Source organism: Podarcis filfolensis (genome assembly GCF_964270895.1).
Source record: "Podarcis filfolensis genome assembly, chromosome: 1".
NCBI lineage: Eukaryota > Metazoa > Chordata > Lepidosauria > Squamata > Lacertidae > Podarcis > Podarcis filfolensis.
Genome location: NC_139604.1, coordinates 73417968 through 73490056, shown reverse-complemented (window position 1 = coordinate 73490056; position 72089 = coordinate 73417968). Strand labels below are relative to the sequence as shown.

Sequence of the window (72089 nt, the reverse complement as noted above, 5' to 3'; positions counted from 1 at the left end):
CCAAGCGACTGGCCCAATGTCACCCAGTGAACTTCATGGCTGAATGGGTATTTCAGCCATGGTCTCCCAGGTCTTAGTACTGTCACAGAAGAAGAAGAAGAGGAAAAGGAGGAGGAGGAGTTTGGATTTGATATCCTGCTTTATCACTACCTGAAGGAGTCTCAAAATGGCTAACATTCTCCTTTCCCTTCCTCCCCCACAACAAACACTCTGTGAGGTGAGTGAGGCTGAGAGACTTCAGAGAAGTGTGACTAGCCCAAGGTCACCCAGCAACTGCATGTGGAGGAGCGGGGAAGCGAACCCGGTTCACCAGATTACAAGTCTACCACTCTTAACTACTATACCACACTGACTCTCACCAGGTTTTCCCTTGGAAAGGAGCGAGACAAAGGGGAAGCTGTTCAGACCTGTGCCTAGAAAGTGTGGGCCAAGCGGGAAACAGCTTCAACCCATGCTTTCTAGGCATGGCACAAGCAGAAGTGTTGATGAACCCTCTGTCTATACAGGCAGCTAGCCAATCTCCCATGCACAGGAACTACCCACCCTCACTGACTCCATCTTTCCATGGGTTTGAACTAAGTTTAGTAGCCCTCATTCAATCTACCACTGTGTCCAGACAATGGTTCAGATCTTACGCATCCTCTCAGGTGTTATGGAGAATTAAGAGTTGCAAGTCATCAGTGTATTGATGACATTTTGCCCTCTAGCTCCTAATGGCAGCATATAGCTGTTAAACGATATTGGGGTCAAGACCATAGTGCAAGGACCATGGGCTGAAACAAAATCTCCCAGTGCTATTTTTCTGTCCATGACCCTAGAGGGGTCCCAATACCCATCCCACAGAGTTGGTCAAGGAGCATATCATAGTCAATGGTACCAAAGGTTGTCGAGGAGCAGAGTCACCCATCCCACTCTCAATACAGGACATCCATCAGAGCAACCTAGGCTGATTCAGTCCCAGTGTTGAAAAAGTTGACTTTCTGGGCATGAAGAAAAGAAAAGAAAAGCCAACTGCAGGGCATTTGAGGTAGCCGTGACTTTTGTTTGGGGGAGAATTCAAGCTGTAGGAGGTGCTGATTTGCAGTAATTTCCACTACTGTGTCACGAAATCATAGCAAAGATGGAGCTGCAGAGTGAACACGCCTTCATTTTCTATTTCATTCCAACCTATGGAGCGGCATTATAAATAGCCTAAGTAATTGTAAGCAGGAAAAGCTGACAGTCATGATCCTGGTATAAAATGAGCACCACCCTCCACCTACAGGCAGTCATATAGAAGAAATAAAATACAGTTTAATTTTATCTTTCCAAGTCCAGCCCACATATGAAAGGCTGTGACTACAACAGTTTTTATTTATTTCCATTTAGGCAAAACAAGTCTTGCAAAACTGAAACTGCTGATAGCTCACTGTTTAAGTCAAATGGGCATAATATATCTCAGGATGTAACTTGCTCTTTTAAAATAAAAAGAGTCTGGGGTTCTGCTTAATTTAATGCAAGTATTATTATTTTTAGGAACTCTAGTTCCTTATGGACATTTTTTAGTCTAAGCAACAATGCCATATGCACCCAAATAATCTACATGTATTGATGCCTGTTGGACTTAGCCACCACCTGGGGATGGATTTTTAAAAAATCTTTTTAAAAGTTAAGTTCCTGATTTTATTTTTCTGCCCTCTTTTTCTATATAGGTATGTATATAGGTAAGCAGGTATTAATTCACCAAAAAAAAGTCACCCTGTGCCTCCAGCTGTTTTTCTCTATTTTGCACCTCACATCATAATTTCCAGAAGGGTATACAGTATTAAGAATATTGATATTAACTATTAATGAATAATAATAATCTAAAATAAGCATTATTAATCATTGCGTAATTATGTGGATATTATTAAAATCCACAAAGTAATATTCCTTGAATATTCCTAATGGACTTGGCATTCTTCATATTGGTTTGGAGATTAATAGTTCCAGGTTTGGAGGATTGATGCATGCATGCTGTACCCAGATTTCACTGTGATCTTTCATGCCAGATGCGCAGAAGTGAGCTCTTGCATCCTATTTTTTAACCTGCGTGGAAGATTAGAAAGCAGTTTTGTCAGGTCACAAAATGAAGTGTTCTGGCAACTTCTCCCCAGAGAGTTTACGGAAAGACTTAAAGCTCCATGTGTGATTGTGGGCTTGGACTTTTAGCATCGTCGTCTGTTTCACAGACTCAACAAACCAAATCAGAGAACTAGAGGTAAACAAAACAAGGAAAGAGAGGGTAAGCATGCTTTGAATCAATTGAACTGTTTATACAAGTTCAAATTACCATTTGGTTAACAAGGCAGGTAATCAGCTATGCAATATTAGCTTGAAGGACAGGGTCAAAGGTGCAGGGAGGCCTATGATCCTGTATTTTCATAGATATTGCACCACCTCACAGTGCAAGTAAGGGGCTGCTTCTTTGAAGCCCTGTCTTAGACCTACTTCTGACTGAACTGTAGCCTCAGCTATACTACTTTGGGCAAGAGGTATGGACTCATATTTCAGGGAGGAAACTAAGCTAGAGCCCTTGTTTGTAATACTCATCCTATCTCTATGAAGGGAATTTCCATTCCACACACACGTGTGTGTGTGTGTGTGTGTGTGTGTGTGAGAGAGAGAGAGAGAGAGAGAGAGAGAGAGAGAGAGAGAGAGAGAAGATGTATAGTCGTTACAGACTGAACACTTTATGCAGTATCCATTAATGCCTTCTGGCTGCAATCCTGTGGTCCCTGGAAAGGTCATATGCTGTGAACATGTTTTAAATGGAGAAATGGTTTTTATGTTTAAAATATGAATAAATGAAATCTGGAGTAGTCTCACTGACTTCTGTGAAGTAGAAGTAGTTAAAGAATTGCAACTAATAAAACACATTTTAGGTGTATAGTATGGTTCACGGGGAGGGGGGGGACACAAAACAAAGGTCATATGATCTGTCAGATCTGTCAAATTCCAGGGGCCATAAGATCCATTAGCTCTCCCTCTCTGGGGTGGCATGAGGAAGAAACAATACCAGCCATGGATATGGTGCGCTTTCTTTCCCTGTCAATGATTCCATTGGGAAAGAAACTGTATACAGAAGAAGAAGAAAAACTGAATCAGAAAATAACAAGCACCATTTGACATTGCTAACATGAGCCCAGGAGGGCACAGGGAAAGGCAGTTTGTCCCTCTATGTCTGTCCCTTCCTCCCAACACACATTTTCTGGATTACTCTGTATGCTTTAACCCTCCCCCACCCCCTTTTTTAAGTGAGAGGAGCTTTGGGTAGTTGGAATATATAGAGGGAGACAGTTTACATGCCTGGTCCGAAATGTTCGTGCAGGGTTCAGATGTGCTTCTGCAAGGACAGACACGCATGTGGGAAAACTGGAGCAAAGACAGGACAGAGCTATAAATATCCTAAGTAACAAATAATAATCATGCACGAAAGCTCTTGGTTCCATAAAAAGTGCCCTTAGTCTTGTTCTGAGGGTGACGGCTATTGAAAAAGTAATTGGCAGCAGTGTGAGCTTCTTATCTAGCTGTGTGGGGTGGAGGTTAAAAGAATGAGATAAAAGATAACCCAAATGCTTAGATAGATGATTCAAATTGTATGGTGATTTGTGGCCAATTTCAAAAGCAGCTTCAAACAGAGGAAGGAGGCAAAAATTCACCATAACTGCTAAATTTTACATACAGATTCATATTGGATAACTCCAAACATGAGATACAAAGGGCACTCACATTTGACAGACATCCGTTCAGCTGTTTTGCTTTCCACAGCTTGGCTATATATGTTGTGGAGAGAGAGAAAGATGAATGTCCTTGAAAGGGCTACTTGATCATGCATAAAGTAGGAGGAAGGATAAATGTTTGGCCATATTAAACCACTGGCAATGCCCCCAGCATCCATTATGCGTTGGTCGACCAAGGTCAAAAAGTCAATTCCCCCCCCCCCCGCGCCCCACACAAATACAGAGTGTTATTTATTTCTACAGAGCCTAACCTGCAGATTATAAATTCTCATTAAACCCAGGCATTCAGCAGAATTTATTTATTAAATTTATATCCCACCTTTTCTCCAAAAGGAGCATAATGGTGTGATAATGCATGAGACTTAAAATTTCACAGCTCTCAATCTGTATTTGCTCTAAGATAGAACATGTCATTTATATTTGACACATTTAAATATCAGAGATGAAACCTAAAGGGGAGAATATTACATCCAATTTCATAAAAGGGGGGGAAATCTGAAACACATAGAGAAGTGTGTTATAAACAATTTGTACAACTCAGGATATACATTTTTAAAATAGTTAAATATAATGTAATAAAGTTACCAAGCAACAGAAAGAAATCAAACTGTGCAGTAAAGCAGGGGATGACTCCTTGTATGCCGATAATTGACAATATATTGCATATTATTGCTTTACAGTGTGAACAGTCTGAAGATGTGCTTTACCAAATGGCTTGAACAGCATTAACAAAGGAAAGCTGTTTTGTACAGGTCTGAAATCCCTATGATAACAAACTTCGCTTAGAGTATAGATGCCTCTCCCAAGTTCAAAAGCATCACAGTTGCTCTTGGAGGGCACAACAAGAGCCTGGCATTACTTAAACAGATGAAGATAAAGCAGTATCAACATAAAGAGGGAGCCAAGGAAGTTCTGTAAGCTTTTAGAAAGAAAGAAAGAAATTGTCATCGGAAGATGTGGATAAGGCAGAATGTATTTCTTTGTTTCATAATTTTTCTGTACCATCCTGTGTCCCAAACGCCTAGAGGCTAATCTCCCCTCGGTAGAATTACAGATCTGGCGCAGGACATTTAACTTCTGGCTTTGCCTAAACTCAAATCCCCCTGGTCTAATATCCCTAGTGCTACAAGACTGTCACAAGAGTGCCTGGGCATCCAACGAAGCTGAACAATGGAAGGTAGGACAGACAGAAGAAGCTACAATTCCTGGAGGATGAGGCTATCGGTGTCATGATGGCTGTGTTCTGCCTCCACTGTCTGAAGCCTTGTGCTTCTGAATGGTAACTGCTAAGAATTACAAGCGAGGAGAGCACTGCTGTGCCCATGTCCTTCTTCCAAGCTTCCCCTAGACATGTGGTTAGCCACTGTGTGAACAGGATGCTGAACTACATGGGCCATTGGCCTGATCCAGCGGGCTCTTCTTATGGTGCTAAGTTCTTATATAATACTCCCCACTCCAAAAACAAAAAAACAAAAAGCCACCCTCCAGACTAGCTGTATTTTAAACAGCGCTCAGGACTTGCTTAGTATGACTTATGAGAAAAGTGTATAGTGACAAATGCTGGGTACCACATGGAAGGGAATTAATATTTTGATATATTGTCCTGCTACAGAATCTCATATCCCTGCTGGGAATGTCATTAAAAGATTAAAAGAGGAGAAGACACCATCATTCATAAAACTATGTTTATACTTAAGGGCAGAATACTTATAACACTATTAATCATTCCACTGGGCCTGTTGGTATTTCCCCCCCCCCCCTGCCTTCTGTGCCTGTGATCCAAAAATGGCACTTGCAGTGTCCTGTTGAGTTATAAGGCACCATCTCATTCTGCACTTTTATTTCCATTTCTGAAGTGTGTGACTATGGATCTAAGCAAGAGTCAATTGCCTGCCAAAAGAAGCACTCCAGAAGTAGCTCTTGTCTGAAGAATATACAAGGCTTAATTTGCACTGGGGTTTGCACTACTCAGCTTCTATGTTCAAGTGCCAAGGCTTACCCTGGGACATATTAAACAAGTATACTCTTGAACAAGTGTAAAGTGCATTTCCTTCACCACTGAAAGTCCCCACACACTGAACGTTCAGAGTAGCGCTGTGCCAAAATTTCCCCCTGATTTCTTTCAACCCTTTTCCATCAATTAATGAGGAAAGAAAAGAGTGAATCCAGGTGCAGCAGAGCAGCCCACTGCTGTCTTGTTCCCCAAGCTGGCATTTGTATTTGCATCTGCATCCTAATGTCTGAATATCTACCCTTTTTCTAGGGCCAAATGCAATGCCGCCTTCGCCCAACGCCCTTTGTGTTGGATAGATGAAGTGCTATCCCTGGAAAGTGAACACTGGGATGCAAAGATGACAGGAGATCTTAACATATGTAACTAGTTATTGACAGTCTTAGGAAGCAAAACAAATGTTAAAGCAATTCCACCTGCGGGTGGGTGGGTGGGTGGGTGGGTGTCTTTACACACAGACACAACCTATTTCAGTCGCATTTAGGCATGTATTTAACCAAGCAGCCACAAATAATATGATTACCACAAAATTTGATTATGGAACATTTTCAATTGCAACACAACAAACAGCACTAGAAAGGTCAATCTTGGAAGTGGGAAGTATGGGGGGACATAATAGAATATTCATCAGAACACAAAGCTGGTGGGATGGGTTTTCCACCTGGCCTCTTCGTTTTTTCGAGATAAAACATAAACTCTTGTTATTTAGCTTTGTGAACCACGGCAAAGACATCAATCACCGTTTTCTAAACAACTCTGCAGCAAATCACTTCATTTTAATTATACTTAACATTCCAGATTAGTTTCCTAATTAATAATGTTCTTCAATCTCGGCATTATTAAAGCATAGCTCTGTTGCAGATCATTCACATTGTCAATTTAAATGCACATCTTCTTCCCACAATAGCTCCGACACTTATTGCCAGACAAATTAAATGGGGGTGGGGAGAGGGAGAGTTATTTTCTAGGAGAGTTAGTGCTTGAAATACAAAAGATAACTTGATCAACACAATGCACAAGTCGAGAGGAAGGATTCATAAAGAGATGCTACCCAGTTTGATAGCTGCTCTTCAGGCTAGTTTCTTATGATTTATCATGTTATTTAGTACATTGAGGGCCCACCCTTTCTTCCATCATGGTACATGAGGGTACCCAAGTGGCCTCCTACTCAGAGAATGACCAGCCCCGGAGTTCTGATTATTAGCTTCATCAAGGTGGCTGTTCCGTGTGTCATCAGACCACGGTTAATTGTCAGGGTGCTGTCAGCGGTTCCCGGTTGGTTACCCAGGGAAGTCTAAAGACAAGAAAAAATTTCTTATACTCCTTTTTTTATTTCAAACTTTACAGAGAGAAGCCATAGAACCCAGCCTCTTGGATAATGGCATTGCCCCCAGTGAATCTCCACCACCGCCTTCTCTCCCACTTCCTCATTTGTCATCCTCATCACGTCCTCTATGGGTGCCACTAAATGCCCTCTGTCTTCAAGCTCTTTGCCCTCCCATTTTTAAAGCTCGCTGGGTTCTGGAAGATGGTGGGTCTGGAATGCTTTTTAGTGACAATGTGTCAGTCAGCTGCTGTTCCAGCTCTGCCTGCTCCTCCTCTCCCATTATTTCCCAACTTTCCCCCTCATCTGCCTCTGAGCTGTGACCTCCCACAAACCACTTTCGTAAATCTATGCTGACTTCCTCTTTCTCCTCCCTGGAAGGTTCAGGATGGGGAGGTGGTCTCCACCACTCCTCCTCCTCTGCCCAGCGCCTAACATTAATGCACATAGATTCATCACTTGATCACTGTGCCATCAAGTGATGACTTGTATGTGCAAATGAGCCATCACAAATAGAGCACCACAAGACTTGCATCACCTCGAATTCTGGGTTCTTAAAGTTATGTTCAGGGCATCTTACTCCAGAAGAATCCAATGGGGTTTAATTTTAGCTTACATTTCCACATCCGTTTGGAATTATCTCTAAGTCCTCATGAATATCCATCAATATTTTAGTACAAATGTATCCTTATATAAACATATTTATATGCACTTTTGCCCATCTTGGCTGGTTTTTTAAAAACAAATATATGAGACTTTATACACACGTCATCCTAGTGCATGTATTTTTCTATACATTATTTGACTGGAGAACCGCCGTGTAAAATTTTGAGAAGTGTGAATTTTGAAAGAGGGCTGTGTTTTGTTTCAGAATGTGTGAACTGGGTAGGTTCACCTTTAAATGCAAACTGAAGCAAATTTCTCCCCCATTGCTAATTCCATCTGCTTCTTCTCTCCTGTAAATACCCTTGATTTGCATGTCAGAAGCTATCACTGCATTTGTTGTCAAACATATAGCTTTGCCCTGAAGCAGAGTTAGATTCACACAGATGAAGGGCAGCAATCTTCGCAGCTTTCCCTGCACAGCTCATCCTTGCTAAATCAGGGTCCATATCCTAAATGAAGGCACTTTCTTGCCATACATAACCTAGGTACTTTGCAAATATTTTATATCCTGGTCCTTCCTTTTCAAAGATGTTAAGACATGTGTAATGCAGTATGGCCATTTTCAAAGTGATTTGGAAGAAATATGGTTTTGCTTGCATCTAAAATGTTACCAGGACTACCCCTGGGTCTGGCATTGTATCAACACCATTAAGAGGTTATGCAGAAATTTTGTATTGAAATTAGTGCTGGTCTGCAGATCCTTTCCCCCTCCCTGCACCCCCCCCCCACTCTTTCACATGACTGCTTACCTCCCACAAAAGGAGGGGGCACTTTGGAAGCAATTGACTGACTGACTGACTGATTGATTGATTGATTGATTGATTTAAAAGATTTCTTTACCACTGATCCTTTGCAAAGAAAATACCAAATCATTTCATACCATAAACAGGAAACTTTACTCAGTACATAGGAGCCAACTCTAGGGATCAAGGTGCCTATAATCCCCCAAATAAAATATTTGAGGGGGTCTGGGCTCCCCCAAAGTTGATGGGCATTGCCTTTCAAATGGAGTGTGTGTGTCGTGTCTTGTCACTAACCTGTCCCCACCCAAGTATTTTATTCAAGTTAGCACCCCTGACTCAATAAAAATCCAACTCATAGAACTTCACAGTAATCAAGACACTAGAGACTGGTACTAGTGGATAAGAAAACAGTGGGTAAGCAAATATATATTTGATGGCAGAAACCCACCACAGTTGGTGCCTGCCTGAGGGAGATCACTCCATCTGATAGGCTTCACAACCGAGAAGGCCCTCCTTCAACTTTAGGGAAGGTTCAGAGAACTACCGGTACTTCTTTTCTTTTTTTGAGGATAAGACACAAGGCAGAGGGTTACACACGTACCCCTGTAAAGAAAGCTTTACCCCTGTTGTAAACTGTAGTGAAGTTATAATAAGGAGCAGCCTGAGAGCATTTCTCATTGAGTATTGTTCAGTGACAAATGATACTATAAAACAAGGGTAGCCTCCAGGTGTTGTTGGACTACCATACTCATCAGCCCCTATTCCATGGCCAATTGGTCAGGGATATACTCTAATATAGGTATTAGTTCTTCTAATATATACAGTGCTAATATATACAAGGCTGTGGCATTGGTTATCTCTATGACGGTAGGCCACCCCACCCCAAAGAACAAGAGAATTTCTCCCAACTCTTCAGATCATAAAACAACAACCTTTCAGGGCCTTTTTGCCCCACCCCCAAAATACACACACACACACACACACACACACACACACACACAAAGCCTGAGCCAATACTCTGGCGCAACACTAATTGAATTGGTAGACAATTACTGCCAGGAAAGACCTCTGCTTTTGCCACAACCAGATGCATAAGAGATGTATATTGTTAGTTCTGTGAAACCTGCAGCTTCTGAGTGGTTACTGGATCCAAAACGTAGAACATAGTGGAGGACTTTTCTTTTCTCCCTTGTCTTTTATGTTGTTTGCAATTGTTGGCCCACGAATTATTAGTCAATCTATTTGAAGTGAATAAAAGTTTCCTTAACAAAGGGTTTCATTTATTATCTCAGAAATGAGAGATGTCTATTCTGTTAATTCATAGAAATTTTCTCCTTGGCTCCTTGCCCAGAATGCTTCTCAGAATCCTGAATTTTATTTATCCTAACAGAGCTGACACTCTATCTCGGAAGAGATTTCAGACCACAGATGTGGTAAACCCCATTGAATAGATGCCTTTCCTCCCATAATCAAGTTGAAGTGCAAGTAAATTGTTTACTTGAAAAACTTCCAAACACGCACACATGCAGAGACACCATCAAGTTATATGAGTGCAATAAATGTGATATGTAAGGGTGGAAAACAAAGGCTGTTAACAAATAGATATTTTAATTAGTCTTCCATTCATTTTTAAATTACTGGCTATATAACGTCCCATCAAAGGGAAGGGATATTGAAGACCTGAGTTTAGTAATTTAGGGATAGTGGCCAATTATTTGTAATTTTATCTATATATTTCTATGATGGGCTTAATCTGCAGCCACCCAAGTAGTGAACAGAATGGATGTTGTCCGGCTCTATTCTGCCTTGCTCAAACCACACCTAGAATACTGTGCCCAGTTCTGGGTGCCACAATTTAAGAAGGATATTGACAAGGTGGAACATGTGCAGAGGAGGGCAACCAAGATGGTCAAGGGTGTGGAAACCAACCCTTATGAGGAAGTAGGGTATGTTTGGCCTGGAAAAGAGGAGATATGATATATCTCAAGGGCTGTCACATGGAGGATGGAGCAAGCTTGTTTTCTCCTGCTTTGGAAGCTGGATCCGAACCAAGTTACAAGAAAGGAGATTCCGACTAAACATCAGGAAGAACTTTTTGACAGTAAGACTCCCACGAGAGGAAGTGGACTCTCCTTCCTTGGAGGTTTTCAAGCAGAAGTTGGATGGCCCTCTGTCACGGATGCTTTTGTTGACTGCAGGAGGTTGGACTAGATGGCCCCCAGGGTCTCTTCCAGCTCTACAATTCTAGGATTCTATGGCACAAGTTTCTCTTCCAGACACATAGTCTCCGTTGACCCCAGGTGTCATATGTGTCTCACTTGTGTGATTTATTAATTTATGTATTAAATGTGTATCCTGCACTTCCCCTCAAAGGACCTATACTTATTGCATAATGCTGAACATCATTAAACATGCCTAAATGGCTAATTAAACAATCCATATCCTTTTAAACCAGGGGGGTATTTCCTCATTTATTATTATGCTATGTGTTTATGTGTTTTTATATTGTAAACTGTCCTGTGATCCTCAGATGAAGGATGGTATAGAAATTAATTGATGATGATGATGACATCTGGAGGGCCACAGATTCTCCACCTCTATAGTACAGGAACCTTAGGGGTGGGATGTTTCAGACAGACCTCCCCAGTGACAAACCATGGAAATAGCCACACAACAACATAATCAAATACCAGGTATTTGATTAGAAGACTTGTCTAACACATAAACCCTGCCATTTTACAAGGTGGGATAGCTCTCTCCTCTTACCAAGGATGAGTATTGAGGTAACTAAATTGAGTGTATGTTGCAGTTGAATTTCCTGAGCTGTTTGAAACAGAGTTGTGGCTAATGTTGCATGCTGTATTTTAAGAATGAAACATTTTGGCTTGATTACCATCCTAGAGATTCTTTAGTGTGACATTTCAGCAATTGAGAGTGGCAGTCCTGAATTTATTCCAAGGAATTCTATCTAACACCTGGAGGCTTTTAGGTTAAGAGTTAAAAGATCGAAAATTTACCACACCACACCTGCTTTGGACAGAGAAACTTCACCATGGAAATTAATTGTCAGTTTTATGTGATTATTCTGGTTAGATTAACAACTACTTGCGTTGAATGCAAAATCCCCTTGAAGAACATATATCACAGTTAAAATGGAAGTTTGTAGTTATAGCATACATCTTCTGAGATGTTTCAGGCTATATTTTAATAATGCATCTCTAGTCCAAGAGAAGAGACACTTTTTAAAAAAGTGACTACTGTGTTGTGATCTTGCAAAGTTGTGGGTTTGAATGTGTAATATCTGCAGCAGTTACAACAAACACATAATCTATGACAATTTCAATCAGACATGTACATGACAGTGCCAAATTGGTTAGTGTTGTGGGAGAAAGCACTGCAGTGGTCCCACATAATGCATGTTTCAGTTATTTTCTGTATGTGCAAATTGGAACTAAGAAATGTCAGTACTCTGAGTAATATTTGATCAACTTTAAATCTCTTGGGCTTCAAGAAAACCATGCTGAGAACAGAACAAGTGAAAAATGTTTATATCCTATTGAGTTTAAAAAATAGTCATCCTACTGAGTAATCCTATTGTGGCTGAGAGCAACAACAAGTTGTTACCTTAGAGATTCTTTAATTACACTTGATAGCACAAGTAGAGTGATGAATGTTCTAATGCTTGGTGTTCAGTGCCAGAAGGATATATAAAGTTAAGCATTTGATTGCATTGTTGGTTTGGCCTATGATTCTGCTTGTAAGATGGTGGAACTTTGAGTATGATTGATTTGAGATGGATTTGGCGACGAATGCCACCCTAAACATCAGAGCTGTTCTACTGTCTTTCTATGTATTCTTCTTACATAGTCCACAATGATCCCAAATGAGCTCAAGTGGCTCTGCTCCCAGAATAGCACCATCAGCCTCCAGGATGGCGACAGGCTATTCTGAGTCCCATTGCCTACCACACCCAACAATAGCCAAGAAAGGGCTCCGTTCACCCATGGATTTCTTCTCAGCATTCCAAATGCTGTTTTTATAACACTCAGCAAACTGGTTTCCCCCTCTTGCCAGTGCCACCTTATGATGACATTGCCAGCCGGCTTGTTCTTGGCTTCAGTCACCCTCCTATCATGCTCCCCAGGGGTCGCTGATTGCCATGCTCACATGGGATGTTCTAAAGAACACGTCCAATGGGGAATTTGGCTTTTTCAGGAGTTGCTTGACGTGTCACCTTGGCGCTGAAATTCACGGATCTCCCACATACAGAATGTTTAGCTGATTTTCCTCAGAAGAAGAAGAGTTTGGACTTGATATCCCACCTTTCACTCCCTTTAAGGAGTCTCAAAGTGACTAACAATCTCCTTTCCCTTCCTCCCCCACAACAAACACTCTGTGAGGTGAGTGAGGCTGAGAGACTTCGGAGAAGTGTGACTACCCAGCAGCTGCATGTGGGGGAGTGGGGGAGCGAACCCGGTTCACCAGATTACGAGTCCACCACTCTTAACCACTATACCATGTTGGCATCTCAGCATTGCTGGACGACAAAGGAGACTTAAGCAGCATCATAGACTGGCCAACAGCAGATTCAGCTGCTATTCAACCCACTCTCCCCAATTCTCTGAACCCTGTGTGACATCGGTAAAGGGTGATGACATCATCCAGGTTTCAGTGCAGAAGTCCATGGCCCTGCAGCTCAGGGGGCTTCCAAATGACTACTCACAGAGTAGCAGCTGATGGGGACAGTGACCAGTAGCCCTGGTGCTAGTCATTTTTATAATTCTTATTATTATTATTATTATTATTTGAAGGGGGAAAATTTGGGGGGTAGCCAACCAGTACATTTACATGACTACAGATGTTCATTTTATTTTATTGTTTTTACAGATATATTATCCTTTTCTACTGCAAAACATTTGCTTCATGTAGCTTCAATGGGCTAAAAATTTAAGGGAGTTTTAAACAACTGCACACGCTCAGAGCATTTTCTTTATTTTAATATACCGGGAATGTAGAAGCAATTGAAAAGCATGGGGGACAGAAGAGAAATGGTTAATTGTAATAACTGAAATATTACCTGTCCTCTAAAGGAGCCCTCCATTACGCCATTAAGTCCAGAGTCCCAAATTACTTAGCTGTACCATTGCACCCAAGATATGTTGATCTTTCCCCAACTGACCACTTTGTTTCTTTTGGTAACAGTTCCCCTGCAGACATACCATTCTGAACAAGACTCACCTTGCCTTAAAAGTGTCTCCCCCCCCCAAAAAAATAATCCTTCTTTCCAAACTTTTAATAGGAACCTGATTGTTTTTCTGTGTTCAAAAACTCTCCTCTGCAGAGGTCTGCCAGTAAATGCAGAAAATAATGTAATCATCAATACAGTGTAATGAAACCTCCCAAAACCGGATGGCATTTTTAGTCAATAAATGCAATAATTATTTCTATGAAAACCCATAGCAAGATCTATCCTAAATGTTAACAGTTGAAAATAATAAATATGCTTTAGGGCTCTCCTGGAAATGAGCATATATTTTGATATAAAAAAATGGAACTAATATAATTTCCCAAACTATATTAAAACTTTGGTGCTGGCTGCCAGTTGTTAAAACGTACACCCTCCAGGCGTTATAACCTTTCCATTTAAAATGGATTTAGATAAATTATAATGGTGCTTAAATGGGCCAGGTATTGGAAAAGGTATATATTGTTCATCATGAAGTCCTTGCACTTGGCAGATGACCTTGCTGCTGATGACCATAAGCATAATGCCATTTATTAAAGCTGCGTTGTGAGATTAATAGAACCGGAACTGTTTAATATGCTAGGGAGAGTGTGGAATGGATCCAGACCCCTCAACGGCACATTTTCTGCCTTTACAACCAGTCACATGCTTCCTCTCCCAATGCATTAAGCAGATGTTCCTTTACAATTAAGAGGCGGATGTCCTGGATGTGCTACTGAGCATGTGTGAAGGGCTCAGCCATTAAAAGGCAGCCATTCGAAAAAGCAAATGGAAAGCTGCAGGCAGGCAAGCTGTTCTGGCAGAATCCCAAACAGCCAGTATAAAAGGAGGAAACAAAAACCTGGCTGCTATTGAGATCCAAGCACGAAGGCCATACTTAATTCAGAAACAGAAAAGGAGGCAGGGTATGCGGTCTGCTTGGAAGCCCTAAGTGTCCTGGTGGCAATAAGTCTCTGTATTCACAGTACCTTTAAAGCACATTTGAAGCAGATTCTCTCCCTCAAAGCACTCTGGGAACTGTAGTTTCTTAAAGGTTGCTGGGAATTATAACTCTGTGAGGGGTAAAGTACAGTGCCCAGAATTCTTTGAGTGAAAGAAATTCCTTCAAATGAGCTTTAAAAGTCTTGTGCACAGCTTGAGTCTGACTTGGTGGTAATGGGATAGGTACTGTATATGCTCAAAAAGACAGTCCCCTCACCTTACCATTATCTGTAAATTGCAGCAAAAGGGTAACTTGGAAATCTGAGGAGTCGAGTTCAGAAGCACCAGATTATGAAACAGATTCAAGGTGCAGAAGTCAGTGATGCTCTGTTCAAGTAAAGATGGGTAAACTCTCCAGGTTCATATCACCTTAATTCAGAAATGATCCAAAATCTGTCCCATGACAAGATTTGGGAACATTTTTCTGAGCAATTCCAAGACACAGGAAAATGTCTCACCTCTCGGTATCTTAATTTAGCCCATTTTAAATGTAATGGAGGGGCGCGGGTGGCGCTGTGATGTATACCACTGAGCCTTGGGCTTGCCGATCAGGAGGTTGGTGGTTTGAATCCCCATGACAGATGAGCTCCCGTTGCTCGGTCCCAGCTCCTGCCAACCTAGCGTTCGAAAGCACGTCAAAGTGCAAGTACAGTCATACCTCATGTTACGTCCACTTCATGCTACGTTCTTTCAGGATACGTCCTGTGGCGACCCGGAAGTACCGGAAAGCATTACTTCTGGGTTTCGCCACTCGCACATGCACAGACGCACAAAATGATGTCGTGCACATGTGCAGAAGTGGCAAATCGCAACCCACGCATGCGTAGACGCGCCACTGCGGGTTGCGCTCTTTTCATGTTGTGAATGGGTCTCCAGAACGGATCCCGTTCACAACCAGAGGTACCACTGTAGATAAATAGGTACCGCTCCTGTGGGAAGGTAAACAGCATTTCCGTGCGCTGCTCTGGTTTCACCAGAAGCGGCTTAGTCATACTGGCCACATGACCCGGAAGCTGTACGCCGGCTCTCTCGACCAATAAAGCGAGATAAGTGCACAACCCCAGAGTCGTTCATGACTGGACTTAACTGTCAGGGGTCCTTTACCTTTTAAAATGTAATGCAGTAATGTGGCTCCATTGCAATCAATATGTGGAGAATTAAAAGGCCACAAAGGCCAAAATGAAGGGTAAGAGGAAAACACCCAGCTTCCACGGGGATCCCCACTCCACCCTAGTGAATGTGGCAGAGCAGCTCAGGCCCACAGTGAGCAGGTGCGGAGGGAGGGAGTTGGGCAAGGGGCAACCAGTACTCCTCTCTGTGGGCATTGTTGGCCAGCCGGGCTCCACACTGCATGGACAGGCAGACAGACAGACAGACTGTGCAGTGTGGTCCTGCTTGGCTCAGGGTGGGTGCTTCCGGTGGTGTCAGTAGCTTGCCCGCCCTGGGCACCGGAACCCCTTGCTATGCCACTGTTCAGGACCCCTGGACTGTGCTATTATATGCTTAAATAAGATATGCGCTTAGTTAAGGAATGCAGTTTTCATGTAGAAATGAATTAAATGCACCTGTCTCCAAAAACCGTAATATGAACTTCTCTTAAACCATCTCATCTTTAAGAATTTCAATGTAACTCAGCTGAAGCGGCTAGTTTTAATAGAGGATAGAAAACCCCCATTGCACTAGTGGGAGTCCTTGTGCTGGCTTCTACTAGCACACCATGCTAATAGCATTTGGACCATGAAGTGCAAGTCAAAAATATATTCAGAGATCTTTTAATATTAGTTTTATGTTTTTTTCTAATTTTATCTGTATTTTAATTCTTTTTAAGGCATGCTGCATTATTAATTTGCTTTTATTATAAATGATAGCCACCTGAAGGGTTTTTCCAACAGAAGGAGTATGAAATTATTTTAAATAAATACTCTTGGACTGTCAATGAACTTGTGTTTTTCTCATCCTTCACCAGTAAAAAAAGGTAAAGTACCCCTGGATGGTTACGTCCAGTCAAAGGCGACTATGGGGTTGCGGCACTCATCTCGCTTTTAGGCTGAGGGAGCCAGTGTTTGTCCCCAGACAGCTTTCTGGGTCATGTGGCCAGCATGACTAAACCACTTCTGGTGCACCGTGATGGAAGCCAGAGTGCATGGAAACGCCATTTACCTTCCCTCCGCAGCGGTAACTATTTATCTACTTGCACTAGCATGCTTTAAAACTGCTAGGTTGGCAGGAGCTGGGACAGAGCAACGGGAGCTCACTCCATCACAGGGATTTGAACTGCCAACCTTCTGATCGGCAAGCCCAAGAGGTTCAGTGGTTTAGACCACAGTGCCACCCACATCATATATATAATCATAGAACTGTAGAATCAGAAGGGACCTTGAGGGTCATCCAAATCAACCCTCTGCAATCCAGAAATCTCAACTAGATCGTACATGACAGGTCGCCATCCAACCTCTGCTTAAAAACCTGCAACAAAGGAGAGTCCACCACCTCTTGTGGGAGTCTGGTCCACTGTTGAACAGCTCTGACTCTCAGAAAGTTTTTCCTATGTTTAGTTGGGATTTTCTTTCTTGTAACCTGAATCCATTGGTTCAGGTTCTAGCCTGTGGAGCATGAAAAAAGGAGCTTGCTCCATCCTCCATGTGACAGCTCTTGCAAGTACTTTATATGGCACTGCGGAAATTGCAAGGGAAGTGTAAAAAATAATAATAATAACAGCTACTGGTAGCTGTTTCATAATGTTTAGTAGAAGCTAAGGACTGTGAAATAACACAGTATGTAATCTTTATGTTTATGAGGCTGCAATGTCCTAAAAATAAGGGATGAACCATTTTTAAAAGGGGCACGTGACATTCACACCCCCACAAGGCATATCTGTTCTATGAATCCAGTTCCCCAAAAAAATTCTCTAACCGGAGAGTTATTTCCTGCTCCTCTCAAAAGCTGGAAATGTTGCTTGTAGAGCACATGGACATGGGTGACACTGTCAAAAGATCTGCATGAAATGCAAATGCTTCAAAATGACAGACTTCAACATTGGGGAAGAAACAGTTTGCCAAATTATTTTGGCAACGTCTGTAACATCCCAGGAATTGTAAAAAGTGATAGGCCAGCAACAGGGTGGCTATCTGCAGATTTATAAACCAGCACCTGAATATCAAGAAGCTGGGAGCTCATTAAATGAGTCATTACATGAGTCTTTCCAAATGATAAAAGCAGACAACTCATCATTTGAAAGCAGGGTCTTGGTATCGGTACCTCTGGCAAATGATGAAAGACTTGGCGCTTGATTTTTGAAGTCATGGGGCTGGTGTAAATTAGCATAATATTCAGTATCATTGTATCCATTTAAAACTGCGCCCGGCCTCCAAATTTTCACTAACCATAAATACTGCTGACCCATGAATTGCTTTGTCTTCAAAGTTCTTTATCAATTACTAACCTCCAATAGTCCAGTCCAGATTTCTTTTCTTATCTTTTCTCCACAAATGCAGGAGGCTGTCTTGTTTTAATCTTGGAGAACAAGACAATGGGATAAAATAAAACACAGTGACGCTAATTTGTTTTCTGCTGCAAAAATTGCTTTTGTCAACCAACCAAGGAGGTATCATAGGAGTCAAATTCGATCGAATGGTTTGTTGTTGTTTTTTTTTAAAAAAAAAAGAAAACTGGTTTCAGATGGGACTTTTCCAGACCTCCTTGGAGATGCCAGAGATTGAATCTACATATAAAGCAGATATAGTCGTGCCTTGGTTTTCGAACAGAATGTGTTCCGGAAATCTGTTCAACTTCTGAAATGTTTGGAAATGAAGGCGCGGCTTCTGATTGGCTTCCGATTGTGCATCAGACATTCGGCTTCCAAAAAAAGTTTGAGAACCGTAACACTCACGTCTGGAGCAGAAACATATCGGAACACTCACGTTCAGGAACCGAAACATATGAGTACCAAGGCGTTCGACAACCAAGGTACAACTGTACTGCCACTGAGCTACGGCCCTTCATGGCAAAAATGTTTGCTTCTGGGGTTTAGAACTATCAGTATTCTTCTGGAATGTGATCCACACCATCTGGAATCGCTACTGCAGCCAGGGATAGACTTTGGACTTCTAAATTTCAGTGGCACCTGTTCAAGTCCAAAAGTTGGTGCCTCCTACACACCTTCCTTTCTGCTCATTTCACTATCTCATAGCTGTAATGTCTTGTGGCACCCCCGAGGCTCCGTGAGGTGGAGCTGGCCGTGCCACCCTCAATCTGCCTCTGCTGCAACCTCAGAAGAGAGAAGGAAGCCTGTATTTTTAAAAGCAAGATTTTTTTTGTCTCTCGTTCCCACAGCAGCAGTTGTGGGTGGGGGGATGATGAAGGAGAGAAAATATTTTCTTCCATTTATTCCCCATTCAAGTGACAAGATGTGAAGGGAAAGAGAGGGGCTGGTGGGATGTAAAGAGAGGGGTATTTGGGGCAAGCTGTGAGGGGAATGGCTTTTTGGGATGTAAGTTGTAAAGGGAAGGGGGTTGACAAGGGAGTAGGGGCTGGTGGGGCTGGCAGGGCTGGTGAGTGAGTGGGTTTGGTGAGCAAGACAACAGGGGTGAAGCCCCTAATCATTTCAAATTATTTCAAAAGACAGCAGCAGATAAATCCCCAAACTAAAGCAGCATTAGCCAATTTCTGAGCTATTTGAATTGCTCATCTCCCCAGGGCTCTGGATTAACAAGGTATTTTACTCTAAGCACGCAAACATGTACATACTCTGATCTTCTGACTTTGCCTGTGTTTTGGTCACCGCTGGATTTCCCTAAACAATACCCTCAGCAGTTAAACTATCCGAGTGCAGAATTTCCTAGGTCAAATGAAATACCATTTTGCCACACAGCTCAGCTCCTTTGCAAACCAATGTGTGGCAAAGTGCTTTGCTCTGATCTCACAAAGTGACTTCAGAGATAGTTGGGTATTCCTCAATCCATGTGCCACAGGTCTTGGGAAAGGCCTTACTCATGTCAATTTTACATGTGGGGAGCTTCATGCTTTAAATATTGCATGTGCTGTGTGCACTGTTGTGCAGCAGAGCATTGGCATGCCAGTTGTGCGCACCTGCTGGCAACAGAATTGAAGTGCAACTGATGTGTGCTCTGGGATGTGCTCACAGGGTAAAGGGCTTCTGAATACTGTGCTTCCTATGTGTACATGTGGTATCTGCACAAGAACTGGCTGACCTATGGCCAGAAATGTCTCTCTAACACAACCTCTAGCTGGCTTTTTTGAGCAAGAACTGGCTCAAAAGATCAAAGCAAGCCTCTTAAGGTTGCATCTAGTTAGTTCCCTTGCATAAGAACTAGGGCATTTGATATAGTGGAAAGAGTCCACTAACAGGGATGGGGGGTCTTTTATCATTTTTCTCTTGTCCCTGCAGCCCTTCATGCACCCCTGAAAATTTGTTTTAGAGGTCCTCCCAAACCTTCCAAAAAAGACTTTTCGGGTGCCACTAAATGCTGCTGTATTCCTTCAACTGATGATAGCTCTATATTTGAATGAGCCCTTTCTTTAAGGATCGTCTGGTCCACATCTGGGCTGATACGAAAGGAGAGCAGGACACTTGGGTTACCCATCAATGCTTTTAACACCTGGCTAGACTGAGAAGGCACACAGGTCACCTGGTGACACACTTCCCCACTTTTGTGAGATGTACATTCTATTTCTATTTTAATTGTAGCAATTATTTCTTAATTTGCATCTATACATAGTAGGTGGTATTCAATTATGTTTTATTCAGAGTACATCCATCAAACTTAATGCACATATATATATATATATATATATATATATATATATATATATATATATATATGAGATTTCCCATGGGAAAGGTATGCATAAGTCAGTGATGGCCAAACTCAGCCCGCCAGCTGTTTTGGGACTACAATTCCCATTATCCCTGGCCACTGGTCCTGTTAGCTAGGGATGATGAGAGTTGTAGTCCAAAAACAGCTGGCGGGCCAAGTTTGGCCATCACTGGCATAAGTGGTTGCCCTACAGGTGAGTCCCAGGACAGGACTGACTCAATGACAGGAGTCTTTTTTCTTTTTGAATGGAACACCACCATTGTGTCATAAACACACAATGTTTGAATACTTTAACATTATGAATTGTTAGTGAGCAGAACAAAAATCCATTGCACTTGTTGTTTGGCCACTCTGAATATTTATTTATCATCTCTTCACACACACATCATTACCATCTTGTCTTCTTCTTCTTCTTTACTGAATGAATACAACTTTCATATTCTTTCTGTCTCTTCTGTACTTGTTGTAACAGCAAGAATTGTTGTGTGTTGGTGTGTATGTGGAAGTGTCCCATGCTGTTCAAAAGTTCTTATGAATGACTGGAATTCAGGAATAGTGTCAGAGGTTGCAGTCCCAAACTCCTCCTTTCAACGTGTTCACTGTACATGTGATGTCACCTGCACAGGGCTTCTGTGGTCATGAGCATCTGAAGCTGCTTCCTGGTCAGACTTAAAACATTCTGGAATGTTCTACTTAGTAGTTCATTCCTATATAGGACAACTTCTTACCCTGAGTGTTATTGGTATTTATATAACAACAAAACAGCTAGATGAAAGCAGTCTATGTACATCGGCGAATGTATGGTAGCTTTCTCTGAGAGAAGCCACAGTCCGAACATCATGTGGAGAAACGGAATGCCAGACTTCAGGGGCTGCTGTCAGGATAAGTGAAATATTCCCTCTTGAGAAGGAAAGAACCTAAAGGCAGATGAGGGTGACAACTTGGCGAGTGGAAGATTGAAGTGAGCTGTGTGTTGTGACAGCCTACATAGTTCTACTTTTCTTCGTCATGTTTATTCCTGAGGCTTTGCTTTTTATTTATTTTTGGCACAAATCTGCAGAGATCTCTCAAATGGCTAACTAAAACACTTTAAAAGTCATCGCAAGGCCCTAGGGGTAGGGAATGTGAGAGATATTTGAGCCTTTCCAGATGATGAAAAACAAAAGGATTTGGTATTTGATGTTTTACTAGCACCAGCTCTGTTCCTCCACCAGTGACGAAATAATCCATCCCCACACCAGTGCATGAAGGGGTACCTTTAGGAGGAGACAGGATAAACAATATCTTATCTACTTTAAAAAAAAAATCTCTCTAATGCTAATATAGGAAGGACATGCCCTAGAAAGGATTACATAAACAAAGGGTCACTGAGGTGGAGAGAGGAAAAAACATCCATAAAATGGTGAGTGCATTGCATGGAAAAAGTAAGAAGCCTTATTGTTGCCAATAGTGATCAGTGGGTCAGTGCCAGTGAGGGGTAAGGCAATGGGTCAATCAGTCCATTGCAAGAACAGCAGCAGGATCAATGGATTGTATCCAATGTAGTGCTAAGTAAGCCTCCTGTTAGTGCAAGGATTTCCACTTCCATGGTGGTTTTCCCCCCCTTTTGTTCTGAGTCCCCTCCCAACCCTCTGGAGCAGATTTGGGGAGGGCACAGGATGCAGAAAGAGGAAGAGGAAGCAGGAAGTCCCTTGCACAGGTGGAAATCCTTGCACTAACATGGCAAGGGAGTTATATATCACCCACAGAGCAGGTTATGCCCTCAATGTGGTCTCTGTCCAAGGTACTGAAAGTGATCTGAATATGGGGATTGTCATGGTCAAACCATTTCATGTGGAACTTAGAATTACAGATTTTAACCCTCTATCCCCAACCCCTTGGAAGAATGGGAGCCTATTTGGATGGCCCTCCCTCAGCCACTGATGAAATCAGGTGGATTCCTGAAGCTCTGCGGGGGGGGGGGTCTTTTTGGTGGATAGAGCTGGTGATCCTGTTGAAGCTCTAGTCTTGTTATGGAATGGTGAGATGAAGCAGACTACTGACATGATAGCTCCAGAGCACCCTGACATGGTGGAGCCTGTACAGCCATCTTTGGATCCTCATGTAGCTGTCCAGCCTAGCTTTTTAAGATTGTCTCAGGTTTTTTGACATCTGATCAGTCAATGAAGCACTAGATCTTTTGGTTGCCCACGGTGAGAGCTTTGCAATGCACTTTGTGAGTAAAATTGCTCAACTTTGTAATGACCCTGGTGCTGCTATTCTAGAAAGTGCAGATAAGGTGTCAGTATTCAGGCAGTAGTCTAACAGAGTTTGTTTGGGTTGATGTGGCCCATTGACAAGGTGCTTGCTAGCATTTGTCTATTCACATAGTCTCTTCGCCACTGGCCATCTTGGCTGATTAAAGCTAGCTGGGGAGGTTTGACCATGGGTTCAGGGCATAGTGAATATCTTATTATGAAGAATTATGCTTCCGGCTTTCAAAGAAGCTCTTATACAACTGCTCCAAAGGACTGTTTTGGATCAAACTGCTTGTCAATTATCAGTCACCTACGAATACACCTTTCCTGAACAAAGTGACTGAGGGAGTAATTGTAGCACAACTACAGGCATCCTTGGAAGATACTTGACCCAGTTCAGTCTAAGTCTGGTTCTGGGACCAAATGAGCCTTGGTAGTCCTGATGGATGGACTTTATCAGGAAAAGGACAGAGAGTGTAACCCTGCTGTTACTTGACTGCTCAATGGTGTTTGATACCATCAACCATTGTATCCTCCTGGACCAGCGCTGTGGGATGGGAAATGGCGGCACTGTACTTCACTTCTTACCTGCAGGACCATTCAGAGACTTTGGCTTTGGGTGACTATCTGCTGGCCTTCTGGCATTTGTACCATCTTGTCTCCAGACATTTTTAGTCATAGAAGACTTAGAACAAGGTATAGCCAGGAAGCTGACAGCACTCGGCTCTACTTCTCTGTAACACCTGAATCAAGTGAGGCTGTGAAAGTCCTGAACCAGAGTCTGGAATCAGTGATGGACTGGATGAGGGCCAATGCACTCAATTGGAATCTTCGTAAGACAGAAGCCCTATGGGTGAGTGGTTTCCAAGTTTGCAGGTTGCCTGTTTTAATGGGGTTGCACTCTAACTGAAGAAGCAGGTACATAGCTTGGAAGTAACCTTAGACCATCCCAGTCACTGGAGGCACAGGTGTCCCCAGTGGCTAACAGTCCCCATCCCCAGCTTTGGCTTGTACATCACCTACAGCCATTTCTCAACAGGGGTAGCTTGGTCACAGTGGTGCGGACCTTGGTAACCTCTACACTGGTTACTGCAACATGCTTTAGGTGGGGCTGCCCTTGAGGTAAGTTCATAAATTTGCAGATAGTACAGACTACTGAGGCCTGGCTTTCAGTTGGATCAGCTCTGTATGAGCATATTATTCCATATTATTCTCTGCATTGACTGCCTAGGGTCAAAGTATTGAGGTTTTGTGTATGAAGCCCTAAATGGCTTAGGACCAGGTTACCTGATAGACTGTCTTGTCCCTTAAACACAGATCACTGCAATCTTCCAGAAAAGTCCTCCTGTCTGTTCCACAGTTATCTCATATTTGTTTAGTTTCTACATCATCCAAGGTTTTTAGCATAGTGGCACCAATAATTTGCAGCACTGTTCCCATTGGAATCAAACAGTCGCCTACATTGTTGATATTTCGTTGCCTGCTGAAAATGTATTTGTTTTGTCATGTATTTTTGAAGAACTAATTTGATTCCTCAATGGTCAGTTGTTCTATATTTTATTTTATTTTTCTTTTATGGTGTTGAAAGTTGGTGGTTTATAAATAATTCTTATAATAAATTTAAATATGTCCGAACTCACGAACTGTATCAGAATGCAAAAGGAGACAATGATGACACCTTTTTAGAAAATAGGTTCCTGTATATCATCGTTTGGTATGAGCAGTACACTGTTAATATTTATCTGTACCAATTTGCATTCCAGCACTTTATACTGATTTATGTGAGGCTTGTTCATCTGTATTCATTGAATTTGAAGCTCTTAATAACTAAATGCTCACAAGAGGCAAGCGACTGAAAAGTGCTCACTGGCATTTCCTGTCTTTAGTGATATCACAGATACTGTCCACTCTTAGGTCCACCAAAGCTACATTCCACACAGCGCTCCAAATTGGAATAGACACAGTGGCTGGAGGAAGAATCACAATTTATATGGAGAAACTAGACATGACATGAAGTTGTGTGAGTCTTTCGCCTGACATTTTTTTAAATTAAGAGACCAGCCTTGGGAGTTTGAGCACTGGAGGAAGCAGCAGAAGAGCCGAGTCTTTTTCCCTCTGGCCATTTTCCCACTCATAATTATTTATCTCTGGTTGTGTAGATGCCATACATTTGAAGCATATTCCCCACCCCATATAGTATCCTGAGAATTGTAGTTTGTTAACAATGCTGGGAATTGTAGCTCTGTGAGGTTCTCTTTCTCCTTCACATGCACACCTTACTCTCTCACCTTTTGTCCCTGTGGAGGAGACAATACCTACCTTTCCCCCATGGAAAGAAAAGCAGCATGGGGCATTTTGAGGTGGAAAATGGCCAGAAAAAGTAGAGTTAAAGCAGTGCCCCTTCTCAATCACCCCTATATTCAAAGGCTGCTTTTTGGTTTAAAGAAAATGAGGATATGATGCATACCTCTCCCTGTCACTTCTAGTTTTAACATCAGTGACATTACAGTGTACTGCTATTTAAGTGTTGTAAAACTAATATTTATGCAACAAAAGCTGGACACGTTGGAAGTTGGCTTGGACTAATTGACTTGGCTTGGACCTATCTAGCTTAATACTCTCTGGACCAGAAGTCCTCATTGTTTCTGGAACTATGGGCACATTCGGAACTTTCAAAAAGTGTTGTGTGCATGACCCTAGTATTGCTACCCTAGGGAGTCTCTACCAGTCACAAGATGGGCACTGTAGGAAGCATGCCCTGTTGCAAATTATATGCTCACACAAAGGCTGTGTACACATTACTGGCTTAAAACGCAGCTTGGCCATTGTTTTACTCAACTGAAGCTGGTTTGGGGGGCAATGCATCAGAATACCGATATAAAACTACAGTGGTACCTCGGGTTAAGTACTTAATTCGTTCCGGAGGTCTGTACTTAACCTGAAACTGTTCTTAACCTGAAGCACCACTGCTGCTGCCGCACCACCAGAGCACGATTTCTGTTCTCATCCAGTAGCAAAGTTCTTAACCCGAGGTATTATTTATGGGTTAGCAGAGTCTGTAACCTGAAGCGTATGTAACCTGAAGCGTATGTAACCCGAGGTACCACTGTACAGGGAAGTTACATAATAATCTGTGTACACATTACCATTTACCCCAGACCCAGTACACACACACTGCTGGGGTTTGAAGGTGAGTGCACATGACACTAGCCATAATTCATACGCAACTTGTGGTTCCTTGGGTAATACTGATGTTTGATGTGATTTCTCTGAAACCACCTTCCACCTGATTTGAAAAAGCATGTCACAATTAAGTTAAGGTGTGTACAGTTCAGGCAGCCGTGGAACTTGTGCAGATGACAGATTCACTGAATAGGAGTTTGGTAGAGGAAAACAAATCTGGTAATGTGCATCAGGTGAAGACATTGTCTCCCCCTCTCTGATGTGCAGATCAAAGTAATAATAATAATAATAATAAACTTGAAACATAGCAAGGGAGAAATGACCTCAAGGCATTTTAAGCTGCTGTGTACATATCCTCAGATATGGATTGTGGCTACCATGTGTGTATAGTGCTTCCCAAACCAGTGGAAGGTGCACACTGGATGCAGAGTAAACAGGACTGTGTACACAGCCTGTGTGTATGTATTTCTCGGGTGCTGGGAGGGAGGCTGGCCTGGAGGAGGGAGAAAATGAACAAACAGACTCCACAGAGAGGGAAGAGGAGGGAAAGCAAAAGAAACAACCATCCACCAAAGAGGGGGGGGGAACAAACACAATCACCCCCAGAGGGGGAGGAAAAAAGAACAAGACATCCAGAGAGAACAACCACACTCACCCATAGAGGAGGATGGGTTCGAAAACAAACACAATCTGCCAAACCCAGAGAAGGAGAATACAGAAGCAGTTTCTTCCCTTCCCTTCTCTCCCTGGTCAACTAATTCCATTAGTTGGTGGCCCTGCTACAAGCCCAGTGCCACCCAGTGCCTATACCATATACCTAGTGCCACCCATATTTTTCTGGGCGGATACCAGAAAAGATGGACTATGCCAGAAAAATCGGAACTGTCAGAAGTTGTGCATTAAGACTGTGTTAAGTTGAAGAAACTGCCCATGGGAACATGACCTCAGACAGATATGTTGGCATCTGTCTGTCTCAAGAGAAAATGCAGTGTGCCCTCTGGTGGGGAGAGTCAAACCACTGCTTTAGCAGCACTGAAGTGACGTCCCCAGGGTGGAAGCCTGAGCAGTGATGTGGTCCAAAGGAAAGCAGATCAATGCATTTGGCACCAGCTTGGCTGCAGGAGTTCCTGAAAGGGACTCTACTCCAGATTTTTGTGGGGTTTATTGCTTAGTCATTTCTTCTGCCAAAGATATCCCACAAAGCAGTGGAGATTTAGGATCAGAGTTTTCCATCTCCTAGACGGGCTACCTTCCCAGGTCAATGAGCCCCACCTGCCCCTCCCTTGCCTCTACAGCACGTGCAGAAACCACCTTCTTGACCACTGGACCCACTGCTCAATCCACTGGAGCCTGTCTTCGTATGCAGCCCTTAACTCACCTATGGTTTGAGATGCATCAGCTACCCTTACCGGCCCTAGCTGGCCAGTCAAAGCTGTTCCCAGGATGTGACCGCTGTCGCTTGTTGACAGCTTCTAGGAGCCACAAATGAGAAGTGCAGAGTGAGGACCAAAGGTAGACAAGACAAATGTAAAGACACACATTCAGTACGATGAATACCTATAATGTCTTTTGTGTAATGAATTTTTTTTTAGAAAATCACTAAATGCTTTGCAAACATGCCTGTCTCTGAGCTCCACAAAGCTTTTCAGCCTGCTCCAGTTTGCATTTGAAATGTTGCTCGCAGTCCACCATGACCCAGCATTGAAGAAAAGTAGAGGTGGTCACATGACTGTGCAGTCACATGCTATTTGGCTTTACCACTGCTTAGGCATGGTGGTGATTAAGCAGTAAATGAATTGTTGAAATAAATAAATAATACTGGCTACATTGCAGAAAGATACTTTAAATGGGACAATAAGCCAATAAGAGGCTGGCTAGGTTCCACCTCCAATACCACAGGCAGTATGTTTGACTACTGGTTGCTAGGGAGCACAGGTAAGGAGAGGGCTGTTGCTCTCAGGTCTTACTTTGGCTTTCCATAGGCATCTGGTCATAAGAACATAAAAATACCTTGACTGGGTCAGGAAAGTGGCCCATCTAGTCCAGCGTCCTCTTCTCACAGTGGCCGGTCAGATACCTGTAGGAAGCCTGCAAGCAGGAACTGCGTGAAACAGCAAGCTCCCCTCTTACAGTTTCCAGCAACTTTCAATATATAACCATTGATAGACTTATCCTCTATTAATCTGCCAATCCTCTTTTGAAGCCATTCAAGGTGGCCATTACTGCCTCTTGTGGGAGAGAATGACATTGTTTAATTAAGCACTGTTGGAAGAAGTACTTTCTTTTATCTGTCCCGAATCTTCCAACATTCAGCTTCATTGGATGTCCCCAAGTTCCAGTTTATGAGAGAGGGAGAAAAACTTTTCCCCATCCACTCACTCCTTGTCCTCCATAATTTTATACACTTTGGTCATGTTACCTCTTACTTGCCTTTTCTCTAAACTAAAAATGCCCAAATGCTGTGCCCTTCTCCTTAGGAAGGAGGCATTTCACCCCCTTGAACATTTTGTTTACGTTTTCCTGAACTTTTTCCAATTTTACAATATCCTTTTGGAGGTAAGGAAACTATAGCTGTACACAGTATTGCAAATGTAGTTGGGAGGGGTCCTTTCGGAGCTCATTACAATCTCATTTTGTTTTAATGACCCTGAGCTGATTGGCTTCATCGGCAAACTTTGCCACCAGAGTGTGCACCCCTGTTTCTAGATCATTTATGAACAAGTTAAAAAGCACAGGTCCCAAAACCAGTCACTCGGGCACTCCACTTTCTGCAACAGAATTTGAGCCCTGTGCATTCACAAAACTGAGGCAGGTTGGAGTTAGCTGAGCTAGTAGCCATATCTGATTATTGAGCATCTCTCCTAAAGAACTGCCATTCTGATATTTAAACTCTTTGAACAGGGACCGAAAGCTTTCTGAGCAGGGTATCTGTCATTCTGTATTCTTCCAATGCTTGATTAGAGGATGGGGGGGGGAGTATATCTGGTGTGGCAGAGCCTGGCAGCCATCATCTAAAAATATACATATGTAATGACATAATCAAATAATGTCCACAGTTTGCAATTCAGATTTGAAGGCTTGTGCAGCCCCCTACCTACCCCCTAGCCTCTCAGCAACTGAGATAATTAAGGCTGGACAAGAAAGGAAGAATAGGAAAACGTAAATCAAAGAACAGGAGGAACCACCATATACCACTTTTCCTAGAAGAGATGAATTGCTGCCATCTTCAAGGAATTCTGATAACTGCAAAAGCTAGGCCCAAATCCAGTGCAGGTCTGTACAACTGGTTTAAGCTTACACAGCTTGCCTTGTCAAACGCAACTCACCAGCCACCTATTGTGCCCTATAGGGTGCTTGGCAATTTTTCACAATACCAGGTAGGGAAAACAGCCACAAACAAAAAAATAGGCTATACAGTGGTACCTCAGGTTAAGTACTTAATTCGTTCCGGAGCTCCGTTCTTAACCTGAAACTGTTCTTAACCTGAAGCACCACTTTAGCTAATGGGGCCTCCTGCTGCTGCTGCCGCGCCGCCGGAGCACAATTTCTGTTCTCATCCTGAAGCAAAGTTCTTAACCTGAAGCACTATTTCAGGGTTAGAGGAGTCTGTAACCTGAAACGTATGCAACCTGAAGCATATGTAACCCGAGGTACCACTGTATTGCATATTCCTGATGGGTGATCTATAGCTAGTTGATTAACAGCTGATCTACTAACAACAATATAGACACACACACACCAGTTAGTGAATAAGATTTCTCCGCTTTCAAAGCATGCTTGTCGTTGTGGTCTGCAAAGTGTTTTTGATCCAGGATGGTATTGCTATTATTTGCATTACAAATTGATAGCAATGCTCCTAGACAATGGCCAATCAGCAGTCTGCCAGGTTAACTTTTGTGTCTTAAATGTGGATTAGTGTTTCTTGCAGAATATTTATGGCTAGTAATGGCTCCCTACAAAATCTGCATTTTCATTATACGGGCACCTCCTGATTTCCAGGGGGGTAATCGTGCAACAATGGTAAAGCAGGTATAAGCTTGTCCTGCCCCATCCTGCCCCCTTTTCCTGCTACTTCTGGGTTCACAGTGATGCATGTGTGCACAGTCACACGTGCTTTGAACGCATGCAAAATTGTTGTTGCCTGTAATGCGAGGTCCACACAGATGCACATTAGCAAAAAGAAGAATGGGATTTGTTTTGGGATGTTCTGATCAGGGGGTAGGGTTGAATATGGAGAAAATGGAAGTAATCTAACATGGTTAACTCTTAGTTCATGTTCCATATTAATTCAAAGATAAGTAACATCCGTTTGATTCACTTCATCTCAGCTGCTGAGCAAAGCCCAGGCTTCTCTTGGCAATCTAAAAAATACTTTTAAGCTATATGTGATGCTAACTCCAAAGAGTTGAAAAGAAGCTGTACTGAAATCCAGGTAATGCTTCCAAGTAATGAATGCAATAGGGACCCGGGTGGCGCTCTGGGTTAAACCACAGAGCCTAGGACTTGCCAATCAGAAGGTCGGTGGTTCGAATCCCCGCGACGGGGTGAGCTCCCGTTACTCAGTCCCCACTCCTGCCAACCTAGCAGTTCGAAAGCACGTCAAAGTGCAAGTAGATAAATAGGTACCACTCTGGCGGGAAGGTAAACGGCGTTTCCGTGCGCTGCTCTGGTTCGCCAGAAGCGTCTTAGTCATGCTGGCCACATGACCCTGAAGCTGTACGCTGGCTCCCTCGGCCAATAAAGCGAGATGAGCGCCGCAACCCCAAAGTCAGTCACGACTGGACCTAATGGTCAGGGGTCCCTTTACCTTTACCTTTAATGAATGCAATGCATAGGAAGTTAAGACTATGTTTTGACTTAACTAGATGTTACATGCATATGCTTTATATCGCCACACCTTCTTTTCATGGGAAAAGGTAGCTTCACAGGAAAGTGATTGTCGGTTGTGAAGTGGAAGCAGGGAGGTACTTAAGCATTTCCCTGCTTGCCATTTTTCCATTGCATTTCCCTTCCCACAACATGGTTTCGGACACGCTTTTTAACTTTCCAAATACATATGTAGAACACCAAAGAGGAAAGAAATTTGAGAGGGGACTTGAAAATTGGTGAAGGGGCTAAGCATCCCGCTCAATACTTGTCTATTGAAAAATCATCCCCCTCAATTGTTTTTTTCTTATTAAAAGCAGTAACCAGCATACAGATAGATGCATATGTGTGTTTTGGATCCTGTCATGTGTGAAATATGGCAACACATCTCGTTTCATCCCGTTCTGAAGATGGTCATAGGAAGATACCTCAATACCAAGTCAGGCTTAGGGTTCATCTAGCTCAGTATTGTCTATAGTGACTGACAGTATCTCTCCGGGGTTTTGGTCCTTCCCAGCCCTACTTGGGGATGTGGAGGATTAGATTGAATTTGGGACCTTTGCATCTAAAGCATGTGCTCTTACACTGAGCCACAGCCCTTCCCACAGGTTAAGGTTAAGTGACAGCTGTTAGAAGTATGTCATGCAGAATGGCAAGAGGGAAACATGGAAAGAACCTGAGACTATGGACTACTTCTTGGGGAGGAGAGACACATTTTCTAGTATGTTGTTGTTGTTTCAACAGGGGCTGGCAGGATTATCCTAGAATTATTCATATATGAAAAAGTGCTTCATGAAATGTTCCTAAGACTCAAGATGAAGTCAGTAGTGACTCTGCTGTCTTCTCTAACCAGAACAAGGGTGCTTTTAATGTAAAATGGTTTTGTGTATATAAACCATTGCTGATTGAATGTAGGATCAGACCACCTCCGTCACATGCATCCATTAGACTGCACATTTCTGTGTCTAGAGAAATAATGAAAACTCGATGGCTTAAAAGATTGAAATCTAGACTGGAACTCATACTGATTTATTGTAGCAATTTTTCAGCAAAGGACAAACTATTAAACATTACCAAAAATCATATAAAATTCAGCACTTATTACATTATGACAGTTAAGTGCTGCAGGGGATTTATGGACTAGCTGTACAGGTGAAAAATGAAAATGGGCTTGGTGGGTGGAGCCTTATTACTACAGTGGTACCTCTGGATGTGAACGGGATCCGTTCCAGAGCCCCGTTCGCATCCAGAAGCGAACGCAACCCATGTCCATGCATCTGCGCATGCGCAAGTCACAATTTGCCACTTCAGCGCATGCGCGTGACGTCATTTTGACCATCTGCGCATGCGCAAGCAGCGAAACCCGGAAGTAACATGTTCCCTTACTTCCAGATCACAACCTGAAAATACTTATCCCGAAGCTACTTCAACCTGAGGTATGACTGTACTGAGCTTTAGTCCCCAACCCATCCAACCCACCCATAATAATATCTAAGCCATGTTTAGTATTGCTCCAGAGAAAACTTGACAAGCACTGCCAGTTACCAGGTGAAGTGGGAGGGGTGGGGCTACACTCTCTGGCCCTGGCTGTCCTTATCATGGGCCCACAGTAATGGGGTATACCTGTAATGGGGAGCCTGCTCTGTGCACATAGGTTTCCTCAAAAATTGAGAACCTGAGTGCAACATATTTTAAATCACAGGGGGAGCCAAAATGCATAGAGAGGCTGCACCCTACAGGCGACCACCAAACACAGTCAGTGAGGAGGCAGAACTGATGGGGATGTAATGGCAAGGGCAGGGCTAATGGCTATAGAGAATTACACCCCAGTAGGGTTCGTGTTATTTAGTACATGTCCAGCCTGAGCCTATGCCTGTTTACTCAAAAGTAAATCCACTGAGTTCATTGGTGAGTGTGCATGGCAATGCAGTTTTAAGCTTTTATCTCAAGCATACTTCTTCTGAATTCAGTGAATCTCACTATGGCTTACCTCTCAACAAATAGCTTTATAACTGGGCTGCTAGTACATGTTCCTGTTGCTGTCATGAAACATTTCCTGTGCAATTCTCAATGAAATGAACAGGCATCACTCAATGGCTCTTGGTAATACCATTTCGTTCCAATGGGTCTTACCCAATATGTATTCCTGAGAGTTACGTCCTCTGTCAACAAACTCATCTGACATAAAATCAAAACCCTAACTATACCCAGAGTGACTGCAGCAACCCAGTCAGATGGGTGGGGTACAAGTAAAGAAGAAGAAGAAGAAGAAGAAGAAGAAGCCGCCAGCACAAAATTCAACATCCTTTCAACATCCAGATACCACTTTGTTGTTGCCACCATTATTTTTAAAGCAAATTTCTTGTCCTTATTGATCCTGGTTTGTTTTCACTATCCAGAGTTTAAACAAACCACAGTTTTTTCAAGTTCATCTGTCACAAGGAACTGTGGTTAGTTTAAACGTGAAATCTTCCACTTTTTAGCTCTTCCTCTGGCACTAAAAGGCACCCATAAGCCTCAGCTCATGTTTCACTTTTTGGGAAGCTAAGGTTTCCCATTACATCTAAACCAGGCCGTAAACTAGGTGGATTATGTCTTACAGACATGGAGTTTTAGAAGACAATAGAAAAGTATAAGCTGTGTTTAAAAATTGTATGACTTAGCATTCATTAAAGAAAAGAGACCTGTGGCTACAATTCCAAATGATGCTCCCTGACAAGAGTTTCAGTGATTGCTGTAACCAGTGAAAGAACTATGTCATCACTACAAGTTGAGAGTTGTAGCAAACCTAATATGGAACATGAGAATGATAGTCTAATCTAGCCAATTCAGGATTCTTCTAATTCTAGATGAGTCACAGTTGGCTTAAGATTGGCTCCTTTGAGAATCAAGTAACTGGAGCCTACAGCTGGCTGTAATGTGATTTGAAGGAAATGGAAAATCGCTCATTAGACATCTCCCTTGCCTAGTTTCATTATGCATTGGAACATGCAACTACATTTGAGCACAGTAGTAAATAAATCATTACCTACAGGCAACTCCAAACACAAGCAATATGGAGAGCTTTAAGAATAGGCTAAAACACGTTTTCCCCAATTTTCCTAGAAATTGGCTGTATTAAGAGTCAACACAGAATTCCATCAACCACCCTATGGATTCTGATGACAAAGAAGGGCAATGACCTGATACACATTCCATCACTTGGACATTTGCCTTGTGTACTGCTTCCTATTGTGGTGAACTCAGCTTCTTGCATCATGCTTGGCATTCTGATGCCACTTGCTATGATGAAGGCAGCCAATGGTTGGCCATGGAAATGCATGCAGGTTGGGGAAGCGTTGACGCTTCATGGAATTACAGAATTTTAGAGTTGGAAGGTTCCCCCAGGGTCATATAGTCGAACCCACTGTAATGCAGGGTGTTGGACGCATCAGATATCAGATTTGCTGCTGAGAATGGTGTTGCCCTAGGAACATAATGTGGGGAAAGGGTGTGATGACAAAGAGTAATGGGAGTCATGGTGTTGCAGTGGTTACAGTGTTGGACTAGAGTGTTCAAATCCCCATTCAGCCATGAAGCTCACTGGGTAACCCTGGACCGGCCGCAGCCTACCCTGCATCATATGGTTAGTGGGAATAAAAGAAAGAACCATCTTGGGAAGAAAGAACCATCTACACAGCCTTGAGCTCCCTGAAGGAAAGGAAGGATATAAATGTAGTAGACTGCCCCAAAACTTAGACTATTCCCCAGGATTCTTGGTGGAGTTGTGTTTTAAATATATGGTATGTACCTCATATGCCAACAGCATCACAGGATTACTTATAGCTCAGATTATCCTGTTCTTTCTTTATCAGTTCCTTAAAACAATCTCTGCTGTAGTTCCCTTGGGGCATGTGGGAATAGTTCCCCCCTCCTCCAGCAACAGCTAGCAGCTGTGACTCTTAACACACAAAGGATATCTGCATAATGAATGATTCTGAATAAAAGGTACTTACATTTTAAAGTGCTGTAGCAATTTGTTTTCTAAATTAAGGCAATGTTACTCATCCTTAAAGGTTATAATCTTAAATACAGTTGTGCAGTGGTGAAAGAAATGCAGTTCTATGTTTCAAGTTTACACTTTTTTAAAAAAAAAGTTAAATAAGGCTATGTACACACCATTCATTTCAAGCACATTTCAAGCACATTTGTCACCTGGAGAAACCAGGGAGCTGTAGTTTACTCCTCACAGAGCTATGAACTACAGTTTCCAGGATTCAGAAAGGGGGGGGGGGTTGTTTTGAAATGTATGGTGTGTAAGTCACTTGCAATTCCCAAAGTTCCACAAATGGATCTGAGCTGTATGAAATGTCTGTTCATTTCAAAGAAGATAGGCCAAGGAAGACATAGGGCCCAAGAAAGAAAAGATACTGTACGTATTGAAAGGAAGAATCCACATCATCCTTCCCCACCCCTACTCAACATTGTTTCTCAGAGTTAAATTAATAGAACACCTTCCGGGGGGGGGCTTAAATTTTAATCCATTTAATATAAGGATATGAGTCATCCACAGACCCTATGGCATTTGTAGGCAGTGTGGGCTTGTTCTATAAGTGATCGACTCCAGTGTAGATTTGATGGGCAGGATTCACCTAAAGAGTCCCATCAGTGCTAGGGCTTCTGCTTGTGCTTCTTCTCCCCGCTGCATCCCCCAGCATCCCAAAAATTGATTCAGGGAAGGGGTTGGAAGAGCACTCAGAACAGCATGTGCGGGAGGAGATGGAGGGTTCTTCTGTCTGGCAAGCTGCAGTGCTTAAATGTTCCACAGTGTGATGTTGAATTCCACCCATCTTTATCTTTACATTGTCAAAATACAATTTGCACCCAAGTAGCCATCTCAAAAGGGACGCGGGTGGCACTGTGGTCTAAACCACTGAACCTTGGGCTTGCTGATCAGAAGGTTGGTGGTTCGAATCCCCGCAATAGAGTGAGTTCCTGTTGCTTGGTCCCTGCTCCTGCCAACCTAGCAGTTCGAAAGCACGTCAAAGTGCAAGTAGATAAATAGGTACTGCTCCGGTGGGAAGGTAAACGGCGTTTCCGTAGGCTGCTCTGGTTCGCCAGAAGCGTCTTAGTCATGCTGGCCACATGACCCGGAAGCTGTACGCCGCCTCCCTCGGCCAGTAAAGCGAGATGAGCGCCGCAAGCCCAGAGTCCATCACAACTGGACCTAATGGTCAGGGGTCCCTTTACCTTTACCTAGCCATCTCAATACTCTGGCAGGCTATATGACTGACATACTTTGGGGAGGATTCACAGCTCAGCCGATGAGCTCGTTCTTTGTCACTGGAAGGTTCTAGTTTCAATTCTTGGCACCCAAAGAGAGAAGGCTCTCAAGTAACAAGAATAGGTAAATTCTGCACTGCTCCTGGACAGGGTAAACCGAGATGGACCAAATGGATCGAGAGACTGACTGCATCCAAGTAAACGTCATATGTACAAGTTTAATTAAAGCTTGTGAAGTAAAGCAGTGTTTTTGGGTTGCATCCAATTAAGCTCAACTCAGAGCAGACCCAATGAAAGCAATAAGGGAGCCATGTCCACTCATTTCAGTGGTCTACTCTGAGTAGGACTGATGCTGAATACAACCCCCTTATAAATTACAAAGGCTTGGGTCGGATGTACTAACAAAAAACATTATTTACTCTTACAAACATGAGCCTTGGGCTCCCCTCTCCCTTTCACACACAAGAAGGTGAGATCTCAAGCTTCCACTCCTGATTTGTTCTAAACCACAGTTCCCCTGTTATGGCCAGACTTGGGAAATGGTGGTTTGTACAAACCACAAGAAGTCAAGGCATCAAGCCAGAATATGAATAAATAATCATAATAAATAATTTGAAAGCCTGTTATGAGCTGTATGGATTTTACTTTTCCATTCCTTGTTGCCTTGAATTGAAGCAGTATTTGCAGCCCTCCTCATGCATTACTCACCGTTAAGGGACAAAGCACCTTGAAAGTGGCTGTGAGGTTTTAACACTAGTTTCTCTCCCCGCCCCCCAATGTTGCCCAGTTCCTCCCAGCCCCTTCTCAATGCTGCCCATGTGTTGGGGAAATGTCTGAAGGGAAGAATCCAGGCTATGCATATTAAGTTGGCCTCACTCTTCCAACAGTGGGGGTGGGATTAGCATCTCACACAATGCCTGAATGGGGCTTGCTTATGTGTTTTGAAACAGTAATAATTAAACACTCAAACAAGCATAGGCCCAACACCAACCTCTACTCAGATTGTATGCCTTATGCATGAGAAATCTAAAAAGGGAATAAAATCCCAATGTTAATAGCGTTCAGATTTGTAATTAAGTCACATGGGGTTGTTGTTGAATAAGTCCTTGAACAAGAATTCTCTCAGTGCTGGACCATCTGGCTCAAACTTTGCCCAACAATGCAAGGAGAAATGGCTTGAAAATGAGGTAAACACCGTCCTAAAGTCTTTCCATAGGCATCTCAAAAAAGCAGGAAGGAATTTGGCACCAGCGAAGTGCAGCAGAATTTTTTTTTCCAAAACAGACAATTTTCTGGAACTTTCTCCAATGCTTTATTTTTCTGTGAGAAATGTTCTTTTTGTAAATTCATGAGTAACATTGAATAGACGCCAACTGCAGATGCAGTATGAGGCAAGGTTAGTTTTTACCTTTGTTATCTAATTAAAAGTAAAATAAGCATACTAAATTAGATCTCTGTCTAGGGCATCATATATATTTTTTCCCAGTGCGAATTAATTTGTATGGAACTTTTTCCTCCTTGGTAAATTTTCCAGAAAAATGTTCCAAATCAGTTCCCTCTCAACACCCTCTCCCCCCCAAAAAACCAACAACACATCACTGCCTGGCACATGGGGTTAATTACCAACAAACATTAGAAAACCAATTTCTCCTGAATGGTTCTTACGTTTTCCAAAAAAGAAACTAGCAGCAGCATCATTTGTAATTAGGTGACAGAATTTTGCAAACCTATCAGATCATATTTACCATACAAAGCTATCATGGGACATAAAGCAATAATTAGGCATTTATTAGGTAGTAACACCATGAGACATACTTCCAAGCAAGCATGAATGGGATTGTGTTGCCTGTCAATGATCCCAACCCAAATAACCACAGCTACAGTGGAAGGATGAATATGCATGTGGCTCCTCCAGAGGAATCATTTCATAGGAATTATTTTAAAAGTTTGCAAATGCTACTGGCATTTTCAAAGCTTGCCCGTCTGCCTGGATATGTATTCATGCAAAGCAGATGCTCTACCACTGAGCTGTGGCCTTCCTCCCTCAAAATACAAAGTAGCCTAGAAGGCAAAAGGAACCAAGGACTGTTTCCATCAATGCACAAGGAGGGTTCTGATTATGCACTGAGATCTTCCACTTCTCTCCCTGCACACCCCAAAGATCTGCTCCAGAGGGTCCCCCAATCCTGGTTTTTAGGGTGTGGGGGAACTGAGGAGGAAGAGTTCCCTTTGTGCAAGCAGAGGTCTGCTGTGCAGGAGGAACAGCAATACTGGATAAAAAGCAAAGCTTCCCAACCCAGGCAGCGTAAATAAAATCTACTAACATATAAAATGCAATATATACCATCGAAACCTCAAAGCTGACATTGCTGTATGTGGTTTGGAAAGGGTAATTGCCACGTTTATTCAATTAAATGAAGCATCCACAGTGAAGCAATTAATATTATTAATTCATATTTCTGGGATCTCATGCAATCTGCTACTCTTACTGAGGTTCTGCCCACATAACTGGCTTCTTTGCATGGCAGCTGCGAGAAGAAATCGTGTTTAGCACAAAACACACATCAATATTTGTAGAATTAAACAAATGTCAAGAGAGTAAGATTCTTGGTGGGTCCTTTCCCCCCAAATTCTACAAAAGATTGCGACAAAACCCTGGGGAGGCAGAAATGTCACAATGCTACCAATATGAAGTAACTTTAGAAGCGTACAATTAGGCACAGAAATTCCCTGTGAGCTGCAGGATATGTGTTCCTTCGTCTTGCTTTGCCAGGAGCAAGCATTAAATGCAGGTAAAAGCCGTTTTGTATAGAAACTTTCCCTTGAGCAAGAAAATGTAGCACTGACCCACTTGCCAAAGACTTGGCTCATTTTAACAGAATGTTGTGTTTGCCATACGAACAGTCCTTTCCATGACTAAAATTACCTCCAAAAGAGAACACTTCCATGCAGCAAAGACTCATGAAACCAGAAATCTTTGTATTTTCTTCTGGTGATGCAGACCACTTATACTGTGCGTGCTAATTGCAGACACCTACATTAGCTTACCAAATAGAACATGCCAGATAGCTCATTTCTTCAGCCTACAATGGAGCTACTGCCTATAGCCCCCACTTCTTTTATCAGACAAAAGGAGGGATGGCTCCCCGTGACCCTGAAAATGTGCACTGGTGATATTGCTGGGAAAGCAATGAGACAGTTGCATAAAACCATATCTGCGAAAAAACAAAACGGTCCATCTAAAAAACCTTCCCTTTTCAAGGTTTGTGCGCAGCTCCACAGGCATGGAGACTTACAGCACACCCACAATGCACACGGCCACCTCAATGGCAGGACCAGTGGCCTCAGCAACTTCTGAAGCTGTGACGTGACAGATGTTAAGTGGCAATTGATCTTGTGTACCACCATCAAGTTCTAGCCAAAGAAAATAAATACAGGGAAACTAACAAGTTCAGAAAGGCAGACTCTTCACAATACTAACCTGAGGTTGTAAATATGATGATGATGATGATAAAAATAAATTATATTTATACCCCACCCTCCCCAGCCAAAACCAGGCTCAGAGCAGCTAACATCAAATATATAACATATTAACATAAAATCAGGCAATCAATCAAAATACATCCTAAAATCAAATCAGAATCAAAGTGAAATCCAATCAGATGGCAACCCACAGATTAGGGTTGGGGACCTTAAATGCTCACCGGCCTGTTTGTACTGATCTTATATGAGCCTGTGAGAAAAGTTGGGGGGCCACTTCCATACAAGTTCTTATAAGGAGAGGGGGGGAGTCAGACTGGACCCCGGCCAAAGGCCTGGCGGAACAGCTCCGTCTTGCAGGTCCTGCGGAAAGATGTCAGACCCCACAGGGCCCTGGTCTTGTAGCAGAATGTTCCACCAGGTAGGGGCCACGGCCGAAAAGGCCTTGGCTCTGGTCGAGGCCAGTCTAATCTCCTTGAGGCCCGGGACCCCCAATATGTTATTATTTGTGTGCTGTAAGGTCCTCCGTGGGGCATACCACTGTATATATAAAAAAACATTTTGGTTAGTCTTGCTTCACAGTCTGAGCAAGAAGGAGGCATCAGTCCTGGTTTTCCTCCACACTGTGACAGGGTCACCTTAGCATCTGTTTCACTGTCTCCACTGCCACTTGTCAGCAGCTCAGTCTGATAGGATCTATTCAGGTCCCTTAACCTTCCATATCCATGTGTCTTTCTGTCCTAGGCCTATTTGAGGGCCTAGAATGAAAGAGTAGCATGTTGTGGCACTAGATGGACCACACAGCTTTTTAACACTTCCCTCTGTTAAAAGCTCTGTGGAATTAAAAAAACCAAAACATCAAGCAACCACTGTGCCAGAAGCTGCCTCCAGACATATTAGTTTTCTATTTGCAATGAGTTTTTCAGGGAGTTGTTTTTGGTGTTTTGCATATGAAACATTCTGATACAACATCCTTCACCTGTAGATGGAAGTGGTACGGTCAATCCTACCACATCAGCATTCTATCTTATCTATTTGATAGTGTTGTGAGTTTTTTGGGAAGTGGTCTGTATGATTCATGAGTCTTTTATAATCCCCTAGATCCAGCGAGGGTTAAAATCTAACGGAGGATTATTGAACTTGCCGGGCCAGCTAATTTGTAACGGTACTAAATATGGGGTCATAACTATAACAAAGGAAGTGGCCTTGTGCCAGAGAACAAATGGGGAGGGGGCTTCCCTTATCTGGTTGGTAGTCAGAAAGACAATGCCTAGAGTAGAGTTGCGTATGTGAGCTGGTCTGGAAACAGGCTGAAACTAGAAAGATGCTTGATTTCTGCTTAAATCCAAGGCTGTGACAATGGGAAAAGCAAGACCTCTTAGGGTGCTAATGCTGTGAGCTCGTCCATCTAAGACTCAGGTTGTACATATGTGTAAATAAACTACGTATCATAAAAACACCACAGTCTCTGCTGTCCCTCATTCTATGAAAATAGGACCCTGGGTGATTTCCTGGGACCCCTGGAATATCACACAGCTCAGGGATTGTGGTGGCATGCCACAATATATTTATACTAAATTGGGGGAGGGGGACCAATAGTTCAAAAACAATTTAAATACAAGACACTAAAACTGAGGGTGATGGTGGCTAAACCCCAGTTCAGGGGCCCACCCCCTGGCCCACCCCCCACAAACAATTTTTTCTGGCCCCCAAAGACCCCCACTGGTTTTGCTGGGAGCAGCAAAAAGGGAAAGCAATATAGTCGTACCTTAGATCCCAAACACCTTGGTACTCAGACGTTTTGGTTCCCAAACACCGCAAACCTGGAAGAGAGTATTCTGGTTTGCGAACGTTCTTTGGAACCCGAACGTCCAATGGGGCCTCCGATTGGCTGCAGAAGCTTCCTGCAGCCAATCAGAAGCTGCACTTTGGATTCCATTCGACTTCCGAGGTACGACTGTATAAAGAAAAACACAATGCCAGGATGGGCAAGGCTCAGAGCCCTGATGAGGAAAAGCAAAGTGATCCTTCTCCAGTCATCACTTCAATCATTTGATGAGTGAAGAAGGGATGATATCGCATCTTCTCACCTGATTGGCATAGACAAGCTGAAGGTGTGGAGACTTTGTGACTTAACATGTTTTATTAGTCCCATTCATCCTTGGAAAATCTTGAACTGCTTGCCAGGGGCAAAAGTTAGTGTAGCCACCCCAGATTCTGGCACACAAGGCCACACAGGCCACTGGCATGCATCCCCTTGGGGGATAGCCAAATGTGAATGCAGCGCTCAAGCAAAAGAAAAAGGTCCAGCCACCCCATTCTTTCACACACACTCTATCTCTCATACCCACAGAGAGAGAGACACAGGATGCTGGCAGCCACAAAGTGTGTTTTTCTAAGGGAAAAAGCAGCTCAGATAGCTGTGACTGCTAAAAGATATTGTAGAGAATACCTCCTGCTGGCTGCAAACAGCTGCAAAGAGATCTAATCCACACTCTACTGAGCTCTACCCAGAACACAGGAAAACTCACTGCATGGGTGCTAATAGCCTGCATTCTGTCCGCCTGCCTTTTCTGCTGTTCGCAACCAGAGATGTAAGGACTTGGTTTGCAGAGTTTGTGGTTAGGGGAAAAGCCACAACGATCTATGATCAAAGGTCAACTGTAGTGGGCACCATTCTGGCTGCTGGTCAGATGTGGCTACAAAGCTTGCAAAAGCAGAAGAGGCCTGAGGGTGCGAACAGCTTACATTTTTACTAATTCCTAAAAGCTACCCAAATTGCTAAAGCAGGTCACATCTTTCACACTCGCACAAATGCTTATCAGGGAGAACAAGGCAGCCTCAAAGCAGAGGAATGGTACACAGTTTAGGGAACATCATGACTTCAACCTTGACTCTGGAATTTAGTGGAAGAAACCATACTAGTAAGACTAAATAAATGTATCTTCTCTGAGACCATAGCACATTTTAGCCTAGAGTGTCACCACTCTCTCCATTCAAATCTGTGGTCTTCCCAATTATATATACAGTATTCCTCTTGCTAAAATCCTCCTCCCCTTGCTCAGTTTTGTTCCTCAACTGAAAATCCCTTCAGTTCAGGGATGTGGTTTTTTTTGTGGGGGCACAAATCTAGTTTCACAGCAGGTGCAGTAAGAAAGCTCTCAAGTTACCAAAAGAATTAACTTGCTGACGGATAAATAGATGATAGATAGAGAAGTCTAAAAGGTGAAAAAGGTATAATCAGAGGGTAATATCTTAGGAACAGTTTGGTTTTCATAATAGCACAATGCATTAGATGATGCTGCTGCTGATGATGATATTTGTACCTCGCCCACTCTGAATGGCATTGTCTCAGATATATGGGTTCTTTGTTTTCTTCTGTTAAATAATGTTAGCCAGCATATTTTCAGGCCCAGTTCAAGGTGCTCACATTAGTGTTTAAAGTGCTAAACAACTTATGCCTCAAATATCTGAGACAGACTCCTTCCCTACAGACCTTCCCAGGTGCTAAGATCAGTAGAGGAGCCCCTCTTGGTAGTTCCACCACCCTCAGAAGTTTAGTGGGCGGTGGCTTCTCTGCGGTAGTCCCTAAGTTGTGGAATTCCCTTCTCACAGAGCTGAATCCGGTGCTTCCATTATGTGATTTTTATCATAAGCCAAAGATGCACCTCTTTGCCTTTGACACCTGACATATGTATTTTAGGACCCACCCTGTTCTTCTTTTATTATAATCTGTTTTAGCTGTTTTAATATTGCATTTTTAAATTGCTATAACCTGCCTGAGATCTTATGGTAAAGGACAGGTAAATAATCTAGTAAACAACAACAATATCTGCTAAGTAAAGTATGGAATATCACAAAAAGAGAGCTGGTTCTCTATATTTTATCTCTTCTCTAACACCTTGGAAACTGGTCATTAAAAAAGAGTTCCAGAATTATCCTTCCTTAACTCCCAGGTGTGTAAAACATAGCAGCAATAGCAGGCAGGTTACCATTTGGCCTGATCTTGTGCAGCTACAGAAATCAACCCTAAGGTGTTCTCAACTGCCATTCACAAAATACCTGGCAGAAATTCCTAGCTAACAGATGTTGCATAGAGCTGAGCAATGCAACAGCCACAACCCTCTGCAATGTGTCTGAACTAGGCAATGGCATCTGCAAAAACAAGCTGCAAGCTGCAAACAGTATCAACAAGCTATACTCCTTTGCTGTATTGCATCCTTTGACTCTTAAATAGGACTGCAGGCATGTGTTTTTGAGCACCAATGCATCATGCAGTGTCGCATTAATGACAAGCAAACACGTGAGCTGAGCCACCTCCTTGATGGAAGAGTGTATGTAATCAAAACAAAGAGGTTTGTAAAAGATCAGCCCTTCGAAACGTAAAGTCCCAGGCTGTCACATTTCATGGTGTTCAGAAGAACAAGAGAACAATCTGCACTTGAAAAGATGGAGGGGAAAGTTCTGATCCATGCCTTTGCTGACAGCCCCCTGGAACCTCCTGCTACCATGACAGAGGCCAACACTTCCCCTCAAAATTCTTCCACCTCCATCTGCTTTTACGTTTTGGCTATTAGATTTGACATTGGCACACTTGCTAATATATGAGGCCTTAGGTTAAACACACAGAGTAGGCCTCTTAACTTAAGTATTTAGGACTAAACTAAGTCAATGACCCACAGTCAGAGAATGTGAGAGACCACTTCTGAAATTAAGTTTTCCCAATGAATTTTCTAAAACAAAATCATTTCCCCTCTATAGGATAAATGTTACCTAGACAAAAGAACAAAAAAATAATCTTCCAATGGAAACACCTCCACATTTCCAAATCCCAATCATTGACAGAGGGCCAAACAAGATATGATAGCCACAGGCCTGAAGGTCAGAACCATATCTCAGCCAAATCCCTATAAAAGAAGAGGGGGCTGATAGCACAGTCCAACTCCAGATCCGCCAGAATGAGAGAGTTTGGATTCAACTTAGCTAAGCTAAGGCTATGCCAACCTAAATCCTTCATCCCAACTGAGACAGGGATGTGCTGCCATAACTTATGTCAGTGTAATTTAAGCGGTGGTATGGCAGGGACAGGATAAGGGAAGGACCAACTTGGGACTATTTCAAACTTCCTTCACCTCAGTCTCATGACCTATCAACCTGGAGGAAGTTACACTGACTTTCTGTTGTTTGGGTTGCCGTGCTTAATTGCATTCTGGGTAGGAAAGGCATTATCTATGCTTTGCCCTTGAGGTGGTCACCACACAACTGTCTTTCCTCTTGTGGGGAATAAATGGAGGCAGGGAGAAGTGGTCACGGGGGTGAGGGAGCAAGAGCAGTTGAAGACTATCTCTAATGTATTATAAATCCCCCATACATGGCACAGGAAATTCTCACCATCAAGTTGGTCACACTGCCATCAAAGCTAGCCTGGCCTTCAAATACACAGCTCAGCAACAGCCTTCGAAACCTATAGTTCATATATAGCAATTGCCATACCAATTCCTGGCTCATAAAAATTATCTTTGCACCACATGTTACTGTCTCACAACACTAATTCACACATTTTCAAAGAATAGCCTTGTTAATTGCTAGCATTCAAAAAATGGCACTTTGCAGACCATGAAGATTTATATTTATAAGAGTGACACTGCATTTCTCCCTGCAGCCTCTACTCCTTCTGTGTTTTGCATGCAAATAACAGCTGAATTAATGAGCAAATCAAATGCTAATTCAGCTGATTGTCTTTCCTCTCCTTCCCTCCCCTCCCCCCAGCACACTTGAGGTGGGCTGTCTGCCTTTTTATTTTTTAATTTGCTGCATGTATGCTTACATTCATTCATCCACTTAATTTATTTTTTAAAAAGCTCAATTAGGTTTCAAACAGTTGAAAAACTATTCTGGGGAAGGGGGCAGATGGTTTCAAGCCAAGCAAATCTGTGCATAGCCTGCTTTGCTGCCAACATTCAGAACTGGTTTCTCTGAGCCTGGTCTCAGAGAAAAGATGGTACATTTAGACTAAACACAGTGAGTGGATGCCAATTATGTGCATTCCCGTTTTCTGTAAGGCAACTACTGTAAGGAAAAAAATATTTGGAGGTAAACTACTATGGCAATCAATGAGATTACCTCTGAGTAAATATAATTAGGGTTGAACTGCATAATGGGTTTATTTCATAAGTAACAGCCTACTTCATTAGATGAACGAAGACGACTGGGAAAGTAGTGAATATATATATATCCATATGGTCTGCAATACACTGCATTATCAACTGCTATAACCCAGCAGGGAGAGAACTGAACCTTGAGCAATTTGGTGGGATGTTCAAGATATCATTCCTAACCACCTCTCTTCTTCCAGCCTTTTGTCATTCATTGTTTGCAAGATTTCCAAGTACAAATTGTAGCATTTGTGAATCATGATCTTAATCTCTAAGCAACAGAAACCTGTTTTGCCTTGTGGCATATCATTACAGTGTTCCAAACAAACTGCAACAAATCGTGAAGAACTTTCATGACTACACAATCCTTGACACAAACAGGCTTATCCAAAGATAAATGGATACCACCAGGGGAACAAAGAAAGGCTCAAATAAAATATTATCCAGGAGCCACTGGCTGCAATCCCACCATACATTTAAAGCACTATGAAACTACTTTCAACAGTCATTGGCTTTCTTGCCCCCCTGTAAAACATAGTGTGTTGAACGTGTTGTTGGGATACCCCTGTTTCCCTCACAGAGCTACAATTTGCCAAATCAATCCCTCTTCACAGGGAATTGTAGATCTCTGAGAGGAATAGCTCTCAGCACCCTTAACAAATGACATCTCCCAGAATTGTTTGGAAGAATTTGTTTAAAGTGGAATCACAGCACAAATGTATAGTGTGAATGTGACCCTTTAGACTCCCCAAAGCTGCATCGATAGAAAAGATCAGGGCAGTTTTTAAACGTTAATCAAGGATAGACTTAACCTCATACATGAGAAAATTTACATCAGAGCTTTGGACAGGTACACGGAAATTTCAAAGCACTACTAAGGAAGGCTCCGTCTAGCATTCCACAGTATTGGAATGTAGCAATAGTTTCAAAAGCATGTGGTATTCCACTTACCGTTACACATCCATAGGTGAAGGTCTGAATGGGGTTTCAGCTTAGAAACCCACTTCAGATCTTCATGTGGTCTGAAGCGAGACCTTACAGGACACAGGAGTCGGGGCTGGCGCAAATATCCCTGTACATGTTGCACAATATGTGACTAGGGCTAACGCATACAAGGCCAAGCAGTTCTCAGCTGGCCCAAGATGAAAGTTATTTAAGCCAGGCATTAGAGAACAATGGACACATTTTACAGTGTTGGCATGAATTTTGTTCCCGTGTTTCTATTTGGGCCGTCTAGTCAACACTGTTAAATCCCATTATTTGAACATTAGGACAAAAGCCAAAGTTGCCAAGTTAGTTCCAAGAATGCTGAAAACTCAGACATGAGGCCAAGAACTGGACGGCCTTCTTCAAGGTCTCTGAATCTGGCACCAAGGTCTAAAGACTATTTCTGTAGCTTTAAGGTTTTCAATCAGCAAGCATGGCTAATGGATATTACTGTAGTTCAGTAATATATTGCAGGTTGGCTCAGTTGGTTAGAGCATGGTGCTGATAACGCCAAGGTCACGGGTTGAGCCTCGTATGGGTACATTTTCCTGCATTGCAGGAAGGTGGACTAGATGATCCATGGGGTCCCTTCTATCTCTAGGATTCTATCATTCAATCAAGGGTTCCCTCTACCTATGTAAGCTTCTGCAGTTAAAACAGCTTGGAGATTTCTGGTTTCGTTTTCTTTCTTTCTTTCTTTCTTTCTTTCTTTCTTTCTTTCTTTCTTTCTTTCTTTCTTTTTTCCAATAAGTCTTATTTTTTTCCCCAAATATGTTAAACACAATACAGCTTAACAATATTATTCTCCTTTCAATCTATATCTTATCCGAGTTAACTTCCCTCCACCCCTCTTCTGGCTTCTCTACATTGCTCTTACTTAAGCGTGATTACTATATATACATTCTACAAGTGTCTATAATTCCTTAATAAATTTTTGTATTATACTTTAGACATGCATACCTTATTATATCACAGCATTACATCTTGGGGTCTAGCCAAATGTTTACAATAAACGTTATGAGTTTTATTTCAGTCCTGTGAGTGTCTTTATTTACTGGTTTCGTTTTCTTATCTTACATTTTTTTCAACATATTTGCTCAGTTGTTTATTTTGGGGAAAAACAAATGCAGCACAGCTGCATTTGATATTAATTGGACCTACAAAATGCTATAGTGTTAGCCACACCACAGGAAAAACAACCAAGAGTCCTGTGGCATCTTAAAGGCCAATCATTGTTCTATTTGTGTCATAAGCTTTTGTGGAGCACTTTTTCAATGTATTCCCATAGGCATCTGGCTGGCCACTGTGAGAACAGGATGTTGGACTAGATGGGCCACTGGCCTGATCCAGCAGGCCCTTCTGATGCATTCTTGTGGTCTTAGGATGAAGACCAACATAAAATGCTCACCTTCTGATGGGTGGCATTCTTTCACTTCCAATGTTCATTCATTCATTGGGCCTGGCATTCAATATTCTACAATGATCCTATGAATTTAAAAGATTAAGAGTGGGATTCATTGAAAGACTTCCATTTGCACCACAGGGCTTCCCCGCCTCTCCCTGCACACACCCCAATGCACCCCAAAATTGCTCTGGGGTGTGTGGGTGAAATTCTGGAACAGCACACGGTAGGAAGAGGGGGGATGTCATTCACTCAGGCAACCTGGAATGCTGGCACAGACGGAACATTCATCACAGCGCAATGTTGAAATCCACCCTAAGGCTGCAAGCCAGAGCGCTGCGATTAGGAGAAATAAAATCTGATCCTGCCATTTCTGCTCAGGGAACCAAAGCCCAAGATCCTAGCTATGTGCACAATCAGCAGTGTTGTCTGCCTTCCATGTTTTGATTTTCCGCAGGAAAGCCTCCTTTGACTGAGGTGATTGCATGGGGGAAATAGCTATTCCACATACAGAAACTGTTTGTACATGCAGAAGAGGAATGCCGTGTCCCAGCCTTAAATCGTGAATGGCCTCTATTTAGTTGCAATTTTTGTGGCTTTTAGTCTTTAGTGGCCTCTGAGCCATATATCATAATAATGCCTAGAAACAGCTAATGGAAGTAAATGGATGCAGAATTAAATCTTAAATTGCTCCATAATACCTAAACCATACAACTTGAAATGAGACAGAAGGATTATTGCCATAATAATATTTGTCAGAAGCATCATATTTTCTTATTTGGGACATAATAAAATATGGCACACACTCCTTAAATAGGCTATCAGCCATCTTTTTCTGCATCAATCCAGGTTATCCTGCACATTTTCTGACAATAGAGATGTGCAGTTCATATGTCATGAATGCAAAAAGAACAAATAGATTATACTTTTCAGCTCATTTCAACCCTTAGCTATAAAATATGCAAAATTCAGCCTTCTTATGCAGAACAGATACAGTAATCTCAGAGAAGGCCCAGATCTTCTGCTGCAAAATTCTTATAATCTTAAACTCCTTTGCTTTCAGTTTGGAGCAAAATGTCACAGCACCATTCAGGATGAAGACCATAAAAAGCATAAAATGAAGCCCTGGTTCACTGAACTCACTAGAAACTCAGATCTCATTTCTAGAGCTTATTATTTAATCTGCAGCTACACATCTCTGAACCACGCTACCCTTCTGGAACCTTACCTTCTGACAAGAATATCCTTTCTTTGACCAGCAAAATGAAAAGTACCTCGTTCAAATCACTTGTCCTTTGTGGGTATCTTTAATGCATGCTTCTCTATATTGGTGGAGAACTGCCACTGGTTGACATTCTGATTTCACTAGAAGCTGTATTAACATGAAGAAAACAACAAATGGAGGGGATCATGCATGCTGGTCCTGCTATATCCCAAGGAAGAATCCCTCTGGCACCTATGGTAAATGCACACACAGCATCTTTCAAACGGGCTTCACAGCTGCCATTTTGATAATCTGACCATGCTACACTGCTTTCACAGAGATGTCACAGTTTATTGGTTTTTTGCTTATCACAGCAGGTAACTACCTAACAATGGGAGGCACAACACAAAGTGATACGCATCTCACTTTTGATATTGGTGTAACTCTATGAATGCACTCACACTCTCACTTTCACATGCTCGCTCCCATATAGCTTTAATTTGAAGTGATGTTTCAGAACAGTGGCGTTTTCAGAATCCTTACCAATATGAATCATAATAAAACAGTTCCTTCCTCACATTCTGCAATGTGGAATCTCAGCCTCTTTGAAGCTAATGAGGAGCTTGGCAGTTCAATCCACTTTCTTCCTCTTGGATCCAGAGAAACTGTGGCCAAATAAAGGGTGACTTCTCATACTGGTTTTATCCAATGCAATTAATGCAAGGACTTCCGCCTGCATAGTGAGACTCCCTCTCCTCTTCCCGCCTGCTCCCACACCTTCCCAAAATCTGCTCTGGAGGGTAGGAGGGGAATCCATTCATCTGGAGCTCCAGTTGGGGGTGGCATTTGCCACATGGCACAGCTGGTCCTGGGAGGCCATCATCTTCCTGTGTGGTGGGAGAAATGGCCACTTGTTGCCACCCACCTCTGGCTGTAATGAACTTTCCATTTGGGGCTGGTCTTGCTCAAAATGCCAATCAGGGACAAGTGCATGGGGCTGCACCCTGCCCACCCAAATCTGCTTTGAAAGAGAGGAAGAGACCCAAAAGAGACTTTGGGGGTGTTGGGGACGTGGGAAGAGGAGAAGGAGAGGACGTACCACTGCACAGGCATATGTCCTGGCACTAACAGGATGACTTCATTGAATACAAACCATTATATTTGAAATTCAAGAGTTCATTCCTCGGGAACCCACCTGTGTCTAAAATATAGTGAAGCTATAGGGTAACACCCACTGCTGTTTCTCCATTAACGGTAAGCTCTTTGATCCAATGGAGGAGGGGAAAGGCTATTTTTGCACATTCCCCATTTTTTCTGCAGTACACCACTTCTTTCCCTCCACTGGATCAAAAAGGCTTCCGTGAACAGAAGACCATTCCTGTATATAAAGCTTAGTAGCAAAACTATAGCACGCCTTCCTTTAACAATACATGCACAACCTGAGAACACTCTTCTAGATTTTTAATCCTCCAAGTCAAATGAGCCCTCACAATACACATGGAAGAAATTCCCAAGGCACCCACCTCATAAAGCTAAAAGAAAGCAAGTCATAGTTGCAACATTTTCTCTATTTTTAATGCTACAGAATAGTTTGTTCTGCAAATAATGCAGTTTAAATGGTTGAAAATATTGCAACCCAATTACATCCAGTCACAGAATTATTCAGTTCTTCAAAATATGAGCTGCTCTTCCATTGCTGCTGCTATGTCACCCTCATCATCCTCATCTCCTCTAGTCATCACTCACAACTTTCCAGCCATAACGCGATTGCATATTTCTTGCTGCAGCTGTTCGCTGGCTATTAGAGCACACTCTGCACTAAACATTACTAAGAGCATTCTATTAGGCACTGATATATCATCATAATATAAAGGCAACAAGCAGTTATGACTGCCACATGGCAATGTATTTATTGAAATTGTATCCCACCACTATGGGCAAACAGACACGCACCACAGTCACAGCAAAATAAAAATGAATATACAAAAACAATCTAAACACTGTATATTTAAAAAATCCAATTAAAAAGCAAACTAATTCTAATCAGTATAGAACAGCATCCATTTTAATAAGTCAAATGGCAGGATCCAAGCGCCAAAAACAGCATGGTCAGGAAAATCAACATGCACAGATTTATCTTCATCCCAAACTTCATTTTGCCACTTTAAATACAAAATATTGTATAGATTCATTAATGATAAAATATTAGCTATTGGACATGTTTTTTTTTAAATCCAAAATGCTAAATGGAAGGCTTTTCCAGCTCATTTCGCATTGTAACTTACAAATACAGGGCATTTCCATTCACTTTAATAGGGCTGTTGTCTTGTGATATAGATAAAAGGTCATTAAAAGCAAATCCCATTCAGCATTCAGCAACACCCTAATCTGCAATAAATTAGTACAAGATAAAATAACTAAATTAAAATCTATGGGTGATCTCCACTGCTAGTCATACTCTCAGCATGACTAACATTGGCTATAGCCCAAAGGAACTATCCCACTAAGTATAAACTATTTAATTTCCCATTCATTTCACTTGGAGCTCTTAACCCTAATGTACCTTTGCAACTTTCAAGCATAAGTACAACGAGAAAGGGGGACAAAAGAAAAATCATACTTACCTACTTTTCTTCAACCAGAACGCTTTACCTGATTCTAAACAGAAACTCAACAGGTTTCTTTTCCAGTAAGTTTTATGTAGCAGTTTCTAGCCAAGAATCTGCAGATAAAGCCCCCGGGGTGTGTTCTAATTTCAGAAGAAAAGAGTTACAAATAATAGTTAATGCAAGCATCAAAATAAACAGCGCTTTAATTACCTTTCAAAAATAAAAAAGCAACGAACGTCTGATCAGAAAGCACAGTAAGCATAGCAAGGAAAACGTAAGACTTTGTATTTGCTCCTGATACCACAAAGACCGAACTACAAACATTTTAATTACCGTTCCATGTAGTAATAATAATGTAGTATCATTATCAGCTGATTTGTGTACATGAAGAAGTAGTCATTTTATGCGTATAGTCACAAGTAACGGCTGCGCAAGATTGGAAAGTATTAAAGCTGCTCTCTAATCCAATAATCCTTAGAAACTACATGTTTCCTGTGATGGAGGATAAGGCTATCAATGGCCACTAACCATGATGGCTATGTTGCACCTTCACTGTTGGAGGAAGTAGGCCTCTGAATGCTAGTTGCTGGGAATTGCAGGTGAGGAAAGTGCAGTTTTGCTCTGGTGATGCTCCCCATAGGTATCTGGTTGGCCCCAGTGAGAAGAGGATTCTGGACTTTGTTTACATTCCCAATGTGAGTTCGAATGCGACATTAACGACCCGTTACTTCAATAGATCAAGAATAGCAAGAATGAGGTAAAAAATGGTATGGCTAACAGGTTTGCTGGCTAAAATGTAATAGGCATTCTTCTCCACAGAAGAATATAGATTAGAGGCACCCTTTTCCCATTCTTTCTTTAAAACTTCAAATAAAAGCAAAGCACAAGTAATGCTTTTCTGCAGCTAGTAGGCTTTATGTGTTGAATCATTCAAAGGCAACAGATCTAAATGCAAGCTCTCATAAACACAACATTCATTTCAGTATAAAAAAAATGGGATGGGGGTGGGTTGTTGAGGGAAGGAAACTTAGATATTTATTTCCATAAACCAACAAATGTTGAATTCCAGCATAATTGTTACAAAGAAGGGGGGGGACTTTCTCCATAAGGAACTGGAGAACCTGTCCTTTCAGCCCATTTGTAAAACACTGGTAACCAAACATACAGGAAACTATTGCCTTCCAAAGATACTATTTACTGAATGCACTTCTGTTGAAATCAAAAGATTGGTGCTCAAATTGCCATATGTGGAGGCAGATGTGGGACATTCTGGTTGTACATTTTGTATGGCCCCCTTTGCTTTTGTGTGATAAGGCTACTGGGATGGGCAATTTAGTGGGGAAATTGCTTGTGGGTTTCATTAAGGCTCCCTGTATCTTTCCCCCATAAATCGAGCCCTGTAGGACCAGGTGGCCAATATGGTGCCAGTGGTCAGGGGTGGTGGCTATCCATGTTGGCTATCCTGGCTACAGAACATGAGACAATCCAGCCAAAATTCAGTACTCTTCAACCCCTGGGATATCAGTGTCCAAGTTAAGCATGTGCTGAATTGTCATCCATTCAGGAGGTCTTTAAGAAGTGCTTAACTTTGACTAGAATGTTAACAAAAAAATAAATAAATGTCATTTTATATTGGCAGAGGATCGTGCTTTTGTAGTGGAGCAACTCTCAGTTTACACCACCCGTTTATTAAACCATGACACTTTCTGTCTCCCATAGCAGGAATGCATGCCATCACCCATGTTAAATAACATTGAGAAAGAATGTTTTAATAACAGCATAACAGTTTTAATGAAGACGACCTAAATCGGTATTTCTGAACAGTTTGGGCCAAGTGAAGCAAGGGAGGCTTCATCCCCTGTTACCCTGACAACCAAAATAAATTCCACATAAAGTCATTTATTTGTATGCAGGAAATAGTCATAGGAAAAACACCTTGCTACTCAGCAGCTAAATGTATACTATTTTTGAGAGATAAAGAAAGCAATCTGGTGGCTGGCCAGATCATAGCCCCACCCGTACTGGTTTTTGGTCACACATCATGAGTGAAGCATGTCATCATAGTTGTTGTACAGTCTTGGGTCAGCTGAGCATCAGAACTCCTCCCCATACCAATGAGTGACTTAGGAGTGGTTTACACCAGGGATAGAGAACCTATGGGCCCCCAGATGTTTAGGTTCCAATTCCTATCAGCTTCATCCAGACAGCCAATGCTGAGGGCTGATGGGAACAGTAGCCCAACTACATCTGAAGAGCCATAGGCTCCCCATCCCTGATTTGTGTATCACTGAACAGCCCTTTTCAGACATTCAGACAGGACTCAGTGAATGTGGGTTTGAAGGAGTGGCATTAGAATAGCAGGCTCTTCTCACTCTCTATGCATGTTCATTCTAATGTTTGCTGGGAGCGACTCACATTCAGCTGCATACTCAGCTGATTCCCCCCCTCCCAAGTGTTAACTGAGTCCTGATCAAACATTTAAATGTGTGTGTGTATGGCAATCCCTATCAAGGCCAATACTTAAAATGCAATCTCTTATAATAATGATGTTAAAACAGCTGAACACACCTATAATTGAAACAAAAAAACCTTTTAGTAAAATTATATATAGGGGTCCAGTAAAAAGATCATTAAAAAGACTGGTGGAATAGAGGTGCTTATGGGTTTCTTAAAGGCCACAAGAGAGGGGCCCCAAGGAGAGTTTTCAGGAAATAGAATTCCACGGGTGTAGAGTCACCACTGAAAAGGCCCTGTCCTGTCGATCAGCCTAAGTGGTGGACCAAAGAACAGGGCCTCTGAGAACAATCTTAGGTCCCAAGCAGATTCATATTGGTGATTGCAACATTTGTCTCTTTGAAACAGCTATCACAGATCAAACACTGTAGGCACGGCTTTCATATCACTTCACATCACCTCAAATCACAATACTTTTCAAAGAAAGCAACCCACACCTTTCAGCTGCAAGTCAGTGAGAGCTGATGTACATAGTCAGAAACAGTCCTGCCATCCTTGGGACGATGCCTCTTCAGAATGCAGATAGAGCTCACATATTTGGTAAAGTTTAGTTTATGTGCCTGTTCTCTGCACTCAGGGGATTTTAAAAATAATTGAGTATTCAAACACAAAGTCTCTCCCCTGTGTTCTGAAGTAGTGCTATCCCAGGAGGGTTTTACCTGATTTTTTTTCTGGATGTGTAGCCAGCTCTCAGTTATAGTAAGTTAACTAGTGATGAGCTATTAAGTGGTACCACATGCAGGCATGAATCAGCTCCTGTGCTGTTTGCATCAGTGAGGGATGCTTAGTTCAGGAAACACATGTATGGTTCTTGATTATTTGTCACACCAAAAGCATACTGTTTTGTTTTCTACTGAATTTTCAGTTGCAACATGCCAATTGAAGACTGTGTTTAGCTGAACTTGTCCTACAGGTACCCACAGCATGGTGCGTTGCACTTGCTCTTCTTATGCCCCATAACCATTCAGTTTTCTTTTTCAGGGAAGGGGTATGGATGAATAGTTAAGCTTCACATCCCTTCTAGCCACACAACAATTATATGAATCCAATTATCACATGTTCATTGACAAGTCCAACTTTTAAAATAAGTTCACAGTTGTCTGCTTCCTTATCCTGAAAGGTTAACAGATTTCTGACTGCAAGTTGTATCTCAATGTTACTCATACTCAAGAGCAGACCCACTGAAATTAATGGACATTACTAACTCACCTCCTTTACCTTCAATAAATCTACTCTGTGTGGAAATTAATTGGCTACAACTCTGTGTCCTTGGACATTATGAAGGTTGTGGGGATTTTTGATGATTTCCTCCTTTGGGGTTTTACATCCAAACTTTCAATTAGATCTCACACCCTACTTTTCACGATATAATTTCTTTCGACATTTATTTTCCACCTCTCTCTACATTCAACCTACAACATCCACTGACTTCAGAGGCCAATAAACTCTCTCAATTTCCTGCAAATGCTAAATCTATCTTTACTGATCACTTCCCAGAGTGTCTCACTGTGTATGTTATCTTCCATATACCTAGCATGCACTACTTGTGCCCAGATTGACACTTTCTTGATTCATTGTTTCATGATTTAGCACTAAAACTGCAAGCATGAGAAGCAATACCATTTTTTTAAACAAAAGTTACAAGATTGTATAGAATTTTCTACAACAATTCTGCAGCAGACTGTACTTCATTTGTACTACATCATCCATGACAGCCTTGCAAATCCCTCAGTTGGGCATTGTTGACAGGAATCAGTAAACCCTGAAACCCAAGAAAGTCTGCACATTAAAGAGCTATCATGCAGCATTTATCTATAAAAGCAATATAAAACATGGCATGGGTAGTGTTAAAATTCTGTTTCCGAAAGCTACTAGAAAAATCAATCCATACACGCCCTTTATCCTCCCTATCTATACAACAATGCTCAAAATTATGACTGCCACTTTAGTGGAATAATTGTCTGATTCAGAACTAGGGTGATGAAACTGAATTGGGTATAAGACTTCAACTAGAGAGCTGGATCCAGTCACCATCTCCCAGGCTAACCTGCCTCCAAGAGACTTTGTAAGGATAAAATTAAATGCTATCATAAGTGCCTCACCCGGGGGGGGCGACACATCACACTACCTTCTCAGCAGGTAGGCCACTGTCCCTTACTAGGAAGGAGAGGGAGATGACAGGGAGGTCAGAAAGGTGCAAGTGGGACGGCAGGAGTGGCGAATTGGCTATGCCAGCACATTTGCACTACACTGACCTGCCTGTTGCCTCATGCCTCCTTGACTCAGCAAGCCACTGCTAAATGTTATTATGTACACCACTCTGCATGAGCTCTTTCGAGGAAAGGTGGGGTCAAAATAGTATAAGCAAATGAGCCATCAAAAAGAAGAGCAACCTTGTTTTCTGCCTGCTTCAAGACATGGATTAGATGTCACAAAATCAGGACCGCAAGGACTAAAGCAACTTCAAAAAGGAGTCCTACCTGAGTGACCAGGAAATGCTTGCTGCTCTTTCTAACACTTCTTTCACATGGTGAAAATGTTGCATTGGGAGAAAGAGCTTAGCTTCACCAGCACATGCTGCAAAGCCAACCTACAGGTTATACCAGCTAACTGGATGCTTGCTGAAACAGTTTATATTTCATGATACAGGAACAATCTGTTGAGCAGCCTGCCGTGGAGATGCTTTGCATTGCAAAGGGAGTTTGCACACCGTCCCCAGTAGTTGCCAGTGACACAGAAATTCTCAACACAATGCAGAGGGCAGTCTATGAGGTGAACAAACATTCAGTTGGCAACATGCAACACTCAGATGTTTCAAGCAGCATCCATGTGGCTGAAACAGGAAGTAGACCTATGGGTCGTAGCTAATGCTATCTTTCTGCTTAAGCGACAGATTTCTGCTTGCATCATGGAACTTCCTCCTTATCTGCAGCCTGACTCCCACCCTAACAATCTCCTCCGAAGGGTTGTGGAACCCTGGAGCAGATTTTGCTGCATGAGCAGAACTCTCGTGTTTTAATTTTGGGAGCACTGGCCACTCCACTTGCTCCCACAATTTCTCCTCAGAATTCTCCTTGGTGAATGGTGGAGTAATGCATGTACAGTGCAATTCTAAGGCGGGGATGAAACAAATGGATATATCCTATACCCTCCCAAGCTGGAAGGTAAGAGGAATGCTATTCATTTCCTGCTCAATTTTTTTTTTAAAAAAAACTTTTCCAGATTTTCCAAAGGGGAAAGGAAAGGAGAGATGTAGTCAAGCTCAGAAGCTTGTCTAGATTTCTTCCTTGTTTGGGGACTTGTCAGGAGACTGGGGTGGCTTTGGGTCTATTGGGCCCAATCTGCTTCCTAATACTCTGCTGCAGTATTCCCCTTTTTATCATCTCAAAGTCAGAACTGAAAGATCAGCTGGACCAGAGTGGCTGAGGAGCTGATGGCAGCAAAAAGAAGGGGTGGTTTTTCCCCCCTGCAAGCTTATGCAGACACATAATTTAGTTACCTATATTTGTTTTGAATGTTTAATCTTTATTTTTAATTATGGTGGTTTTATGTATATATAGTGAATTTTATCTGCGTTTGATTAACAATTTAATTTGTACAGCAATTGGACAGCTCCTCTAAACAAATAAATAAATTCCAATGTCAGATCTCTGTCTCTGACATCAGAGGAATAGATCCAGTCTACCATCTCTGAAGGACTACACGTTTGTACCCTACCTCGATATTCTTTTAATATTTGCCAAACATTGATTATTTGATATTCATATTCAACATCTACTGCTATTTGATCTTGGCATTTGATATCTGACAGTACTGAACAGTGGACATGCAATAGTTTGTATCTGGCAGAATTTGATAGCTGGCATATACATGACATTTCGTAGTTTGTAGTAAGTGATAGCTGACATGCAGTGGCATTTAGTATTCGACAGTATCTGTTAGATGACATAAAGTGGTGATTAGTATCAGATATGATTTGATAGATAACATGCAATGATGTTTAGTAACTGATGAGTGGCAACTTATGGCATTCCACATTTGATATGGGCAAAAATATACTTGGACCAGAGATGCTATATCTAGAGTACTCAAACTTTAAATTTTGCAGTAACATTTCATATTCAGAATATGAGAATATGAGTTCAAATTGTATGAATATTTATTTCAGTTCTTCATCCCACCATGTCTTAGCATCAGACACAATGCACTAGTACTAAAAATTGTTCCAGATTTGCATAATGCAGAATGGGATATGGGAAAATGTAGTAAATCTTTATTTCAGTTCTTTTTAGGATTAATGAACAAATCTGCAAAGATTCAAAGCAGAGGATCTGCCCCAAGCTGAATGAAATTCATTATCATCATCATCATCTTGAATAAACCTTACTTGATTAACTGCAGAGTTTTAAGTGATCGCTTATAACTTACATATAATTAAAACAGTGGTTCCACAGAGAGGAGCATATGCTTTTAGACCGTGACATTAGGCACCATCTTAAAAGATGCAATTCGTTCCTATGTGAGAAAAAAAAACAAATAATTTCACTTCTAAGGTGGCACCTGTACCCATGGTAAATGCTTGAATCAAAAAAACCAATTAATTAACTAACTAATTAACTACAGGTTGAAACCTCAATTATAGAAAAAAGATCAGCCACTATGACAAAGTGTGACTGAGAATGTACAGTACCAGTTTGGGTAATCTATATTTTTTCTCGATCCCAAGGAAATATCTTCTTTCATTACTAGTATTTTCAAGCATTTCTTCTGTCTAAAGCACACATTTATTTTCTGCCCCACAATTGCATTGATATACATGCATGCTTTGTAAATGGATTTTGCTTTTTAGAATTCCGAGTCCTAGCCTCAACATTCTTTTTATAAATAGCATGAAGTCAACTGTATTAACTGTGGAAATGCCACAAGACTTCTCCCAACTCATATAGTCCATCATCAGTAACTCTGGATTCATCATCCCTCCTGTTCTTTGCCTCTACAAATGTGTTAGGTTTATGAAGACCTTCTCAGCTCCTGAATGCAGAGTGAGTCTCGTGGTGGAACTACAGCAAGACCACAGCTCCCACTGTCTATATGAGGCATTTGGGTATGAAAAGGTTGTTGCATTGGCCCAAACAGGAACCAGATGGGGTGAATATATACTTAGCTGTTTTAATGCCTAGGCTTAACCATGTTTATTACAAATCTCACACTTTTTTATCTTTAAAGCTGTTTCAAAACACGTGGAGAAGGGTGCATGCTGCACGTAAAGGTGGGTGGGAGGAGAAATTCTGACCCACTAATAGCACATTTGCAAGTTAAAGATTGCTGATCCCAATTTGCCAGTTCAACGGTATATTGCTATGTCTGGTCCACAGAAATATTTAACCAATATCAAAGTGCATTCTGTTACTCATAGACTTTGATTGTAGTAAAAAAAAAAAAAATACAACACATTGCAACCTCATTTACCTGATCCTGTGAAATCTTTTCTGCCCTGGATTTGCTTATCTATGGCTATTGCTATATTTGATTCCCATTCCCTGCTTCTCCAGTTCAAACACATGTACATACATGCATGTACACGCGCACACACACACGCACACACACAACCCCTATTCAGAATACATTTTCTATCCTTTAAGCAACTTTTATGAGTGAGCTTGTTATTACTACTTGGTATGATGGTTTGAAGAAGATTGATTTAGGGGGGGAATGGTTATAAAATTTTACTTCACAATCCTTTTTTGTTCAGATAACAGATATTCATAATTAAAAGACTATGGAATTCATGTAAAGTCAGCTGCTTAGCCAATCAGCATAGCGCAAAAAAAATACAAGAAAATAAATATGCAGGATTCACTCTTCCAATGATTGTCATTGAACATTAGTAAACATTCACAGTATGAAGTCTCTGTCAGAATATCTCCAGCATATAAAGTAGTGCAAAAAAAGCAATCCAGTCACTTTTCCACTGCATCCAGACCATGTTAAATCATTTTCTAACTTCAATTCTTCCATGTATTACTCAACAAATGCCACAAGGTCTCCAAAAAAGCATTATAAAAATAAACATTTTCTGGGGGTTTGGTAGTATCTTCAACAATTACATATCCAGGTTGGTTGGTTGTTTTTTTAAAAAAAAAAAACCACAATGATTCTTTAAATATTTTAAGATCAAATTTGAAGTTTCCATAGAATGATTTTTTTCCCCACAACCCTCTTTAGCATTTTAAAATCAAAGATTATGGAATCCACTGAATCATGGTAGCTGTTCTTAAAGCGTTAACAAATGAATGCATGGCTACTGAACTTCATTGTTTCTTACATAGTAAATACCTTGAAATGCTAACTTTTACCACTGGGCAGTGAGTGAGGTGGATAAACACATCCTCCTTAAAAGTAAAATTGTTTCCCTCATGTGCAAAACACCTGCATTCTAGTAAAAATATAAACTTTGAAACTATTTCAGGTAAAACCCCCTCCACAAGGTATATCATTGACTTGATATGCAATACAAGTTTACTAATGCTTTGTAATTCATGTTTAACAAGTAAATGGCATATTTCTATATGCTTGTTTAAACTCCTGTTTGCATATTTCATATTTTTTAAAAACCAATGTGCACTTTAATGCATAAATAGGTTTGGAAACAGTCAAAGTTAAACATCCGTTTCCACAGATTTTGCATTAACACAGTTCTGTTTTGCTGTCTCACTGCCGTTTCCTGTGACCTGACACTTTTTCTCCTTCACACAAAGAGACTCTTTAACCCCTTCCTCCATCTCCAAATACTCTGATTTCTCCTCCATGGATGAAGATGATGAACTTCGGATTTTCTTGAGTATCGTCGGAAGGTACGGACAGCTGACTGCGTTTTGTGTCAGCTGGGTATTTTCCTCATTTTCGGTCTCTCTGTGATAAAAATAGTTAAAGTTGGAGACAATCACTGGCACTGGTAAAGCAATGGTTAACACACCTGCAATGGCACATAGGGACCCGACTATTTTCCCACCAACAGTGACGGGCTTCATGTCCCCATAACCAACTGTAGTCATGGTCACAACAGCCCACCAAAAGGCATCTGGGATGCTGTGAAAATGAGTGAGAGATTCATCAGCTTCTGCAAAATAAACAGCACTGGAAAACAAAATGACGCCAATAAAAAGGAAGAAGATCAGGAGGCCCAGTTCCCTCATGCTGGCCCTGAGAGTGTGGCCCAGGATCTGCAAACCCTTGGAGTGTCTGGAGAGCTTGAAGATGCGAAACACCCGGACGAGGCGGATGATCCTCAGGATGGCGAAAGACATGGCCTGCTGGCCATTGCTGCCCTGCTGCTGCGCCAAGTCTGTACCCAGGGTGATGAAGTAAGGCAAAATGGAAACAATGTCTATGATGTTCATGATGTTCTTGAAGAAGACTGCTTTGCTGGGGCAAGCAAAGAAGCGCACTGTAAACTCAAACGAGAACCAAATGATGCAAACGGTCTCAACAATGAAGAAAGGGTCGTTGAAAATCGTGTGTCCCCCGCCCGGCATCTGCAACGTCTCATTCACATTCTCCACATTGTAGGTCAAAATCAGCTCCTTCTCATCTCTGAACTCTGGCAGTGTCTCCAGGCAGAAAATGACGATGGAGATCAAAATGACCAAAACCGAGACGATGGCAATAATTCGGGCAGGGCTGGAGCTCTCAGGGTACTCGAAGAGCAGCCACACCTGCTTCTTGAATTCGTTTTCAGGCAGTACCTTGTCATCTTCTTCCTTGACGAAGCCTTCATCCTCTCTGAACTTCAGCATGGCCTCCTCCCCAAGTTCGTAGAATTTCACCTCCTCGCTGAAAATGTCAAAGGGGACATTGACTGGCCTTTTCAGACGTCCTCCGGACTGATAGTAATATAAAATTGCATCAAAGCTGGGGCGGTTCCTGTCAAAGAAATACTCATTCCGGAGAGGGTCAAAGTACCTGCCCCGCTTTGCCGGGTCACCCAACAGCGTTTCGGGGAACTGAGCCAAGGTCTTCAGCTGAGTCTCAAACCGCAGGCCAGAAACATTGATGACAACTCGTTCGCAGCATTCGTACTCGCTGTAGCGGACGGAAGTGTAGCCACCGGGCCCAGCGCCGTCATCAGGAAGCTGATCGGAAAACGAATACTCATCTTCACCTTCTCCATCACTGCAGTAGAACTTCCTTTCCTCGTCTTCTTCATCCTCCCCGTCATCTTCCTCCTCTTCTTCCTCTTCATCCTCCTCGCTCAAGTCCTTCAGGATCTTCTCCTCTGAGCCACTCAGGGGCAGCAACTCAGAGCAGGGGAAAGAGGCACCAAACTCCCTGCTGCCAAGACAGTAGGCTTTTTTCCTCCTCTGCTTCTTCCTCCTGCTCTGACGATAACTGCTACGTGATGTGTTCCCACCACAGGAGGAAGAGGAGGCCCCACGATTCTGTTCCTGGTGATAGTGGTGCTGAGGTCCTCCTCCTCCAGAGACCCCCGTTTCTATGGCAGCCGTTGCAGCCGCTACAGCTGCCGCCGCCGCCGCCCTGGACTGTGCCAGTCGCTCTCTTTCTCTGGCTCTTGCTTGGGCTGCATATCCATAGGGCATGTGGCTGTTGCACCCAGAGCTGTCTGCACTTACCATTGCAACCTCCATGTTGGATTTCTTTGTTTAGGACACTCAAGAGGGGAAGAAAATGTCCCGTTTCTCAATAGTCATCACTGGGTGTTTTGCGTGAGAAGAGCGTGACCACCGAAGTTTGGAAAACAGTATCTCGGAAGCATCGTCCCTCCTTGTTAGCATAACCTGGGTTTTCACTCTGCATTACTTCTCAAGGAGAAGTGTTCCACATCTTACTGCCCAGAAGGTGCGGTACAAATTATGGAGGTGTGTTTGTAAAAGTCCTCTGGTGTCGTCAAGAGATAATCCTGGACCATGTCCTTTTACACTTGAGATCCCACTGCTTATGGTATTCTTCAGTGGTTCACACAAAATCCACAGGTCCGAGTTCATGATTTTCTGTGGACACTTTGAATCAAGCGAGGAGTGCACCTAAGCAAAGTAAGAAGTCTTCGAGAACAAACACTGGTCTTGAGTTCCTCGGGACAATCAAGTGCAAAATAGCCAACATCCCCAGAATTGCCTCCACGTGATGCTTTGGCCTAGCAATGAAATTGCTGGTGAACACAGCTGTTTAGAAAGTTGAAGGAACTTCCAGTCTTCACTTTGTTTACACAGTGTGGAGGTCTGAACACACTCTTGCTTTCGCCAATCTGTCAGCAACGTCTTAAGCTTGAGAAAGCATCGCCCAAGTCAGCAGCAGGAGGGACTGCGGCCAGAGAAGGACAACAACAAGAAGGCTGAAAAGCTGGCTCTGAGTTCCCCATCGGAGAGGAAGGAGTGGATCACCCTTTGGTTACTCTCATGCAGTAGAAATGTCTATCCTGAAACACATACATGCACACAGACCAAAAAAAAAAGTGGGGGGGGACAAAAGAAAAGGATGGGTCATATTCTATAGATGCAAGTGATGGTATTTCATATTAAAGGGTTCAGATTTGCCTACTTTCACTCCTCATGGTTCTCTACCATTGTACACCCACCCACACTGCATGCACAGTTTTTCTGTGTCTGTGTGCATCTGTCTATATATAGATATAGTTGAGGAATATGAAGGCATATACACACCCACATCTCACACAGTGTTCTTTTATCTCCAGAGAGAGGATTTCAAATGCAAATCTCTATTGCAACAGAGATGTAGCTCTGTATTGCATATATATGTAGAAATATACCTGTGCATAGCATAGGTATGAATGCAGACTAGGTGTTCCTGCACACAACGCAGCAAGGTGCATAGCTATGTATGGTTTGTGTCTCCATACACTATTTCACACAGAGCATTTGACTGCAAATCTATATTGCAATATGCATTTAGACTGACATTATTTATCTCTGGATAACAAAGGTATTCACTCTCTCTCATACACATACATCTATTGTCCATGCAATAGAGAAATTGTGGGTTGCATAAATCTAGGTAGGAAATATTTCCAGGTGCCCACCATGGCTACAAATGCATGGATGCAGACGTATTATGAATAATTGGATCATGAGAGCACCACACATAAATTCCACCCAGCCTCTGTAACAATACCTATATAGCAGAATACATAATTAATCCAAGTCCGCCAGCTTGCATGCTACATCTTTGGAACTCATTAGGTATAAAGAACATCCCAGCTCTCGCTAAAAATCAAATTTCGTTCTTGGAAGTTGATGCTGGCAATTTTCACCCAAAAGGCGAGCGTTGGGAAATATTATAAGAGGGTGGCTGTGCTGCATGAGGAATAGTCAAACAGCAGGGGCAATGAAGCTCTAACACGCGTACGCGCGCGCGCACACACACACTTAGCATTTAAAAACATGCTCCCGAGACAATCTTCTTAAAGATAGCGCATATAACCCCTAAGCATCATGCGGGGAGGGGGCCGTGGGGAGGCATTGCTGTCTACTTACCGCGACGGGCTGAGAAAAGGCAGCACTCAGGATCTGCAAAACGAGAAAGAGAGAGCAAGAGATCTTGGTCGGCGGGGGCGGGGAGGCTTTTCTGGGCAACCTGTTTTCGCAGGTGCCGCGCTCCGAAGGAGGAAGGTGCGCGGCGCGGGAGGGGTGGGGGTCGCATAAAGCGGAGGGGCGACGGCGAATCGCCTTCTCCTCTCTTCTGGGCGAGCCGAGGCAACAACAACAACAAAAAGACTCCTGGAGGCTTTGGACGATGCAAAATTCCGGGCGCAAAAAAAAAAAAACCCGGCTGCCACTCCTTTCAGCTTTGATCTTGACCAAATCGAGGAGGATGTGCAGAAACCCCAGAAGTTGACAAAAAGGAGGGGGCGCTTTGGGGACGAAGAATGGGGCGGGGGGTGAGCGCCGGGGCTTGTCTGCAATGGTCTCGGATTATGGATGTTGCGTGTACAGCTCGCTGTTCTTTTCCAAGCGCAGCCTTCCCCCACCTCCCCGCTTTTCTCTCTTTTGGAGCTGAGCAATTGTTGTAAATCACCCGTTCCCAACAATCCCTCCTCGCGCCCAGACAGGCTGTTGCTCTCGCAAGGATTGACAAAGGAGATGCGCTGCTGCTGCTGCTGCCTGGGGGCGCTTCCCCTCCCTCCTCCCGGCTTGCGCGCTCCAAGCTGCAGCCCCTTCGCCTTTCCCCACCACCACCTCCCAATTTCGGCGTGCAAAGTCAGTCGCTCGGCTGGCGGCGTCCACTTGTTGTTGTTGTTGCTCTTCCTGGGCACCGTTTCCTCCCCTCTCCCTAACCCCGACAGAAAACGATCTATATGCTAATCGATAGAGGGTGGTGTTTTTTTATCCCCTCCCGGAATTCTCCGACCCCATCCAAGCGCCCGCTGCGCATCAGTTAGTTCAACATTCTTCTGGGAACAAGTCTGCTGCGGCGCGCGCGCTGCGCTCTCTTGCCCGGTCCCCCGTTGCAGAAGTCGCCTGCCCAATTCTCAATTGTGTTTACGTATCTATCCACTGACGGACAAACGGCGGGGCTAGGTCTGATTTGTTCCCCAGGTTTTCCAGCTCGCGATCGGCCCCTAGTGGTCGATACTCCCATTAACACCTTCTCCCCCATTTGTTTCCTTCTCCGGCCCCCATTCCCACCCCCCACCCCCATCTCTCCTTTCTTTTGTGCGTCCCCTTTCGGTGTTAAATCTATGGAAAGAAATATCCTCAAATTCAATGATCTTAACTAATAATCAAACTTTCCACTCAAGGGAGGAACCCAAGGGGGTCATGTTTTCTTTAAAGTGATGGTGATGATAAACTCTGCGCAGCTGATGTGGCTGCAGTATCCGGGTTTCAGGAAAGGGCAAGGAAACAAACAAAAAGTTTCAAAGGGGAAAAGGTCGAAGTGAAACTGGATTAGTGGGTGAGACCACGTTGCGTGGGTGGAAGCAAAGGGAGTTCTCCAGATCTGGGGGCAGGAGGAAGGCACCAAGGAGAAGACGAGACACGGGAAGTTCTGTTATGCAAGCAGAAGGCTGTTGTGGTTGCGGCTGGCCGCAACTGGGTGTCACCCACTCTGCACAGTTGGACAAGGAAAAGTCACTGGACTTTAGGGCATGGCCCCATTCAGCAGAATGAGCAGAATGCCCCCCACCCCAAGCAGTAGGGTTGGCCATTGGCTTACTACACTTGACATAAGTGAAGGAACAGCAGGATATAACAGAGTGGCTTCACACAGGCTGATGTGTGGTGCAGGGATTCCTTAAGCCATACAGGACTTGAAAAGTCAGAATAAGCATCTCGAAGCAGCCTCAGAGATGAACCGGTGAAGCGTTTGTTCCAAGTCCTGATCCTTAAGTCGGAGGAGCAGGATGACTGCCACTCCCCCATGGGTACACCCCACAATGCTCCTGGGAACATAAGTGAATAGAGACCATACAGGAGGGACAAGATCACGTGGGGAGAAGCATCTAATACTGCTGCCCCTTCAGCCACCTAGAGGCTGGTGCTGGGATGGTTCTTCCCTTCTGATCCTTCCCCTCCCATATGACCTCTATCTTCTTGCTTTACTGGGAGCAGGAATAATATACTATGGCCAGAATACACAGCTATGCACATGGACGCCCCATTAAAATCAATGGGAATCATGACAGATATAGAGCAATGTGAATGCTTTATATTACTATGAATATATGTGTGTGCATTGTCTGTACATGTGTGTGTGTGCGTGTGCACGTACATCATTGGCTATATGTTGTGTATACTGCATACTGCACAAAGGAGTGTGTATACTCAGTCGCTCTAGGTGCTGTACAAAAGCCCCCCCTGGCCCATTTATCAGCATCATCCTTTCCTTGATGCTTCCCAGGAAACAGGTGTTGGAGATGAATTTCTATAAGCAGGCCCATAATTAGAAAGTCATTCCATTAAATCTTGGCCTCCCACCAACAAGGTCCAATGCCAAAAGACAGAATACCTGACCATGCCTAATGTGCCTTAAAAATAATCGAGATTGTGACAAGTCCTGACTGATGGCAGCTGTAAAAACCAAGAATGGCATACAAATATTGCCGGGACTCTCCATTTTTGGCTTTTGCTATCCACAAATTACATTACAAATGGCAGGGGGGGCAGCGGTTTTTACTTCTCGGAAACCCTTGTGCTCCTGATGCATCCAAGTGGATGAGTGCCGAAATATCCCAGACAGGGTTAGTCATGTTGGGCCTGATCCAGCCATACTTCACTTTTAACTCCCATTGATTTCAGTAGAAGAGGGCATTTGATTGGAAGTGCTTAAGCCTGGGCTTGAAATGTCTGCAGTGAAACTCAGTCGCACTTTAATGTACTTAAATTTGGCTTTGAGTGTGCCCTAAATTTGTCACCATCATCTGCCTTATTGGCCATTGTTGTTGAAGATGACCATGGCTTCGCGTAGCAGGAAAGCATCCAAACAGGAGCCTCCAAACCAACTGCTATATTTTCACGTGACGAAAAGGTTGTGTGCCTTGCCAGTACTTGCTCCTTCTGAGATTCTGTGACTGACTGCAAGGCATCAGTGGAGAACTGGATCTGAGCTGCAGACTGGATCCAAAACACCCCTGCCTTTGGCAGCTTGGTTGGGACCGCTCCGCTTCAAAGAAAGAATCAGGAATGTAGTTCTGATTTCTTGCTTTGCATCTTGAACCCAGAATCTTGTCTTTTACCATTCTTTGACTATTCGTGGTTCTGTGAACAATAGGGTAATTCCACGGGCCTGGGATGGAGTGGCAGATCCTACACCATCTTTTATTGATTTGTTTTTATGTAACAACATTTATATACCACTCAGCTGTAATAAAGCCTCTAAGCATTGCACATGCTAGCTCCTCGAGAACAGGGAAAGACCGTATGCGAGATACTGGGCTAAAGGGACTAATGATCTGACTGAGCATAAAGCAGTTTCAACTCAGTGTACAGCAGACTCTCATCAATCTTTTGCATATAGCCAGCTTGTACTATGGATGTGTTTATTCATTTACTTATAAGAACATTTATAAAGCACCAACTGAGATAGATATAGATATAGATAACACAAGGCCATGTACAGTAAAAACTATTTACTTATCTATTTATTTAAATAATTTGTATATTGTTTTGTAATTTTTAAATTTAAACTCAAAGCAGTTTGCAACTCAAAGCATCAAATAGAGCACTGGAAGATATCGAAACAAAACATTACAGATTAAGGTCAAATTTAAAATACAGCAGTACCTCAGGTTAAGTACTTAATTTGTTCCGGAGGTCCATTCTTAACCTGAAACTGTTCTTAACCTAAAGCACCACTTTAGCTAATGGGGCCTCCTGCTGCCGCCGCACCGCCAGAGCACGATTTCTGTTCTCATCCTGAAGCAAAGTTCTTAACCTGAAGCACTATTTCTGGGTTAGCGGAGTCTGTAACCTTAAGCATATGTAACCTGAGGTACCACTGTACACATTTAAATTCTTGATACTTTGGAATCTGTGTTTTCATTTGGGAGTTCACCATGTGTGCCAACAGTATTGTAAAGCATTGTGATATAGCGTCAGGGTTAGCTTCAAGTCTGGTGGTGGCTCCTGACATCATTACCCCACCCCCCGCCCCAGGGAGTGACAGGCAGCTGTGTTATGACCTGCATTGGGCAGATTCAAACCACCCACTGTTTTAATTATGCACCACGTCCCAAAGTAGCATCACTCTAGGGCATCGTGCAAAAATCTAAAACAGTGGGCATTTTATTTTTGGACAGTGAACTATGTTGCTAAAAACTGATTCTAAAGTTTCGCATGGTTCCTGCCGGAGAGAAAAATCAGTACAGGCTGTCTCCATTCGGTTATGTGTTCATAAAAGTCTTTTAAACCCCTTTTATGTCAAAGAGATTGCCATGCAGCCTTGCAGGTGTACAAATGCCAAGCCTAATAGCAAAAATGTCCCCGACTTCAACAGAACAGCAAAATTAGCCATCCTCAGCCATGGCACGACAAATGGTTCTTTCCACAGGAGGATGTGGAAAATAAAACACCAAGGCCAGCAAGCATGAATAACCTGTAAGGTGATAATTTTCTGCTTCTTGCCCAGCACAATTCAGCATTATTTGGCTGCAATCAGAGACTACATAGCTCTGCATCACTTGCAGTAGTGGTACATGCAGGAGAGAGGGAGAGTGCATTATTTGGCCACTATCAGGGGCAACTCAGATGAGGAGTGGGCTTTCTTAAAAAGTAGCTGAAGAGACAACAGACCACAGGCAGAACTGAGTATCTGTCTACTGCTGCCACTATGTGGCAATCACTGATAAAACAATAAAAACAAGAAGTCTTTCTTCCTCCTCCTCCTCCTGCATTCTCTGCTAGCGGCCTTATGTATGGCGCACACCTCCAGTGCAGGAGATGATAGGTTTTATTTCCCTTATCCCAATCCCTTCACCAGTCCCCACTGAGCCATTTAATTAAAAGGAGCCAATATAGAGGCAGTGCTTAGTCCTGTCCCTGGCACAGAACACCCCCTTGCCCCCAATAGCAAAGTCAAAATGTGCACCTGAATATGAAAGAACATGCATATGAAAGAACAGAGCAGGGGTGGGCAGGTAGTCATTCCCATTTGCAGTGCAGAACCCACCTCTATTTGCAGTGCAGAATGACCACCTCTACACAGTATTGATCTACATTTACCATCATGAGTAGCCTAGGCATGTAATCATCAGTTTTTGAGGTCATCTGTTCCATTGGGAATGGTCATAAGAACATAATTCTGAGTTATCCAAAGCTTGCAAGCATAATATTTCTTTTTTAAAATGACTTTGGTGACTTTGCTCTTATGTCTGACGTTCACTGTTAATGAACAAAAAACAGCAATGTACAATCAGAATATAACATTAAGCAGCTTATGTAAGATGCAGTGGTTGAGAGTGGCATGTTTGCATTGAAAGTTGGAGAATCAGTTATGAAGGGCAGCCATGACATTCAATCTCTCGTGGTCTTATTAATCTTATTAGAAGCAACAGGTAAGATGAACTACAATGCTTTCGGGGGGGTTAAAGTTAGAGCTACAGAAAGACACCTATCCATCACTGATGTAGCACCTGAAGATATTCCCCATAGCATGCAAAAGCTGCCTGGAATATATTAATATATTCAATCTCTTCTCCACCCCACCAGTTCTTCCATATGCATTTTCTAGGCTGCAAGAGTTTAACTGCAAGGACAAGTCTGCGTTCACTCAGAAGTAAATCCTGTTGAATTGATGGGGCTTACTCCCAGAAAAGTGTGGTTAGGATTACATCCTCAATGGGATTTCACTTTTCGATGGAGGTCTATATCAAGGACTGCATTCACACAGCAGTTTATTCCATTTTCATGACCTCTCTAGAACTATTACGTTCGGCTTTATATCTGACCTTTCATATGAGGTAAAAACCACTTCTGAAACAACAGTGGAATTTAGTGCAGGTTTAATGCTCATTTCTGTGTTATTTGTTTCCAGGAAAAAATCCATTTTCAAAGAAGGTAGAAATGAGTGCTAAACTTGTGCTATAGTCCAGTATAGTTCTGCTATACTCTACTATATCTCTGGAAGTGACTTTTACATCATGTGAAAGCTCAAAAGTAATGTGTGCAATATCTGAAAGACCACCTCCTTCCCCATTGACCATCTTGGGTATTAAGAGCAGCAGAGGGAGACAACATGATCCTTCTGCTTCCCTCAGAAGTCTGCCTGGTGGTGACCAGGTAAAGGCAGCCCCTAAGCTGGTACCTTAATTATGTAGCTTTCATCGCATGCTGAAGCTGCACCAATTTACCCAAGATACATATTTCTGGACCCATCCTATTCTCTTGACTGTAACTTGTTTTAAACTGATTTGATTTTAAATGGTTATAACCTGCTTTGGGACCCATGGTGAAGGATGGATAAGAACTCAAATTAACAACAGCAGCAACAATCAACATCTGCATGAACTAAACTAATCCCAATATATGAGCCCTATTATTTACAGTTTGTGTATATTCATAATTCTGCAATGCAAAAGTTCCCATGCTAAGGGTGTTAACGGGGAACAGATGAACAAATAAGGGTTGTCAAAATATGAGCTTCTCTGTGGTTCAGAAGTCCTTTCCTGAACCATATTTGTGCAATGTCTTGTGCAACACTGGAAAAGCAAAGGGATGTGAAACTAAGGCTTGAAGCTACATGAGACCTTCATAATGCTGGAATTGTGATTTACAAAAAAACCTCTGTAACAATTCCTGTAATTAATTGCTTTAGGGCTGGACAGCTAAGCTTATGTGCATTCATTTAATCATCTTTTCCTTCACGCTTTTACTCTTCCTTCCTACACTTTTTCCAGTAGCTCATTCTTTTTAATTAGGATAGCTGTGTCTTGTAGGCAGAAACATTTAGCTGACTGCTGCCAGATGCCAGCCTTGGTAAGGGAGATGTTTAAACTGACCCATGTGTTGACTGAATCAGCAGCAGGTGAGAGCAAAGCACCTTCTTCCAAGCAGCAGAGGGTGTAAGCTGAGGGCCAAACTGCACTTTACACTGCAGCTCTGTGTTTGGATCATTCAATGACATGTTATGTTTTGTAGAGGTAGCTATAGGGGA

The 72089-nt window shown here is 42.5% G+C and overlaps 1 protein-coding gene across 1 annotated transcript; it reads right to left on the bottom strand.

Annotated features, from left to right (window-relative positions):
- Positions 1-53719: 53719 nt before the first annotated feature.
- KCNA4 (potassium voltage-gated channel subfamily A member 4) lies at positions 53720-65594 on the bottom strand. The gene is made up of 2 exons (XM_083580403.1): positions 64976-65594; positions 53720-63900 (listed from the first exon to the last, which is right to left on the bottom strand). Exon 2 carries the CDS (start codon positions 63110-63112, stop codon positions 61127-61129), a length of 1986 nt encoding a protein of 661 aa, XP_083436529.1. The 5' UTR covers positions 63113-63900; positions 64976-65594; the 3' UTR covers positions 53720-61126.
- Positions 65595-72089: the final 6495 nt, after the last annotated feature.

What these genes read in the sequence shown, in the direction of transcription:
- KCNA4 (XM_083580403.1), bottom strand. Translation starts at nt 63,112, where the DNA reads ATGGAGGTTGCAATGGTAAGTGCAGACAGCTCTGGGTGCAACAGCCAC.